General features: G+C 35.3%; 3 long non-coding RNA genes across 3 annotated transcripts; 2 read left to right on the top strand and 1 right to left on the bottom strand.

Annotated features, from left to right (window-relative positions):
• Positions 1-25,251: 25,251 nt before the first annotated feature.
• LOC119067699 lies at positions 25,252-34,392 on the bottom strand. Its single transcript, XR_005085987.1, has 3 exons — positions 34,382-34,392; positions 25,739-25,925; positions 25,252-25,327 (listed from the first exon to the last, which is right to left on the bottom strand). It is a non-coding gene; the product is annotated as an uncharacterized LOC119067699 (long non-coding RNA).
• A 15,322-nt stretch (positions 34,393-49,714) lies between these two features.
• Positions 49,715-53,154, top strand: LOC119067708. The gene is made up of 3 exons (XR_005085997.1): positions 49,715-49,996; positions 50,418-50,424; positions 53,143-53,154. It is a non-coding gene; the product is annotated as an uncharacterized LOC119067708 (long non-coding RNA).
• LOC119067700 lies at positions 52,418-53,007 on the top strand. Its single transcript, XR_005085988.1, has 2 exons — positions 52,418-52,594; positions 52,661-53,007. It is a non-coding gene; the product is annotated as an uncharacterized LOC119067700 (long non-coding RNA).
• Positions 53,155-72,089: the final 18,935 nt, after the last annotated feature.

Raw genomic sequence — 72,089 nt, 5'->3', positions numbered from 1 at the left:
ATTCTGAATATCAACTAGAATTGTTGATAATTCATCACCATCATCTTAATACCAACCATTAAACCTAGACAAAAGAGAATGAGTCATCTTCATAATTCCTATACAAAAACCTGGCGGACCTAATGGATCTCCTTGTTGAAATCCTCTCTGCGACAAAAAAGGGTCGTCAAGAAAATAAAGATTCGAATGAAGCCTATACGCTTGCTGCAACAAAGGCAGCAACTCAGGACAAATGTCCTCCACTTCACCTAACATAAACTTCCTGAAAAGCATGTCAAAAGCATTCTCAAAATCAAACTTGACTAAAGCCATCGGCTTACCATGCCTAGCCTTACAAAACCTACGTACCGAATGAACCAAAGCCTCAGCACCTCCTCTTACACCGAAACCAAACTGAACGGGTTTCAACTTTTCTACTAACACATCTCTAACCTTAAAATTCGAAATCTTTCCTGCCATGCGCCTCCAAACAAGGCCAACTGCTATCGGCCGCACATCGCTCTCTTCCTTATTAAGAGCAGTTAAAGAAGCACCAAAAAAAACTTTTGACACATCATTCTGCACTTTACCTGACCGAACAACATCCATCAATGAACAAATCGCCTTCAATAAACGATTTGCTGAATCGCCACAAGTAAAAGATATAAGATCTTTCAAATGTCTAGGCCGCATTCCCCCAATTCCTCCGGACGAGCTCAAAGGAAAACTCCTAATTGCACGAACAACTTCATTCACCGTAGTGAGATCTATATCGACATCTACCTCCACCTTCTCAAAAACGTCACCACTGCTTAGCCTGCAACTTAACTGCTGTCTCAACTGTTTGAGGGGCTACCGACTCACTAGAACACAAAACTCTAACCGAACCCTTAATATCGCCCTCGCTCACCTTCCTGGTCGCAGTCTTAACTACAATACTATCTCTATCAACAGCCTCTTTCAAACTAAACGGAACCCCTCTAGTTTCCAAAACAACCATCAAGGCTTCATTCAAGTCTACACAATCCTTAAACAACCTAACGTTTGACCTAATCTGATTCACCCCATCTTTCCCTTTGGATTTACTACTAAGAACGATATACGGGAAAGCAATTAATCTCATCCACGATCGAACATCGTTCTTCATTACCAAAGTTTCAATAGCTTCAGTAAGCTCCTGACAAACAACAGTTCTAACCGACTTCTGTATGATACGAGTCAGCGGAACCGACAACCTACACTGATTAAGAAGCCGCCCAAAGTCACCCAAGACACCAGAAATATCTCGTTCTACAACAGAGTTGCTCCCCTGCGAACAAGCGTCAGCCTTTACAACACGCTTATGCACCTTCATATCAATCTTTAGTCCTCGGCTATTCTTCGCCAAAAAACCACAGACCTCACATGAAACTCTGTCACCAGAACTTTCCCTTAAAAAAACCTCCGAGGGACTGTCCTTCACCTTATCTTTACACTTCCTACCAAGACGCTGCCTACCCGACCTTTCACTACTACATTCAGCAACACCTAAACCACACAACCCACGGCACCGTTCGGCTAAGCAATACAGAGATCGGTTATTTCATTGCGTTTGTCGCTATTACCCAATGAGATATGATTGTAATGTATTAAAAGATTGAGAATTCTTATCTTTTTTCTTTGGTGTTTTGAGCTTTCAATTCGAATCGAAAAAATAAGTGATCAAATGTTTTTCGAAGTATTTGCGTCAACTCAGCTTGCAGAAAATCCGTTGACGGTATGCTCGCTCATTTAAAGTTCCCGGTTTTTCGAAGGGAAACAGCCAGATACGTCGACTGTTTTGAGACCCAATATTTAAAAAAATATGAATTTTACGTTGTTTACCTCTGTTTTGCGTGCCCACCTAACTTTCTAGCTACTCAATGGAAGGTGCTGCAAAACAGCGAAGGCATTTTGGAGTCAAGTTCCCGAAAAAGTGATTTTGTTTTGTTTTGTTTTGCTTATTTTTCACTAGTTATTCAAGCATATATCTGAATGTTTCTGCTCAAAAATCGTGTGTGATACATGAAATGAAAGGTATTTACGAGATAATTCCGATACAAATTTTTTGTGAAAATCGGGTTTGTCGATTAGTAGCTATTCGCGAGAATGCAAGCAAAATAACGTGTTTTGCGGTAGTTTTTCAAACACATTTCATGATGTTTAGATTCAAAAATGGTATGCGATATGTCAAACATGACAAAATATTTAATTTTTAAGAAAATCGGCTTTGTACTTACGACAAACGTAGCTATTGGTGAGAAATCAAGAAAAACTGCATATTTTCCTACTTTTCCCGTTTTCCCGCATCTCCCTAGTTTTTCTTTAGATTCTGCGATTTGTATCATTCGGCAGCACAAGCACAGATGCGGATTTACTGACCTTAATATTCATTCAGCATAAATGGCACTATTGGTCAACCTGACATTACCATACAAAACTTCATTCTTGAACACGATTAATCGTTTCAGAACTAAAATTTTCCCAATCGATTTTATTGCATTGAAAAATCCAAACTTCCTGAACAAGAAGGATCGTTGTGTACCAAATATTCATCATATTGTAGTTTTACGTCGTTCGAAAAATGCTTGAGAGCACTTATATCTGTCAATTATAGGAGCACACTGAATGGCATAATTCATGTTCTGTTTATATTTGAATTACCTATTAAACTTACTTCAATTCTTATCTTATATATGCGAAGTGTATTGCGTTGCTCATGAGAACTATCTCGTGTCTGGAATTATCATAAAGTTCGCTGAAAACATTTTTGATACGTGCTTGTACCTATTAAATGGCTGTCGACTGTAATTTGCTTTCGTGACTCAAGTTTTGAAATAATTATGCCAGCACTTTTTTCATACTTATTTTAAATTCAATATCAAGTGTATGCGTTCGGAATACAAATTTTCTATTCTCTGATGCGAAAGCTCCGGTGTGTACGTTTCTAACACTTTTCAAAAGGTTTTGTACATTTTGCAAATGATTTAAAATGGAAAATGCTATATGCTGTACTAGTGGTGACTAGAGTGACTGTTATATATTGTAAACTAACATTTTTGTTTTTAAAATTCCACTTTTCCCTCAAATTTCATTTACATATCAAAGAATGTAAAGTAGATGGATGGAAGGAGCAAAAAAAAAAACACAAAGAAAATTACCTAGTCCTAGGTATGGAAAATTACCACAGAGTTAAAAAAAAAACTCCTGACGCAATGTTTAAAGCCATTCTTCCTGTGAATTTTCCAAAGTTATGGGATTCGTAGATATACGTTAGTGTGAACATGGACAAAAGATCCAGTTTTCACATAGTTTAGTAACATAAGAAAATGCTCTCACGGTGCGTTTTTGCATGAAAAATTATTGTCGCAGCTTAGGAAACTGCGTGATTACTCAATACTCATCCCTGTATGTAAATCTATACTTCGTGAAAAATCGCTAGTTCATCTGGTCGTATGTGGTTTTGTTTTGTTAAAAGAGTTATTTGCTCCCGTACATGTATTCATTACAACATTATAACATCAGCTGAAGCAACTCCTTAAGTTTTGTCCAAAATGTTGGTTAAATAACTTTCAAAACGACTGAATCGCCTGAATCGCTATATGATTGTACGTGAGTTTCGAAAATCAAATCCTTAGCCGATTCCCTAATAAGGTAACTGTGGAATTAAATTTTACTTAATAACTAGATAAAAACTGACTGCCATAGTACCGTTCCAGATGCTGTTCCAGCTGTAGAGCCCCCGGAAAGAAGGAAAAAATCTGCATTTTGGCACCAACTTTTTTTCCAACACTTCTGTGGGCTTGCAGCACAAAAGTACTGGGTTCATTTATATGTGGAACGATAGTGGGTGAGGCTACAACACCCTATACTCAGTTCCGTGGAACATCGAAGCTGCAGAGAAGGCGGACTCTCCGAACATTCACTACATTTTGAGTCATAACTCTCGTGGATCTACTCGCACCAAGCGGTGTGTATACTCAACCTGTGGGTCTTTCCAAGGCCGACATTCGTATAACATTACAAAAATTTAAAATAATTTTTTCTTGAGTTATTGTCGAAAAACTGTTTTCGGTACCCTCTGACATGTTTTCACTTTTGAACGCTTTTCACAGAAAACAATTTTTTTTAGAAAAAGTGAAAGATACGTGTTTCCTAGAATTGAAAGGCGAATCCAACGAGCTATCACTCATTAAAATCGGAGACCGCTTGTTCCCCAATCACCTGAAGATTTGGCGATATCACTCTTAAGTTCCGAAAATCGTAAGTTTACGACAAAAGAAACTCCCACTATTTGCATGCCTTCAGCCTTCATATGAGCTTTATGTAAATATTGAAATATTATAGGCTGTACAATATGGGCATGGTCAGGTTCGGACGTTCGAATAAATAAATAAATAAATAAAGTTGTAGACAAAACATAGCTAACGCCGACCCGTACGAAACACCTATTCGTATCAAAAGCCTTTACTGTGAAACTCTTCATTTCTTTTACTTCATTCTCTACTGAAAAGCTATTCGCCCTTTAAAATCACTTACATTATCTTTCTTTGCCTTGTTAGCATATACAAATAAATTGCCGGAGGCAATATAGACAGCCCCGTACGAAGTCAACTTTCATAAATTCCTATTTAAACAGCTATATACCGCTATATTTACCTATATTTTCCTATAAATAAACATTTCACAGATGAATATGCTATTATATAGCTCTATATGCCTGTATATAGCTCAATATAGGTGAATATAGATATATATAGATGTCCGTATATGGAATCCCTGAAACCCCACACACTTAACACATTATTTCCATGTTAACAGAAACACTCTAAGTATCATTTTTCCCAAGATATTTCTATTTTACTAAAATCCAATATGGCCACCGGCAGCCATTTTGTTAGAAGACCGGAAATTTTACCGACGCTTTACATTCGTTAATACCTTTTAAACAAAAAAAAATTCATGAAATTCGGTCAAAATTTACTCGAGATATTGACAAAATACTCCACGTTCACTGTACGGCCGAGTAGCCAGATAAGAGCTCACTCCAAGAGACCTAGCTCACGCTCCGGAGAACATAATTTCAAAAACTTTTTTTTCCCTGATTGGTACGGTCAATACCTATCTAATAATGCTAAAACAGACGAAATATGTTGAAATGTGGCCGACCTACAAGCAAAAACTGCTTGCCGCCCTGTGCCTGTTTCACACCAAGGGGTCTAACTCACGAGTCGGTCATCCGATTTCCATAAACTTTTTTTTTGTCGATCGGTATTGTAAATACCTTTTATTTGACGTATCAGTTACAAGTGTAACGTTTGAATGTCCGGAGATATCTTCGAAAAACCGTAAAGCACTTATTGGGCCACAGCTCGGGAGGGGTCGATCCAAAATCACTCATCTTCGAACTTAGCCTGTCTTTTGACATTACCAAACAGGAAAAAAAAGAATTTTCGAAATCGGAAGCGTTTTACTCAAGTTATCGTGCAGACGGACAGACGGACAGACGGACATTTTTTTTTCACTGATTTGGCATCTCTAGACAACCACAATAGGTTTCCCCTTACTCAGGAAGTCCAATTCGACGTGTTACGGATGTATGCGTAAACGCATAAGACCCCAGTACTTCGTACGGGTCTAAAAAAAGGTTGCATCATCTGCAGTAAAAACAAAAATTAATTTCGATGATTCGACTAAATAATCGAAAACACTGCAGAACAAAAACCGTACAAAAATCCATACCGGATCATTATATTTAAAACTTACTTTTATTATCGACGAAATTGATGTTCTGTAGAGGTAATAATTTTCATTTATTTTAATATTTTAATCAGCATTGTTCGTTCGTATTACCTCTAATCGTGTATGACATTGATATGGTCCAGATTATAACTTAAATATTTTACGGAACATTTTTTATTTAAATCGGTAAGTGGATGTGGAAATGGTCGGAAAATATATAGTTTCTACAGAAAAAAGGCCGAACGATAATTTTTCCAGGCAGTTATAACTGAAGGACTTATCGGACGAATAGGCTGAATGTCGTAATTTCAGAGACAATTAATTCTTTGGCATTTTCTTATAATGGCATAATAATCACCCACCCACATGCTCCTGGTAGTAATAAAACCGCATGTAGAACCAGCTGGTTTGCTCAGCTGAAACTTTAACTTACATTAGTGACTTAGTGACAAAGACTTTTATATGGCTTATTCTAGCGTTACCTTCAATACATTCTCAGAATTCTACGAAATTCAACAAAATTTCGTTTCTTTTTTCTCTTACAATTCTGTGGAATTTCGTAAATTCCGTCCCCTATCCACATCGATACCACATTTAACAACTTACTTTCTTCTAGATCTTAATATTCGAGCGGCTAGATTTCAGTTGTTGAAAGCGTGAATTGTTGTGTACATAAAACTTGATAGACAAATGAATGGGAGACTTTGCGATACTTCATGAGCGACATTACAAGAAAAGTGAAATTTGACATGTTTTCTGATTTGGGAGTTGACGTGGTTTGTAGTTGATCACACAAGAATTTCGTTGAAAAAATGAAAATGTAGATTTTGATTCATTTCTAAAATAATGTGAATTCGGGGTATATTTTTACTTTTTCCTAGCCTTCGCACACAAACTGTGAGATTCATCAGGGATGACAAATAACTAATGAGACCAACTATCCGTTTTCCTAATTGGTGTAAAAGGGAAGGGTTACTATGAATTTGGCTTTCTCGCATGAAATCTGTTATGTTCGGAATTATTGCTCAAAATTAATCCTTCATCGGTGTTCATTAACGTTTTGTAACTTTGTTGGTTTGCCAGTCCTTCTTTAATTTTTCTCAGACTCTTTTATGATTATTTTTCCGTTGTTCCAGTCAATTTCATGATTTCTGTTTCTGGAGACATGTCTGTCAACTGCCGCACTGACTTCTTGTATTCTCTTCTTCTTACGTTTCTTTCATGGTCTTCTTTTCTTTTCTCGAAACGAAAGGTTTCACCAATGTAAATGTTTTGGCATGTATCACAGGGAATGGAATAGGCTCCAGCTTGATTCATTGCTTCCTTATCTTTAAGACTTCGGGTCATGTTTACAATTTTTATCCCTGGTGTGAAAGCAACTTTCCATTTCATTTTCCGACGTAAATAGCCTCAACCTTTGTTCGAGATATGTTTCTTTTGTAAGCGAGTGTCACCCAATACTCTTCTAATTCATCCTCATTCTCGTCTTCATTAATTAAGATTGATACCATAAACCTGTTCCAAAATTGAAAAACCATCTTTTTTCCTACGTTTAAGTTATTTGTGGCAGTTTTAACAAATAATCTGCTTAAAAAAGTAAAAAAAAGTTTTTTTGACCAAAAAAATTTCATTTAAAATGGCTCAAATTTAACACGAAAATGGCAGCAGGCCGCTATGTTTGGGAAAATCTAAGAGTGGTTTCTTTGGGAAAGTGGTGGCGAATTAAATACTAAATAATACTCCAAAAAGAAATTTTCATTTTCAGAACAAAATTTTGAAGATATTTAAATTTAACCTTTAAATTAAAACTACCCCTGAAGAAAAATTGGAAAATCTGTGGAAAATCGGAAAATTTTGGAAAATTTTAGGATCTTGAAAAAAAGCTTGGATTTTCCTCTTTCATTTGAGCTATATATCACTACGATAGGTGAAGAAATCAGTTCACAATAATTCATTAAAGTTGCCTATGCACAGAAAACTTTGAAAGGGGTGGAGGGGTTAAGGGTGGGTTTTTTAAGAGCTAGTAATTGTTTTTAAAATCTACGTTTCAACATTAATCACTGGTCCAAAGCACACAATTCTACTATAATTTGCACTATTTAGACCCGTACGAAGTACTGGGGTCTTATAGGTTTACGCATACGTTTGTAACACGTCGAATTGGACTCCCTGAGTAAGGGGAAACCTATTGTGGTTGTCCAGAGATGCCAAATCAGCAAGAAAAAAAATGTCCGTCTGTCCGTCCGTCCGTCCGTCTGTCTGTCTGCACGATAACTTGAGTAAAACGCATCCGATTTTGAAAATTCTTTTTTTCCCCGTTTGGTAATGTCAAAAGACAGGCTAAATTCGAATATGAGTGATTTTGGATCGACCCCTCCTGAGCTGGGGCCCAATAAGTGCTTTACGGTTTTTCGAAGATATCTCCGGACATTTAAACGCTATACTCGTAAATGATACATCGAATGAAAGATATTTACAATACCGATCGACAAAAAAAAAGTTTATGGAAATCGGATGACCGACTCGTGAGTTAGACCCCTTGGTGTGGAACAGGCACAGGGCGGCAAGCAGTTTTTGCTTGTAGGTCGGCCAAATTTGAACATATTTCGTTCGTTTTAGCTTCATTAGATAGGTATTGACCGTACCAATCAGGGAAAAAAAAGTTTATGAAATTATGTTCTCCGGAGCGTGAGCTAGGTCTCTTGGAGTGAGCTCTTATCTGGCTACTCGGCCGTACAGTGAACGTGGAGTATTTTGTCAATATCTCGAGTAAATTTTGACCGAATTTCATGAAATTTTTTTGTTTGAAAGGTATTAACGAATGTAAAGCGTCGGTACTATTTCCGGTCTCCTAACAAAATGTCTGCCGGCGGCCATATTGGATTTTATTAAAAGTGATATAAAGTGGGAAAAATGATGCTTAGAGAGTTTCTGTTAACATGGAAATAATGTGTTAAGTGTAAGGGGTTTCAGGGATTCCATATATGGACATCTATATATACCTATATACAGCTATATTGAGCTATATACAGGCATATAGAGCTATATAATAGCATATTCCTCTGTGAAATGTTTATTTATAGGAAAATATAGGTAAATATAGCGGTATATAGCTGTTTAAATAGGAATTTATGAAATTTGTCTTCGTACGGGGCTGTCTATATTGCCTCCGGCAATTTAATTGTATATGATAACAAGGCAAAGAGTGGATAATGTAAGTGATTTTAAAGGGAGAATAGTTTTTCAGCAGAGAAGAAAATGAAGTAAGAGAAATGAAGAGTTTCACATTAAAGGCTTTTGATACGAATAGGTGTTTCGTACGGGTCGGCGTTAGCTATGTTTTTATGCTATGGACCCGCACTATATTAGAATCTGGTTGTTGAAGTGTTTGCAGTTTGATTTGGTTTTCAGTTTTTGATTTTATGAATTTTTGTTTGGCACGAATGAAATTCAGAAAATAGAAATCTAGATTTTCATTTTGTTCATCGAAATTCTTATGGAATCAACTACAAACCTCAATAACGCCCAAATCAGAAAAACCTGTCGAATTTCAATTTCCCCTCCTTGTAATAAGGAATAAAATTGACAAAAATTTTCAAACTTTTCCACATTTATTTTTCCCAATTTTTAGAATATTTTGGGAAAAAATTTTTAATCAAAAATAAGCCCTGTCAGGAAGCATGACAAAATTACACCATCATAAGCAGTAAAATTCCATGTAATCGCCATAGTTGCTATATACCAAATGTATTGTCCCTTTATCACTGTCTTAAATGAATTGACTGCATGTTTATCATAATGTGTGATATGGCAAGGTTAGACAAGTTAACATAGGTAAAGCACGCGGCCAATTCGTTTGTCGTTTGCCAGACTACTAACCCATAAGCGTAAACATCTCTTCGTGCACAATTTAACCTATGTGTAGTTCAAAATCGTACGTTTGTTGTTTTTTTTTGCCCCATTTTCATCACAAACTTGAAGGGAGAAAATTCTATTTTTTTCTATCTCTCCCAAAAATTATTTCGAATTCAATTTCAATAAAACATTCGGATACATCCCATGTTCTCCTACACACATTATACGGCGTTATACGTTCACATAAAATATTATTCACAATTTTACATAGATAGAAGTATTCAAATGTAACATTTCTTGTTTTTTTTTTTGGTCGACTATGGCATGGCAATTTCATTATTACCTTACCGAACGTATTAAACCCGGTTTTATGACCCGATAATAAATATTGAAATTTCTTTTCCACATTTTAAACTAAATGGAAAACATTTATTTCAATATTCACTTAGGTACATTTCCAATATATCGATTAAGTAAATTAATGGACTTTCAATATTTATGCACTAAGTTATGCAACATGCATTTACAACGCCAATACGTTTTCCATTTTGTAAATGTGCAAAATCGCTTGGCTGGAAATGATTAATGGGCTTGTGTGTTAGGTATAAATGCTCAAGCCTTCAATGTTATGTGTTTTGTGTTGTACATCTGAACATACCAACAACCGGCAACACTATTTTCTCTCCGCCACCATTCACTTCCATTTTACAGAGAAAACATGAAATATAACAACTAGGTACACCATATATACACATATATTCCGTCGATCTGCTACACTAAACACCCAATAGTACAATGTCTGAAATTTCGGAAAATCTGCACTGCATACCTAGCTTAAGTAATTGTTTGAGCTTTATTTGATACGTTGAAAAATTTTCATGTACCCGAATACCGATACCGATGAGGGAAATGAATTTTCATTATATTCACCATCATTGAACGGGAACAGGAATGAACGTGTAGAATACAATATAAAAAAAAATCTCCATGCCCCGCTCTACAAAAGAATGAAAAATGTTTGCGATAATTAAATGTTACGAATTTGCGACAGCTCGATTAATTATTTATTGAAACGATTTCGATCAAATTTTCTGCGGTTGATGTAATGGACTTGTTGAGAGAGAGAGAGAGAGAGTGGGTGGATTGTACGGATATCTAAGTATATATAAATGCCGAATGCAACAATCCTCTTAACTCAAATATATTTCAAATTTCCATTAATTATTTAGATTAAGTGACAAAGCAATCAACTCAGGCATAAATGTGTTTATGCAGAGAAAATCTATCTACCACGTGTGTGTGTGTGTTTGTGTGTGGATGGGTGCACGGATGTAATGTATGTATAATATGTAAACCAAACGGTCCAAACTTAAAATAAAGTATAGATAATATTTCATTGGAGACCTGACATATCCAAAGGATTGTCACCTCACTCAGATGGTAATTTGATTTCACATAATATCTCGCATTATATAACATCAATTTGATGGACTACACTACAAATGCATTATGCAAGTCTTGTGTCAAACATACAGGCAATTAACACTTAGAGAGAACATTTTGATTAGTGTACGTCAAATGGATTAAGTGTGTAAAGTAAATGTTATATAGGGCTTATTAGACGCAATCGACAGCCAGACTAACCGTATATAGAACAATATGTGAGTTCATTCGGTTGGATATTTGCAACTATTTTGGGAGATCATAAAATGTAATTTTGGCGAAAATGATGGGTATAATTAGGTGACACCCTTTTCCGTGAATATTTACATCAAAATGCAAAGCAGTGACATTCTTCGATATGTGAAAATATTTCGTTGCAACTGATATTTAATCATGTCCGGAGCGATAGCGGAGGACTTGACGCAGTCTAACTTCCAAAAAAAAGAACGAAGAAAATTTGTTGAGACGCGGCAACTATATATAGGCGAGAATTTAAGTTTCTTTACTTTGGCCTGTATCACCACAAATCCTATTCTATCTTATTCGCGCTTCAAATACGAGCAAAACGAGCTATCACTCGACTATGTAGCTTTAAAATTACCGGAGATACATCGTTTTGAAATTGGCCACTTTTCATACTAAATACACCAAATTGACTTTTCCCAAACAATCAAAATCTTTCAACTTACTCTGTATGTATCTATCTATCTATCTATCGATGGACGATCTCGGAAACTAGTCAGCCAATTTCCATGAAATTTTGCAGGAACCTCAGGGTGGGCATAAAAATGAAAATGTGATACGCCATTACCCCAGAAAAAACCAGAATTTTGTTTTATTGGCCTCGAAGTGGTTTCTGAGTGCGGTTTTCGAGGGTCGGGAACGCGTTTTCGGCTGTAGCTTAGCTGTATTGAAACCTACAGAGGCGTGCGACCCATCAAATGAAAGGTATTCGTAACACGATTCAAACAAAAAAATAATTAAAAAAATCGGGGCAGATTCGTTTGAGCTAGAGTGATTAGAGTGACCAAATTTTGAGCTACTCGAGCGTAGGATGAAAGGACTAATATTTTTTGGGTTATGAGAGATAGAGAATTACTTTCTTCGGCAAAGTCTCAGAGTTTTACGAGTAGAACAGAGGGGCATATGTGAAAAATGTCGAAAGTTGGAAATGGGTGGGTCAATTATGTTTTTAGAGGTATTTCTTGAATGGTGGCAGATAGAGGGTTACTTTCTTCGGCAAAGTCTCAGAGTTTTACGAGTAGAAAAGAAGGGCATTTGTGAAAAATGTCGAAAGTTGGAAATGGGTGGGTCAATTGGGGTTTTAGAGATATTTCTTGAATGGTGGCAGATAGAGAATTACTTTCTTCGTCAAATTTTCAAATTTCGTCAAATTTTCGAATTTCGTCAAATTTTCGAATTTCGTCAAATTTTCGAATTTCGTCAAATTTTCGAATTTCGTCAAATTTTCGAATTTCGTCAAATTTTCGAATTTCGTTAAATTTCGTCAAATTTTCAAATTTCGTCAAATTTTCGATTTTTGTCAATTTTCGAATTTCGTTAAATTTTCAAATTTCGTCAAATTTTCGATTTTTGTCAAATTTTCGAATTTCGTTAAATTTTCAAATTTCGCCAAATTTTCGAATTTCGCCAAATTTTCGATTTTCGTCAAATTTTCGAATTTCGTCAAATTTTCAAATTTCGCCAAATTTCCGAATTTCTGTTATAAACTGTTATAAAAAGCAGTGTTCTAAAACTTCTAAAACGACTGATATCCCAACAAAAATCTCTTCGAGAAAAGTGTGACGCAGTCTTTGAAGTACAATTTCTAAAATGAATGATATCGCTAGAGTTGACGCTTTCAGCTTCGTTAAGCAAAAATTAAATTTTACACCCAATTTTAGTTCAAACAAGCTGGCTTAGTTTTTCTCATCATCTGCCAAATAATTTTTACCAAAAAAAATTTGACTGGAAACAACCAAAATTTTACCAAAAAAATCTGCGTCGCATGTGGCAGATAAATTTTCTTGCTGGTCTGTTCCTGAACATTTGCCACTTTGCGACGCAGATTTTTTTGGTAAAATTTTGGTTGATTCCAGTCAAATTTTTTTTGGTAAAAATTATTTGGCAGATGATGATAAAACCTAAGCCAGCTTGTTTGAACTAAAATTGGGTGTAAAATTTAATTTTTGCTTAACGAAGCTGAAAGCGTCAACTCTAGCGATATCATTCATTTTAGAAATTGTACTTCAAAGACTGCGTCACACTTTTCTCGAAGAGATTTTTGTTGGGATTAGAATTTAGTAACTAAAATTCCATTGTATGCAAAGTCTTAGGGTGTAGCGCCAGGGATGACAAGAGAAATGAGGACTAAAATTATTTAAAAATTTCAAGTTAGTCAAGCCACGATTTATAGCCAGAGCTCATCATCGTACTCGCTAACAGAATACAAGGGTCATGCTTTTTTTTCATCGAATACACAACAGTCTGCTATACAGCACTTGTATAGACTGTTATGAAGAGAGAGTGTTCACGGCCAGCGATTTTTTAACAGTTAAGTTTAACTTATCGATGGTAAATCGATAGAAATTACACCCAGAAAAAGAAGATTGAGACAATACTCCCGGGTATGTGTAAACTTTCTCGGAGAAGTGTAATATACTTCGCTGACGTATATGATACATGGGCACTGTTTTCTATACGTGAGACGTATTGAAAACGTAGTTACGTATAGATCATTGTCAATGTCGTTTGAGATGTCAAATGAGCTGTCATTTTCACAAAGCTAACCAAAATGTTACAAAAATTTATATGGAGCTGTCATTGTTTGAGGTTAGCTTTGTGAAATTGACAACTCATTTGACACTATTTTGAGAGAAGAACAGTTATTTGACACTGATCTATTTCGGTTGTCACATTTAAATATTCATTGCATGGCTAGCTTAAATATAAAAATCATTTTTATTAAGGTGGTGAAAGTGCCTTTGGAATTTACATGTAAATTACAGCTTGGTCAGTCAAAATGTAGAATAGTGTTTGTAGAATACAAGAAAATAAGGTGTGAGAGAGTATTGATAGCACACATCAAAGAAGAAATACGAACCATTTTTGTACGTGCTGGACTTTCCGTAAATCTGGACAACTATTTTGATCAACATATTTTACTGGTATAATAACACTTCAGCATGAAAAATGTCTTAATGTCGCAAATGAAGCAGGCGATTGCCTAGTGTAGAAATACTTTATAAATCCTTGTTTTTTGTTTTTTTTTTATTAAAAAATGAGTCGTTTAAACATTTGAACAGGGCTTGGTAACAAAATCAAAAATGTAACAATAAACTCTGTTCTAAGTTAGTGTGACCTGACATATTCTCATTTAATTAGCCTAACCATTTGAATTTATATTTTATTATTTACATTCGAATATGATTCTCCGCGCTCTACACCGTGTATCCATTCCACACTATTCATTTATATATACAAATTCCACAGAAAATCATTTACTTTTCGGTTCATTAAATTTCACAATTTGCCGCTTTAAATTTGTTGATGCAATACGGAAAAGTTGTTATACCAGTCTAAAATAAATGAAAAGGACATGACTGCAGTTGCATTTAAACAATATTATGTATGTGCGAGTATGTTTAGCTTCAATTTTATTTAAAGTGTTCAATGAAGAATTTTCGAAATGCTAATCAGTCAAAAAACCCTAAAGGGTGAAGGTGACGCAAGTCCTTGTGTCCACTTACAAAAATAACTGATATCGCTGAGGGTGACGCATTGTGTACGCTAAAGTTTTATCAACAAAAAATTGTCAAAAAAATTTGTGAAAGAAAATTTTACAACAAGAAATTTGCGTCACATGTGGTAGATGATTCGGTTTTCTTCCGTTTAAATTCTTTCAGTACATTTTTTAACCATTTAACCACCAAACAATAGGTTCCTTAACATCTGCCACTTATAAAATATTCTTTAACACATTTTTTGGGTCAATTTTTCGTTGAAAAAACTTTTGCGTTGGACGCACAAAGCGTCACCCACAGCAATATCAGGTATTTTGTAAGTAAGATAAAGGACTTGCGTCAAATTCACCGATTAATGGTTCTTTGACTATCAATACTTTTGTAAGTATGTCATTTCGAAAACATCAAAAAACTTTATGGAAATTAATAAATTCTAGAGAAATCAATCTGAATCCCAAAATCTAGGAACCAATCTTGGAACATCTCACGGTGGCGGGACATTTCCACACCGTCAATATCGTCAGGAACGATATTATCGTTTTTTTGGACGATGCTATCGTCTAAAAAACGATACTATCGTCCAAAAAAACGATATTATCGCCCAAAAAATTTTCATCCAGGACGATAATATCGTCTAAATTGAAAAATTCTAAAATATTGTCTGGACGATAGTATCGTTTTATTGTCGATATTATCGTTCAAAAAACGATATTATCGTTTTCTGGACGATATTACCGTTCTAGAAAATCTAATGGATATTTTCGTTTTCTGTACGATAATATCGTCCTGGGCGATATTATCGTTTTCTTAAACGATAATATCGTCCAGGACGATACTATCGTTTAAAAAAACGATAATATCGCACAGGACGATATTATCGTTTAGTTTTGGGTGGTAATATTGTCCAGGACTCAATTTTACTCAGAGGTGCAGCAAGAACCGAATTCTCTTCCAAAATATCAAAAAACAATTGTCAGAGGAAATCACCTACACATCAGTGTTTAAACAAGGCGTTTAGTTCGTCCCTAAATAATTCATCTTTTTACGTAATGAATACCAACTTAGATTGTACATAAAAAGCGTTTTAACACGCCGAGTGATCCGGCCCATTACCCCGGAGCGAAGCGGAGGGCCGCAATGCGAGCCGGGCGCCGGAACGGTGTCGGAACTTAAAAGTTAATTTTTTTTTCTCGCATCGTCTCATAATTAGTCTGTGTAATTTTTCTATTATAAAATTTAAATTTACGGAACCAAATGAACCAATTTTTAATATATATTTGCCGTCCATAAAAAGGTGTTTATCTACAAGATTTTGTGTTTCGTCTTCAACAACCATCCAGAACGATAATATCGCCCAGGACGATATTATCGTCTAGAATTTTTATTTTAAATAAATTAAAAGCGATATTATCGTCCTGGACGATATTATCGTCTCAAATTTAAAAAAATAAATTAATTAAAAACGATATTATCGTCCCAAAAATTATCGACCAGGACGATAATATCGTCCAAATAACGATAAATTTGTTCAGAAAAAGAAAATGACGATAATATCGTCCAGCGGATATTTTCATCCAGGACGATATTATCGTCAAAAAAACGATATTATGGTTTTTTGAACGATAATATCGTTTTTTAGACGATAGTATCATCAAAAAAACGATAGTATCGTCCAAAAAAAAACGATATTATCGTTTAAAAACCTACACATATCGTTCCTGACGATATTGACCGTGTAGTTATGTCGCCTCATCGTCATCCCAAAATTTAGAAATCAACTTTGGAGCACCGCACTCATGTCGAAAATAACACAAATCCATCGAAAAATCCGATGGAAGTTAGGAAGTGCCAGAGGAATCATCTGGAATCATCTGTCATCCCATATTTAAGGAACCGACCTAGTGGAAGTTTATACTTAATGATCCCAGGAATTTCCAACAAGAAACACATCCCAAAACAACAAACACCATTCACCACATTACCATCCATATCATACACCGAAATATACAACACACACGCACTCACACACACACACTCACACCAATTAGCCTTTTTACAGCATTTGTATGGAGCCTTTGGGGAGCTACACCTCCCAAGATGTGGTTTTTTTCCAACTTTTGAAAATTATATTCTTATTTTTGGGCCAATCAAAATTTCACGAAAGTCTATAGAAACGTTTAGGAGTTGCTGGATTCCTAAACTGACTAACTAATGTAGGCGATTTCAGTTACCCGAAAAAACGTGCTTATTTTCATAGAAAAACCAAAACTTTGAAGTTTAATATCTCAACCAAATCGTAACCTACTTTAACGTGTGATAGCTCGTTGAACTCGTATGGATGCCTAGATATCTAAATATGTCATTGGAGTTAAGGCCCGTCATTGGGAAATGACAGGACAGTTTCCCGAAAATGTATGGAAAATTTTATCACAAAAATTCACCGAAAAAATTCGAAGAAACTCACCTCTTATGCTTTCCATTGTATTCGGGCATAGTCTCTTATGGTCGCCGAGGCATATTTGAACACTAAAACACTTTCTACTCGATGCAAAAACAATTTTTTTTTTGTTTTGTCGCGACAAAAACACAGAAAATATTTCGACACAATTGTGACACTCCCCTACTATAAGTACTAGAATCAATGTTTGCTGTGTTCACTTCGGCGGTAAAATATTTTCATTCAAAAAAGTGTCGGACGTTTAAAAACAATCATCAAACGGTTGACAAAGGGTAGCGTATACAGTTAATAATGCTCATCGACCGTTTTTTAAAGCTTTACGAGAGCTCAGCGGACATTCTTTCAACGATGGGAGAGCATTTATTAAAAATGTGGCCTCTCGTAAGACTGCGCTGAACGTAAATAAATGTTCGTTCCTCTTTAGTAAGCTAAGAAGACTTCGCGAAGTCTAATTATGCCACCTCTTTGAATAAAAATATCGGCTGAGTTCTAATAATTCTCCGCTGAGCTCTAATAACTCTTCGCTGAGCTTTAACAAACCTCCGTTGAGCTTTAACAAACCTCCGCTGAGCTCTAATAATTCTCCGCTAGGCTTCAGGAAGTGTCCGTTAGGCCTAAGGAAGTTGCAGGAAGGCTTAATGTAGCGAATCGGACACTCGGCGGAGATCTGCCAAAGCTAAGTGGAGTCTTATTAAATCATAGAAACAATTATTAGGCATCCGCTGTTGCTTATTGAGTGTTCGCTTAGCTTCATTGCCTTACTACAACGTGCTAAGGTCTGACGGACTCTTACTGAAGCCTAGCGGAGAATTATTCGACCTCAGCCGATATTTTTGTTCAAAGAGGGCGCATAATTAGACTCAGCGAAGTCTTGTTAGCTTACTAAAGAAGTGGGAGAGGTTACAATTTTAATAAATGTCTACCATCGTTGAAGTGTCGGACACTTTTTTGAATGAAAATATTTTACCGCCGAAGTGAACACAGCAAACATTCATTCTAGTCCTTAAAATAGCGGAGTGTCACAGTTGTGTCGAAATATTTTCTGTGTTTTTGTCGCGACAAAACAAAAAACAAAATTTTGTTTTTGCATCGAGTAATAAGTGTTTTAGTGTTCAAATATGCCTTGGGGACCTAAAGAGACGGTGCACGAATACAATGGAAAGCATCATGGGTGAGTTTCTTTGAATCTTTTCGGTGAATTTTTGTGATAAAATTTTTCATAGATTTTCGGGAAACTGTCCTGTCATTTCCCAATGACGGGCCTTAAGAGATGGAAGTTAAAAGGTTGCTGTAAATATGCTCCGCCGACGAATTTTTTTTTAAACATATTTGATAGTAGACTTGCGTCACGCCCACTTACTAATGATTCGAAACAGAATTATGTTTCTAAATGTAGTGTTGCATACATTCAACCGGAACTAGAATGCATTTCAAAATCGCAATATTAAAACAAATATTTCGAGGGCTTTCAGCCTTTTCCGGGCTTTTGTTTATCATCATCATCATCATCATCCTCACGTAAATTTCGCGTGGAAACATAGTGTGTCCAAGTATAGTTATTAACGAAATCCGTCTCACTGTTCGCGTTTTCACTTCACTCCGATATATTCGTGCTTTTTTTCGGTTTCACTGAGTGTTAAATTCTATTTTCTACGACTTCAGGAGGTTTTTCTTGACAGTTTTTAGCCCCGTACGAAGTACAAAGGGGCTTATAGGATTACGATGCCGTGTGTAATTGATGGAATTCGAAGCAGACGGTAAGGGCAAAGTGTTTGCCTATGTTCATAGATGACGAATCTGCAATAAAAATTTTGTCTGTCTGTCTGTCCGTCTGTCCGTCTGTCACGTCGATATCTTGAGTAAATCAAATCCGATTTCAAAAATTTTTTTTCCCTGAAAGATAGTCGAAATAGTGAGGCTAAGTTCGAAGATGGGCATATTCGGGTCGGCCCTTCGTGAGTTAGGGCCACCTAAGTGATTTAAGGTCTTTTGGTGATATTTATGGCAAAATAAACGATGGAAATGTAAATGACACGGCAAATGATAGGTATTGTCAATACCAATCCAGGAAAAAAAAGTTTTTTAAAATCGGGTGAGTGGACCGTGAGTTAGGGCCTTAGAAGTGAAATGCTACTAGGGCCCTATGTGTATTTTACATAGAACTCGAGTAAATTTCATTCGTTTTTCGTAATTTTTGTTTGATTTGGAAGGTAATCGAATGCCGAATAGAATGTTGTTGAAAAAAAATTAAATTTGGGTCCTTGGCCTAAGGCCGCTACTAGGGCCCTATGTGTATTTCACATATAACTCGAGTATATTTCATCCGTTTTTCGTAATTTTTGTTTCATTTGGAAGGTAATCAAAGGCTGAATAGAATGTAGTTGAAAAAAATAATAAATTTGGGTCCTTGGACTTAGGCCACTACTAGGGCCCTATGTGTATTTTACATATAACTCGAGCAAATTTCATCCGTTTTTCGTAATTTTTGTTCCATTTGGGAGGTAATCAAAGGCCGAATAGAATGTAGTTGAAAAAAAATTAAATTTGGGTCCTCGGACTGAGGCCGATACTAGGCCCTTCAAAAAAATAAAATTTTAGGGCGATTTGAAATTTTTGTTTCATTTGAAAGGAACGTCGTACGGGGCTTCGTAATTGCGCTATGCGCAATTTCTGAGATGTACATATTACATAATAATTTTACTTTAACTACATTAACCGGCGCAATAGGCTTACGGTCAAAGTAGGGTGACAGACGCACTAGGGTCACGTACGCAATAGATATACGGGTTTGTACGGGGCTCAGTCGCAGCAAACGCTCCGACTGTTCTGATGGCTCGTTTTACCGGAATTTCAAGGATTTTTATCAATTCTACTTTTTGGGTTTAATTTTCTTTGGCACGCAATTGGTAAAATTTTCTTTCTGAAATTTTTTGGGTCACTTTTCTGTTGATAAAACTTTTCGTCACCCTCAGCGATATCAGTTATTTTGTTAGTAAGATAAAGGACTTGCGTCACATTTCCCTTTTAGGGTTTTTTGACTGATCGTCTAATCTGGCATTTATTACATCAAACAATTGTCGATCGAATGGATTTTGCAATCGGTCTATTTTAACCGAACACTTCCATTGAGGTCTGCCGACCAACCGATTTCTTATTCAATCGTCAACTCATCAACCTCAACAAATAATGGACTTCTAATGTCCTGTGCTGACGTCTGAACATTCCTATCAAAGGAATCTCCCACTTTAGAAAATCATAAATTTGTCGAGCGTCCCAACCGATTTTTGGTTTTTGCTGATAAGGAACGACGAGTTTTTGTGTAATTTTCTACCAAGATTGTTTGTGCTTTTAATTTCTTCAAACCATTGGAATAAATAAAATAACTGCCGTTGTTAGTCTAAACAAAGCAACGTGTTTTAAATCACTTCAAGTATAAATGATTCTGATCGTTTCCTTCCAAAGGCCCCTATTTAGAATGGTCGAATGACGAGAAAAACTGAATGGAGTTTCTCTTACATGCACGAAACGTTATTTCACATCCAAATGTTCAATATATTTGAATGCTTTAAACCATTAAAAAAACCCACACCACCATCCTACAGCTCCTAGTGCCGAACCGAATATGCATATCTAACAATTTCGTTGTTCTTCTCCACACCTACCTACAGCATAGTGGCAAAACATATAATAACATAATAACCGTAGCATAAAGAGGTACTCATCTCCTCTTGCCGCTTCTTGCCGAATGTTATTGTAACGCCAATAAAGGTAAGAAATTTATTAAATTTCTAGGTATGGACCTCCATTAGATGGGATTAATAACAATAAAGGAAAATTAAGGGATTCCTTTAACAATCTCACGTTTTCATTTAACTGCCTATGATAGCCATTAAGTTTTCGAAATATTGTTGAGCATAAACGTAAATTGTTACTTTTAGCTATATTTTTATGTTTGTTATGTTGGATTATTATGTATTCCGAATGTATGTGTGTGAACCCTTGCTAAGAAAAACGATACAAAAAGCGGGGCCAAAAATTTTTTGCAATTTTATGTGTGATGCAAAGGATGAGAATTGTTGGCTGTTGAACGTGTCTGTGAAATCGAGTTGCTGGTTCGGTTCTTTTTTTCCTTTCTTCTTCTTTCATTTCTGCCAATGTAATAAAGCTTTTGGGAGTGTCGGGCCAGACATCATAGCTGTACCCGAAACGAAATAATTGAATTCACTTATGGGTGAAATCGTTATTTATAACAGTGTGTATGAACCCTCTTATATCAGTAAATATTAAATGTTATGGGGGTCTCTTGCAATACGTTTTGTGCAATTTGGTATTGTTATATTCTTGAAATGATTGTTACATTAGAAATTTTACGATCAATTTTACTGAGTAGAGTTCAGCTAAGTCATGAGTTATTTATCTGCCGATATAATTTTCGAAAGGGTTAATTGTAGCAATTTTCTTGACCAAACCCTTTCGAAAATTGATTCTAGTTTCGGGCCATAAAACCGGCGTTTCTGTTTACTGAAACCAAGGACGATATAGCTAAGTGAAGGGAATTTCATTAAGTTCATAAAACGAAACCATATTTCAGTGAAATAAAAAGAAAACTTTCTTTGGCACCCAAAATAATAATTCTGAAGAGACAGGGAAATGCTTACTATAGGAGATGGTTTAACCATAAAATACTAAGCAGAAAACATCCACTTAGTAACTAAACGGCTTATTTGAGAGTTTATCCATATCTAGGTTCTTATGTCCCTCACACACAATACACACCATATTAAAATTGCCATACGATTTGACAGATAAACTGTCAAATAAATATTGCGAATGTATGCGATATTGTAATCCCAACAAAAATCTCTTCGAGAAAAGTGTGACGCAGTCTTTGAAGTACAATTTCTAAAATGAATGATATCGCTAGAGTTGACGCTTTCAGCTTCGTTACGCAAAAATTAAATTTTACACCCAATTAGTTCAAACAAGCTGGCTTAGGTTTTCTCATCATCTGCCAAATAATTTTTACAAAAAAAAATTTAGACTGGTAACAACTAAAATTTTACCAAAAAAATCTGCGTCGCATGTGGCAGATAAATTTTCTTGCTGGTCTGTTCCTGAACATTTGCCACTTTGCGACGCAGATTTTTTTGGTTTGACGAAATTTAACGAAAATCGAAAATTTGACGAAATTCGAAAATTTGACGAAATTCGAAAATTTGACGAAGAAAGTAATTCTCTATCTGCCACCATTCAAGAAATATCTCCAAAACCCCAATTGACCCACCCATTTCCAACTTTCGACATTTTTCGCAAATGCCCTTCTTTTCTACTCGTAAAACTCTGAGACTTTGCCGAAGAAAGTAACTCTCTATCTGCCACCATTCAAGAAATACCTCTAAAAACATAATTGACCCACCCATTTCCAACTTTCGACATTTTTCACATATGCCCCTCTGTTCTACTCGTAAAACTCTGAGACTTTGCCGAAGAAAGCAATTCTCTATCTCTCATAACCCAAAAAAATATTAGTCCTTTCATCCTACGCTCGAGTAGCTCAAAATTTGGTCACTCTAATCACTCTAGCTCAAACGAATCTGACCCGATTTTTTTATTTATTTTTTGTTCGAATCGTGTTACGAATACCTTTCATTTGATGGGTCGCACGCCTCTGTAGGTTTCACAACCGAAAACGCATTCCCGACCCTCGAAAACCACACTTCGAGGCCAATAAAACAAAATTCTGGTTTTTCCTGGGGTAATGGCGTATCACAATTTCATTTTTATGCCCACCCTGAGGTTCCTGCAAAATTTCATGGAGATTGGCTGACTAGTTTCCGAGATCGTCCGTCGATAGATAGATAGATAGAAACATACAGAGTAAGTTGAAAGATTTTGATTGTTTGGGAAAAGTCAATTTGGTGTATTTAGTATGAAAAGTGACCAATTTCAAAACAATGTATCTCCGGCAATTTTAAAGCTACATAGTCGAGTGATAGCTCGTTTTGCTTGTATTTGAAGCGCGAATAAGATAGAATAGGATTTGTGTTGATACAGGCCAAAGGAAAGAAACTTAAATTCTCGCCTATATATAGTTGCCGCGTCTCAAAAAAATTTCTTCGTTCTTTTTTTGGAAGTTAGACTGCGTCAAGTCCTCCGCTAACGCTCCGGACATGATGTATTGACTATATTGTGTGTACGATTGTACCACGGGCATTACCTAATTTACCAACGGCATAAACGGCACCGAAGTGAAAGTTGGCCAGATGTGGCACTTTCAGTTCTAGTTTAAAAAGTGAACGTAAGAGAAAAGGTTCAAAATGGCGTCAATTTTCTGTGAAGCAAAGATCACGAGTTGTCATCTCATTTTTCCATACATTTTTGCCAGCTTACACTTATAGGCCAATTATTAACCCATATTCATATTCGTCCTCGCATTAAAAGTTACGCAATTTTCAAGGTAAACTGCCATTTTGTGTGTTGAAAAAAGTGTGCTCAGTTTTAATTCGCCGTAATCAACGCGCCACAAAATTTGAAATTTACGTGAACATTTTCCATAGGAGCCTTGTACTTTTCGAATAAAACTAATTCAATTTATGTCAGCGTTCAATTGAGTTCATTTTCATTAGGTCCCTTATTTGACGTTTCGAAAATGAACCTCTCTTGCTTGTTTTTTTGTATGCTCTGTGGTTAAACTTCGACTTAGCCACAATAGAAACGAGGATGTGACGGATAATAGTGACGAAGTCAAAATATTGCTAAATTTTTTCAGGTTTTGTCGTTGATCCGAATGAAAAGTGATCTATGGTAGGCAGCAGTATTTCACAAATTGAATTGACATCAACTTTGAACTGTTACCCGTTGCCTGTTGTTTGTATTGTGGTTATTCACAGCAAAGGCTAAATCTGTTGAAAATATCCGGTAAAGAGCTGTCGCTCCAAAAGTTGATGTTGGCTCTATGCCATCCGACATTGCACTTGATCCAAATCAAAGAAAAATTCACCGATAAGCTTTTTCAGAGCTTAAAGCTCAAATTTGTCATCAATTTTAGTTCAATTTCGCAAGAGTTTTTCAGCTTGTGAAACGAATACTATTTTTCAAGCATTTTTCAGACATATTTTCACGAGCTATGCATCTTAACAGCCTTATAAAAAGGTGGTGTCTCGTCTAGACAAACAATTTTTGATTTCCTGCCCACACATACACAACGTCTCCGAAATTCTAGCTGTGCATATGATCATCAGATAAACATATTTTTACGAGCTATGGCATTCAGTTAGAATTAGAATGTTTAAATACCTCCACATAACAAATCTGTTTATAACTTACTTGATTTCCTTTAACAAAATATTACCGGATGTGAATAAATCATAATAAAACATTCATATAAATTTATATGATATATTTCCGGTTGAATTTTCTGTTGCTCAAAAAAAAAAATGGGGAAAAATATGAAAAATAGATAAAATCGAATAATTTATTTCATGTTGGCTTTCATTGTGTTTTTCATATCTGCACTTTCGCAATAAATAGTTGTCGTTGGATATTCGTATGTATTCGAAGCCTGTTCACTTTATTGCTTGATATATTATTTGCATTATGCAACGTTGATTTTATTACATAACATAAAAACAGCTGCACTAAAATCCCAAAATAATATTAAAATCGAACATTTACTTGATTACTTAAATGTTTTTGTTTGACTTTTTTGCTTTTTTTTAAACAACAGCCATAAAACTCACATTTTCCGCTCAAATCCATTTGACTCGAACTGAGTCTCAATAATATATCCATATCAGCATGCTTAGGAGTTTTAGAAGATTTTACGAGCATTTCTGAAATTTTAAGAGGAGCCTGCTTTCATTTTTGTACAAGCTAAACACTTAGTCTGTTTTCGATATTTTTCTTTGAATTTATGTCAATCTGTTCAAACAATCGATCGATGTTTTGTTTATTTCGCAAAACTTTCTTTTCACTCAAATTTCATTTATTTTTAAGAGGCTCCGAGCGTTCAGTTTAGACACACTACCAAAAACCGAAGAAAAATGGGTTATATTTAGGTACATAAATCTGCCAGATCAAGGCATGAACACTAGGCATGGGAGACGTTCAAAATTATCGATAATATCAATCGAAATAAATTATCGATAATTGATTAATCATATCGTTATCGATAATTTAATAATTATCGATAATTATCAAAATATCGATAATTATCAAAATATCGAAATTCTATAATTATCAAAATATCGATATTTTGATATTTATCTGAAAATTCATGATAATATACCGATATATCGGAATATATCGATAAATATCGGATTTTCGGACCGAAATATCCATATATCGAATTATCGATATCTTGATAATTATCAAAATATCAATAATTATCGATTATCGATATTTTTTTGATAATTTTCGATAAAAAAAGTCGATAATTATCGATTATCGATAATCGATAATTATCGATAATCATTATCATTATCGCCCATGCCTAATGAACACATAAACTCACGTCACGAATACTTATTTTGGACCTTAATTATCACGAATTTGGTTTCACATTTAGTAAATTACTTGATTTCGACAATGATTTTTCACATTTAATGTACTTCTGCAAGGCAAAACAAAATTTCACGATATGTACACTTTCTGTTAATTCAACAACAGTGACGCACAAGCAATTTGGTCTCACTTCTTCGAAATTATTTTGATTTATTTTGTTGAAATTAATTAAAAACACAATTTTTCTAACACGACGGACATTTTGTTTTCACAATATTTGTATGGTGGCCGACTGTGATATTCGAATTTCTATTGTCATTAAGGATAACCACAATGATATTAAGAATAATCACAAGTGTTTCATTCGAATGAAACGAGATGGCAACATAGTATTTGGTTTGAATCGAAACTGATGACTCAGTACCTCGTAATCGTTCTCGTTCAAATGGGACCTAACTATTTTCAAATCAGACCATCCTTGAGCTAAGCTACGCAATTTAAAAAAGAAAAGAAAGACATTTAATTTCGAATAATCGGCTACTGATACTCATTTAGAAAAAAAATGGTATCCGGCCCTCATTTTCTCATGTTGACATTTCAGACTCTCGAAAACTAGCTGTAATTTATAATAGTTATTTGTACCATTCAGTGATGATATTTGTAACTTACGCAGCCTGTGTGCAATGTCGTATTAACGTATTTTATTGCACTAGTGCGATAAAGGATTTGCAAGGGATTTTATCGCACTAGTGCGATGTAATTCACGTGTTTCTCAAGTCACACTAAGTTTATCTTCGGTATTTATTCGATTTTCTTGATTGCATAAAACGTTGTATGCAACACGAATGGTATGCTGGTATATTATCGCACACTATGTCTTGCCAACATCTGCTTCGCCTCGGATTGGCAATTTGACATCTAATGCGATAATATTCCTTCATACGATTCTTGTTACTTAAATAACTGTTATGTAACAGGATCGTTTGATGGTATTTTATCGCACTAAATGTCAATTATTATCAACCCGAGGCGAAGTCGATTGTATCAATCCACGAGTGGTTGATGTATTTTGGATGCGAAAATTTTTTATTCATCCAGGCGGCATGACGTGCGTAATCTAGATTTTAGTAAGACATTTCGACAACTGTTTCGATCTGTGAGAAAATTTAATATGTCCTTCGACACGTTGCATTAATATGCAGTTGAAAAATGTTATTCTCATCAGGCCATGGCGACAGCGGTTCTCGATACAGTGCTTTATCGAACACTATACCAATTTGCACACGAATAAGTCTAGCGAATCATAATTGAAATAAAATTTCAATTAGTTCCTGAACTCAACCACAAAGCTGGACATACCAAGTATCGTACACGTGCCAAAACTTATGAAAGTTTTTTTCAAATCTAGATTTTCATTTGTTCATTTCGGTTCATTTTTGATATAAAATTATATTATAAGAAAATTTTCAGTGCATTTTGGTTCATTTGCAGTTAAAAAAGATTATTCAGAGTGTTAAAACGAATAAAGTAAAAAATTTGGTATCAAACATCTGGCACTACTTTCAACAAATGATCGATAAGTTTAACAGTTTAGTTATTATATCGTGATACGTTGCAACGTTGCGTCGGTCAAGGTGAGTTACTTGTATCATTTAAAAAAAAAAACGTGCGCAAATGTACCCCTGCGTTTTATTTAATCATCGTCACACATGCGAAACATTAGAGACATGACAATCCATTAGATTATCAGAAAAATGTTTTTTGATTATTACATTCCTTGTATTTTCGATATTGTCGATAGATTTTATTGTAAATGTAATGTAATGAAACTACTGCTGTGCACTGATGGGATTTATTTTCTCTAGGGGTTGCACACAAAAGACGTTCTTAATTGTATGCTCTTGTACGTATTATGATTGCTATGCTTGTGCGCGATGTGATAATTTTATTAGAAAGTAAATATTAATCAATCTTACGTCGAAGAAGTGGTTTGTGTAACACGTTACAAAATGTTGATGCACTAGTGCTAAATTTGTGTATATATATTTGTTGAAGGCGAATTTGTCCAAATGTCGTACTTTTTCCATCAGAAAGGACGTGGATACAAAGTTATCATCGAAAATGTATCATTTTTGCGCACAAATTTAGGCTACAATTTCGCGTTGTGTTGATTCGTCTTAACGCATTTGGTTGGTTTTGTTTAAATCGCATTGTTCCAATCATCTGTCGATTAATTTCATATGATTTTTCAGTGAGATTCAACTATAAGGTTACACTTTTATGCTTTTGCTTCAGCTGGTCGTTTTTTTTTTAATTTATTTATTTAAAATTTCTGTAAAAAATTTCTAGAAAATTCTAAAATTTCTACAAAAAATCTAAGAAATAGGCTCTGGATTGAATAAAAACACGCGCCTTCATACTGAGGTATGAAAACAGAGCAAACCACTGAATGGAGTCGTAAAAGTGTAACCCTAATATTGAATCTAACTGCATCGTTTTAGGTGAGGCATTCTGTACAAAAGTGACGTAGTTTTCCAGGGAGAATCATCTCCCATGATTGAAAATGGGGACCTTGAACGTAAAATGTTATCAAATGGCGTCGTCACTAATGGTAGATTAATTCGCTTTCGTCTTAAAACGAGCCATCAGAACAGTCGGAGCGTTTGCTGCGACTGAGCCCCGTACAAACCCGTATATCTATTGCGTACGTGACCCTAGTGCGTCTGTCACCCTAGTTGAAGGCAAATTATTATGAAATGTGTACATCTTAGAAATTGCGCATAGCGCAATTACGAAGCCCCGTACGACGTTCCTTTCAAATAAAACAAAAATTTCAAATAGCCCTAAAATTTTAATTTATTGAGTATAAATACACATAGGGCCTAGTATCGGCCTCAGTCCGAGGATCCAAATTATTTTTTTTTTCAACTACATTCTATTCGGCCTTTGATTACCTTCCAAATGAAACAAAAATTACGAAAAACGGATGAAATTTGCTCGAGTTATATGTAAAATACACATAGGGCCCTAGTAACGGCCTTAGTCCAAGGACCCAAATTTATTTTTTTTTTTCAACAACATTCTATTCGGTGTTCGATTATCTTTCAAATGAAACAAAAATTACGAAAAACGGATGAAATTTACTCGAGTTGTATGTAAAATACGCATAGGGCCCTAGTAGCGGCCTTAGTCCGAGGACCCAAATTTAATTTTTTTTTCAACAACATTCTATTCGGCCTTTGATTACCTTTCAAATGAAACAAAAATTACGAAAAACGGATGAAATTTGCTCGAGTTCAATGTAAAATACACATAGGGCCCTAGTAGCTTTTCACTTCTAAGGCCCTAACTCACGGTCCACTCACCCGATTTTAAAAAACATTTTTTTTCCTGGATTGGTATTGACAATACCTATCATTTGCCGGGTCATTTACATTTCCATCGTTTATTTTGCCATAAATATCACCAAAAGACCTTAAATCACTTAGGCGGCCGACCCGAATTTGCCCATCTTCGAACTTAGCCTCACTATTTTGACTATCTTCCAGGGAAAAAAAAAATTTGAAATCGGATTTGATTTACTCAAGATATTGACGTGACAGACAGACGGACAGACGGACAGACGGACAGACGGACAGACGGCCCAAATTTTTATTGCGGATTCGTCATCTATGAACATAGGCAAACACTTTGCCCTTACCGTCTGCTTCGAATTCCATCAATTACACACGGCATCGTAATCCTATAAGCCCCTTCGTACTTCGTACGGGGCTAAAAATGCTTTTCAAGTTAATTTTATCTATCTTCAAACGGAAATGAAGTGATGTGATCAATTTATCTGATGGGTGTTGATGGGTTCCACAAAACGTTGGTCCAACAAATGAAGGTCTAGATTCTATATTTTTGTTGGTATAACAGTCATTTTAAAAGTACGTATGTTGGTTTTGTAGTCATAAAACTTAGTGATATATTTCTGGCCAAGACATGCTTCAAATCGATTTTTTTACCATGAAGCCATGATAGGTCATTTTTGGTCAAATGAAGAAAAATGTAGAACACAACCAGATCTCCATTTGGCCAAAACTGAGCCATCATGGTAAAAAATCAATTTGAAGCATGTCTTGGTCAGAAATATGTCACTAAGTTTTATGACTCTTTCTGATTATCGATGGAAAACTCACGACTAGTAGTAGTGCTGAAAAGACGACTTTGTGCAACATCGTGCTGTCGTGCATAAAATCCTATTTACATTTGCTAAAAAATATTTTTGATGATACGATTAATTGCAAACGGCCAACTAATCGAATTGAAGCATTCCACGATACATATAATCGTGTTGCATGAAAACAATAATAAATTGATTTAAACTTTGATTATTAGCTTAATAGAAACGGTGTTTTCCCGACAAAAATAAAACCTATTGTGTCATGTATACCTAGCACTCTGACATTATATATTATTCAAAAAAAAACATAAAAATAAGTTACAGAAGCATTAAGTCTTGCATAAAATTGACATAAACCGAAAATAAAACACCAGAATAACAAATCAAATACATTTCGAATTCAAAATAATATTTCCATTTTTGTTTTTCATTTTAAAAATGAATTACACATAACCCAAACATCGATACTATTGAATTTAATGTGACAGTGATATGGGATGAAATTTTCACATTTTTCAACAAAAGCATAATAAAATTCCAAGCAAAATTCAATATTTGGGGAGCAAAAAAAAAAGAAAGAAGAAGAGAGATGAGGTAGAATGTTGTAAATAATGTTCAATGTTCTCTGTCAGTCCATATATTGATGTGTGTGTGTGGGATTCTTAAGTTTTATTTTACATCATATTTCTGTATATAAACCTCAATATCCCGATATAGAGTCCCATTTTTTTGATCTATGTGTTTTCGGACGATACAAATGCTTGACATATTTTATTTTCTAGTGAATCGGTCAATAAAGAGCATGTGACAGATTTTATTTGGCGAAAGTGGTTTCGTTCACCCCAAGGGATTGTTGATTATCTATTTTCTTTCTAATAATATCAATTTATCATCGACATAGATTATGTTGCAATTTGGGTTTAATGTGACGGTTAATTCGAATTTGAGCCGTGTTTTGTGGAGATTTAATTTTTTTTCATTGCAAGTATCGGGGCTTTCGGGACACCGTTGCTTTTCGTTAGAGTGAGCGCGCTTACTTGAACAGGATGATTTACCTTCATTAAGAATACATTCTTTTCGCTTCTTCAGAACCATCATGGTTGAACAACCTCATCATGACGAAAGTCTACGGACCTCTATTCTCTGCAGGGAGGATTACCTGAATCTGATTAAAACTGAAACGAATTTTTACGGAATCCTGAATTTACCTGAAGTCCAGTCGTTAACGTTCGAAATTTGTTTGATTTCAGTATATTTAGCTGATCCTTATTTTTATCTCTTGACAGATTTTAACGTTTTAGTACGTTTTCTCTCCCAGCAGCAAAAACCCTATCCCAAAAAAAGAAACTATAATTTAAAAAAATACGAAATACATCATTGAAACTACGAAAAGAAAAATAACTTTTTATTTTAATCCAAATATTAATTGTCCAGAATGCTCACAAAACCATTTTGGTGTTTATAGTTGTGCGATCAACTTTCATGTAAGCCAAATATTACGTTGCATGTTCCTGTCTTTTTTTGCTATGCATAACAGATGCATATAAATCGACGACATATGTTCGTGATCGGCAAATTTGTCAATTTTTATTTTGTTTACGAGATCTCAAACTGTTTCTTCTCCCCCAAAGTAATCCATGAATCGTCTGTATTCAATTCTATTTGCAACACTTTCAAAATGGATCTTATGGATATAATTTTAACATTTTTGACAAAACTAGCTAAAAAACAGTTTTTCTCGACTCCTTATACAAACGAGCTAAAATAACCGTTTTTTTCGACTCCTTACACAAACGAGCTAAAATAAACGATTTTTTCGACTCGCTATACCAACGAGCTAAAATAAACGTTTTTTTTCGACTCGTTATACCAACGAGCTAAAATAAACGTTTTTTTCGACTCGCTATACCAACGAGCTAAAATAAACGTTTTTTTTTCGACTCGTTATACCAACGAGCTAAAATAAACGTTTTTTTCGACTCGTTATACCAACGAGCTAAAATAAACGTTTTTTTCGACTCGCTATACCAACGAGCTAAAATAAACGTTTTTTTTCGACTCGTTATACCAACGAGCTAAAATAAACGTTTTTTTCGACTCGTTATACCAACGAGCTAAAATAAACGATTTTTTCGACTCGTTATACCAACGAGCTAAAATAAACGTTTTTTTCGCCTCGTTATACCAACGAGCTAAAATAAACGTTTTTTTCGACTCGCTATACCAACGAGCTAAAATAAACGTTCTTTTCGACTCGTTATACCAACGAGCTAAAATAAACGTTCTTTTCGACTCGTTATACCAACGAGCTAAAATAAACGTTTTTTTCGACTCGCTATACCAACGAGCTAAAATAAACGTTTTTTTCGTCTCGTTATACCAACGAGCTAAAATAAACGTTTTTTTCGACTCGTTATACCAACGAGCTAAAATAAACGTTCTTTTCGACTCGTTATACCAACGAGCTAAAATAAACGTTCTTTTCGACTCCTTACACAAACGAGCTAAAATAAACGATTTTTTCGACTCGCTATACCAACGAGCTAAAATAAACGTTTTTTTTCGACTCGTTATACCAACGAGCTAAAATAAACGTTTTTTTCGACTCGCTATACCAACGAGCTAAAATAAACGTTCTTTTCGACTCGTTATACCAACGAGCTAAAATAAACATTTTTTTCGACTCGCTATACCAACGAGCTAAAATAAACGTTTTTTTCGTCTCGTTATACCAACGAGCTAAAATAAACGTTCTTTTCGACTCGTTATACCAACGAGCTAAAATAAACGTTCTTTTCGACTCGTTATACCAACGAGCTAAAATAAACGTTTTTTTCGACTCGCTATACCAACGAGCTAAAATAAACGTTTTTTTCGTCTCGTTATACCAACGAGCTAAAATAAACGTTTTTTTCGACTCGTTATACCAACGAGCTAAAATAAACGTTCTTTTCGACTCGTTATACCAACGAGCTAAAATAAACGTTTTTTTCGACTCGCTATACCAACGAGCTAAAATAAACGTTTTTTTCGACTCGCTATACCAACGAGCTAAAATAAACGTTTTTTTCGACTCGTTATACCAACGAGCTAAAATAAACGTTTTTTTCGACTCGCTATACCAACGAGCTAAAATAAACGTTTTTTTCGCCTCGCTATACCAACGAGCTAAAATAAACGTTTTTTTCGTCTCGTTATACCAACGAGCTAAAATAAACGTTTTTTTCGACTCGTTATACCAACGAGCTAAAATAAACGTTCTTTTCGACTCGTTATACCAACGAGCTAAAATAAACGTTTTTTTCGACTCGCTATACCAACGAGCTAAAATAAACGTTTTTTTCGACTCGCTATACCAACGAGCTAAAATAAACGTTTTTTTTCGACTCGCTATACCAACGAGCTAAAATAAACGTTTTTTTCGACTCGTTATACCAACGAGCTAAAATAAACGTTTTTTTCGCCTCGCTATACCAACGAGCTAAAATAAACGTTTTTTTTCGACTCGTTATACCAACGAGCTAAAATAAACGTTTTTTTCGACTCGTTATACCAACGAGCTAAAATAAACGTTTTTTTCGACTCGTTATACCAACGAGCTAAAATAAACGTTTTTTTCGACTCGTTATACCAACGAGCTAAAATAAACGTTTTTTTCGACTCGTTATACCAACAAGCTGAAATAAACGTTTTTTTCGACTCGCTATACCAACGAGCTAAAATAAACGTTCTTTTCGACTCGTTATACCAACGAGCTAAAATAAACGTTTTTTTCGACTCGTTATACCAACGAGCTAAAATAAACGTTTTTTTCGACTCGCTATACCAACGAGCTAAAATAAACGTTTTTTTTCGACTCGTTATACCAACGAGCTAAAATAAACGATTTTTTCGACTCGCTATACCAACGAGCTAAAATAAACGATTTTTTCGACTCGTTTTACCAACGAGCTAAAATAAACGGTTTTTTCGACTCGTTATACCAACTAGCTAAAATAAACGTTTTTTTCGACTCGTTATACCAACGAGCTAAAATAAACGTTTTTTTCGACTCGTTATACCAACGAGCTAAAATAAACGTTTTTTTCGACTCGTTATACCAACGAGCTAAAATAAACGTTTTTTTCGACTCGTTATACCAACGAGCTAAAATAAACGTTTTTTTCGACTCGTTATACCAACGAGCTAAAATAAACGTTTTTTTCGACTCGTTATACCAACGAGCTGAAATAAACGATTTTTTCGACTCGTTATACAAACGAGCTGAAATAACCGTTTTTTCGACTCCTTATACAAACCAGCTGAAATAACCGTTTTTTTCGACTTATACCAACGAGCTAAAATAAACGTTTTTTTCGACTCGTTATACCAACGAGCTGAAATAAACGATTTTTTCGACTCGTTATACAAACGAGCTGAAATAACCGTTTTTTCGACTCCTTATACAAACCAGCTGAAATAACCGTTTTTTTCGACTTATACCAACGAGCTAAAATAAACGTTTTTTTCGACTCGTTATACCAACGAGCTGAAATAAACGATTTTTTTCGACTCGTTATACAAACGAGCTGAAATAACCGTTTTTTCGACTCCTTATACAAACCAGCTGAAATAACCGTTTTTTTCGACTTTAGATTTCAGGTAAATCCAGGTCAGTTAAGTTCAGACTCTGATATTTTTAGGAAGCTTTCCGTTGACCTGTTCAGATCTTATAATGAGAATTTTGTTTACTGAGATTACTAAAAAAATTCCGAAATTTACTATAGCTTCTTCCTATTTTTAACTGTCTTCAACAATTACCCTGGATTTTTCTGAGGTGTTGTTATTTATCACTTCTAAGAAATGTATGCCCACACCTGGGCATTTTTGATATTGAAAACTACTTCCCACTTATGTGGCCAGAATCTTTCGCTTGAGAAGTTTGCGAAATGAGTTCTGCAAAATCTCAAAGTTCTTGAATTCATTGCCTCTTTTGGTGGAATTACTTTTGACATTAGTGAGGTCAGCAATTATCAAATCCATGCAATTGGCCGCAAATTACAAAGCATTTAATCGTAGTAGACGTTGTGCGTTAATTCTTCTTTGAACCACCGTCTGCACATTGTGATAAAACGGTAGGTGTAAAGACCGTGGCACGTTTTCAACTTCAAAGATTATTTAGCTTATAGAAATGAATCCGAGTATGTTTCCCTACTCATGAAACGCCTTAGTAAAAATATGTTTTATCGTTCATAATACACACAAATTAAACATGTTGCTCGTTAGAACAACAATATATCATGGTGTATATACCTATCTTGTTTTAGTCTCATCCTCAGTTTTATATTCCAACATAAATCCAACCACTGATCCGAAGCGAAAGCATTTCTGATTTTCTTGCGACCTTGAACGGTTACATGAATATAGATATTATTCGACTAACCCTTATTTATCCCAAAAGGTGATCACAGAATGTGGTGATAGTGGTTCGCTTAGGAAAATTTGTTAAATAGGTTTTATCCAAAGGTAAAAAGTCCTCCATAATTTATAATAAATTACACGCTTGAACATAGATTATTATAGTTTAATACGAAGCACACAGTATGTATGTTACGTCGACGTACATATACACACAATGTTTTAACATTTAGGCAAAAGCTTAATCTTTCTGAAACAAAATAACGAATATAATCCTAAAACATCAAGTAACTTTACACTCTCTACACATCGTTAGATGTTATAAGTATGAAAAACAATATATATTAACTTCGTAACTAAACTTCAGCCAACCATTATGGGTTATACGAAAAATAAAACCGAACGTTTTTAAGTTTGTACGAAAAACGGATTGAATTGCTCTGCATTGCATGTAATACCATACGACATTTTTCAGGCATTTCCCACTACTTTCAATAGTAAATCAATTTGATTTAAAACCAGAACTTTTAAAGTCAAAACGCAATCAAAGTTTTGGCGTTAGGAGGTTAGTTGAACAGCTGAACGAGATATATGTGGGGTTGGATACATATAGGGACAAAATGTAATGTATTTTTGTGTATCTTTTGTATGTATTATGCAGCTATTTTGTTACTTGCAGATAAGAGAAGGAATTCAAAAACTTTCTCGGGATGATGTTACTTTATAGTACAGGGCGCCGATTCTCGTGAATTTAAGAATTCGAAACTTGGCAGTCGTCACCTGTTAATGGAACACGATGAGTCACTGGCTGTACCCTCCCATCAATCGCAGGTCGAAACTGTCTTGCCTAGACTTGACTTTCGTAATAACAAGCTTGCCCCTGTGGGCTATCCCATGAGATTATTGGACGTGAGGACTTTGACTTGAATGATCACGAATGAAAATTAAGTCCTGATCCTCCCTTTTCTCTCTCGTAGACTTGGTTCATTATATACCAGAGCACAATTGTGCACTCTTTTCGGCACATTGTGTACGATGAACCTTGTCAGTGATGGGGCCACTACTTGCATTACTTTGACTTACATACCACGGATGAACCAAGGTAACTAACTCAACCACCGTCGCTCGATTTATGTGGTCGGACTAACTACACGGCAGTGGGGAGATGAACCAACCACCTGAGCTCGTTCTCGGAAACACTTTTGTACCGAATTGGTATCGTGAAGAAAATTATCTGTAGCAGGAGACCTACCAAACCACACGTCATACAAACCATTCATTCAGACACATCGATATTTCATTGTAGGCCCATTTTCAAGCTTTGGTGGGAATCATTCTTCTGACGTATCTGCTTCAACGGGAGGCAGAGTTTTCTCCAAACCATGCTGCACTTTGTCTCGAGCGTATCAGTTCAGTGTCATTTACACGGTACAGACCGTATTTGCAACACATTGCCACCAGGACCAGAGCCTTCGTTCATCATCGAGTTTCACTGCTTGACCTGGATATGGCTCCGTTTGATATCCCTCCTGTTAGTTTCCACATTGGCATTCGGCCTCTTATTCTCAGCATTTGCCTCAAATTGACGAGTTCCATGAATTCCATTGAACAACTTTACGAGCAAAATTGTTGGTAACCGTCCCGTTTCACTGCTCATGCTACGTCGTTCGTCGAAATTTCATTCGGGAAAAACAAAAATCGCTTGCGAAAACAATCGGACACTACTCTAAACAATTTTAAAATCAAACAAAGCCCAAAAAGCAAGAAATAACGTGAAAAACTATCGCAGATCGAAACCTTCTACCAAAAACAAGATCTTACTCTTCAGATCAATTTTTAGGCCAAGTATGTCATACGCAGCACTTGTCTGGATAGATTTTGCTTTGAGCCATAAGGGAAGGTTGCAAGGCCTGCAAAATAAAATTTTGAAGATGATTCTTGATAAACCCCGTCATAATCCGACGACTGAGGTTCATCGTACTGCCGCTGTAGAGATTTTCAAAGAACATTTGGAAAAGTTAAGATTAAGCTTTGTTGAAAATTTGCCAACGACGGACGTGAATTCTTTGCTGGATCCTTCCCCGGATTAACTTTTCTTTTTTGAGTTTTTGTTTAAAAAGTTTCCTTTTTTGTGTTGACTCTGATTTAGATCTTTTCTTTCTTTCTTCTTTCCCCTTAGCTGTAAGCTTTTTGTCGTGAATATTAGGTTCTGTGGCTTTTCTCCTCTGTTAAATAGTTGAAAATTCTTTGTTCGTGTGATTCGGGAACTCTCCTGGAACTATTTAACCTGTCACAGTCGGCAAGAATATTAACAGTTTTACTGTTCAAACTATTACTTCATTTGATCGAAGATTTTCATAGATTGAAATCTTTTACTTCATTTGTTTTGAACATGCTTCTTTCTACATAAAGCCTCATTAGTCAGAGCTTGTCGTTTATTATTGCTGTCGTAGTCGATAACAGATGACAGCCGTCTGTAACCGGTTAATAATCGGAAAATTTTATTACAGTTTGTTCAAAAATGAAATGCGCAGTTTTTAGTATTTCGAGACATTTCAAAATTGCAATCTGTCAGATAGTAAAGGATGCGTTTAATTACCCGGCGCATTAAAAGATTTGAAATTTGAATGATTTTTTCCACAGCTACATATTTTTGCATGTTAAGTTTCTTACATTTTTTGCAGATAGCATTTTAATAGTAGGAAACTTAGATTTCGTAGGAAGAATTCGCGGACGGAAAAATGTAAATTTATTTTGAGTCTGAGTATTGTTCTACATCTATGATTTCTCTTAGATCGTGTTTCTATTCAAACAAATCGATGGTCTTTGAATACTCAAGTCTGTAGAAAGACCATCTGCATACATTTAGTACATTTTTTACAAGAAGTTTTATCAGCACTTGAAGTGACGATATTGGAAACACGAATAAGCATCAGGGAAAAAAAATTTGTCAACAATTATTTTCTACAAATATATAAATATTTGGCACAAATTTGTAAATATTTGGCACAAATATGTAAATATTTGTAACAAATAAATTGGCAATTTATTTGTGACAAATATATAAAATAATTTTAAATTATTTGTTACACTGAACGACATCTCAAATGTCTCACTGTCAAATTTTTCTGAGAATTTTATTGTGTCATTGCAAATTCACAATGACATTCTCTGAAAAAAATGACAGTGAGACATTTGAGATGTCGTTCACTGTATAAATATTTTAAATATTTGTGACAAATAAATTCCAAATTTATTGTGACAAATATTTAAATTATTTGTGACACATAATTTATAAATTTACAACAAATATTTAAATTATTTATTAGAAATAAATTCAAAATTATTTGTCATAAATATTTAAAAAAAATTGTGACAAATAATTTAAAATATTTGTCATAAATAAAATGAAAGCAAAATAAAATGATCGAGTCTGGTTTTTGCCATTTGAATTTCAATTGTCAAAAACCAGACTCGATCATTTTATTTTGCTTTTACCTTAATTTTGAATTTATTTCCCATAAATATTTGAAATATTTGTGACAAATATTTAAATATTCGACCCAAATTTTCAACATTAAATTTGCTTCGAATAATTGAATTTTTTTCCGTGATCATTTTTTGCTGCTAATTGAAGTTGAACAGTTAGCCGCTGTACAACACCATCGATTTCTTTGAATAAAGACACTATCTAAGAGAAATTATAGATGTAGAACAACACTCAGACTAAAAATAAATTTACATTTTTCCGTTCGCTTCTTCTGACGAAATGTAAGTTTCCTACTATTAAAATGCTATTTGCAAAAAATGTAAGAAACTTAACATGCAAAAATCTGTAGCTGTGGAAAAAACCATTCAAATTTCAAATCTGTTAATGCGCCGGTTAATTAAACGCATCCTTTACTATCTGACAGATTGAAATTTTGAAATGTCTCGAAATACTAAAAACTGTGCATTTCATTTTTGAACAAACTGTATTAAAATGAATGAAAATAAGGTCAAGCTACGGCACGGAAGACTATTCCACTAATCAGAGTGAAACAAAAACAACAAAAAATAATCGATTTTGTCAGTCCAATAACTGAACCGATGTAATAATGACTGCCAAACATTGTAAAATTAGAAGCCATGACACAAAAGTTTCCATTCGCTTCCAAACAATGTGCTAAATAATACTCTCAGTTTTCGATGCTTCCCAATATTCATTTCATCTTATGCCAAAGTCAAAGTGCCAATTCAAGTTTTGTTACCAAAAGGAAGTGCATGTATGTATTATAAGCACTACGTTTGGATGGGAAGTTGTTATAACATAAAAGATAAAAGGAACTTCCGATGTAGTTTATATTGAGATAACCACGAAACTTTCTTAAAATAAACGCTATGGTTTAGCGTACATAAGAGCAGCTAGCAGCTTTCTCTCGCCTTTTACCATTCCTTATACATATCGGTAATTCTATTGTGAACCGTGTTACAGATGTTCAGCAAATTCTTTAAATTTGTTACATGAAATGGAGAAACCTCGTTTTGCGTTCAGCAAATTCTTTAAATTTGTTACATAAATAAACAATCGGTTCGGATCGAATCACTTTATTCATTTTGAATTTGAATTTCGGCTGGACCTATCGACCAATTATTAGATTATTAATTAATTCAAGTTAAATTAAGAAAGCCTTACTGAAATTGCGAATATTGGCGAAGTAACACCATCGCATCGAGATGGTATGGTATGGTATAGCATAATTAATTTAATTTAAACGCTTCACCATACGGTGCTGATATGTTAAATCAACTTGATAAAAACAAAATTCTCTCAAAATGGTACATCGGCATACACCATTTCGATTTTAGAGAGTGTTATTGCCGTTACCACGTTACATTTTGTCGATTGGTACATAGAATTCGCCATATATCTGTAAATTTATATGGAAAACCAGAGGGAAATACCAAGTTGAATATATTGTTTTCCAAGTTCCGTTCTTTAATTTGTTTTTGTTTTTCGATGTATATTTTCTAACATGTTTTGTTCGAGATGCATATGTACGTACGGGCTATGTTTTGAGGTTTTACTCTCTTTCGGTTTTTTTTTTTGTGAACCCTTGTGAACAGCGGCTATGTATTAACGATTCAACATGGTCCGGTAATTTTTAGTAAATAAGTAATATCGATTTAGCCACATAATAAATCGTTTTTGTTCGTTTAGGACAATTGATAAGTCCTTCTGGTTTTAGTTTGTAGTTGTGGCATTGGATTTAAATCCCGAATTGTTTGTTTGTGTTTTTTTTATTTTCCTCCACATTCGAAGCGAGATAGAGAGTGCATGGATTGTAATCGTGTTATTTGGATGGTCATAGCATTTGCAGAATATAGGTTTAATGTCGTCCTTGCAGCTAAATTCAATAAAACCTAAAAATAAAGGAAGAAAACAAGTACCATCGCTGTATAAAGTGCCAGCCTTACTCTCCAGCAAAAACTTTAATTATATATCTAAAAAAGAGCAGGCCACATAAATAAATCTTGAAAGAAGGCGTCATTAATAACTTACCTTTTTCGTTGGAGTCGTGTGAGTGTGTGTGTGTGTGTCTGTCTGTGCACGTGTGTATATCTATGCCATGATAAAATTTTGTTAAAGGGCCATTAGAAAACTTTAATTAAAACTTTAATTACAACATTCGTCTACTAAACGATGACTGCTCTTCCGATTATTCAATGGGAAGTGTGTGCTTTTAATTTACATAAAAACTCATTTATGTCGAGGAAGAAAATGATTTAAAGATTAGAGAATGTGTTTTGACTCGGATGTCAAGACCAAAAGAAGGTTTTTTATGGTTTAATAGTGTGCGTATTCAGGGTCGAATAAGAGTTCGGTGATGACCTAGATTGAAATGAACACAAAATGTGATTCTTAGATATTGATTGGGACATCGGAAATTGGACAAAACGGTTATCTTGAATGAGAAAGGTTTAGTAGGGAAGAAAACACCTTTAAAATAAAGCTTATCACTCTGTCATATACGGCTGTTCATCTGTTATCGATAACGACGACAAAAATAATAACAAACTCTGGGTAATACGGTCCCTTATATAGTAGAATTTATGTTTAAAAAAAATGAAGTACAAGATTGGAAATAAACAGATCAAAAATACTTTGACCGATGGAAGTAATAGACCCGATAATAATACTGATTTGTTTGTTTGTTTATTCCGATTAATATACAGGCCACTACCCTAATTACATACCGTTAATTTACGTAAAAGTTGTCGTTATTAAATCATTACATTCATAGTCTCAAAAGGAGCGAAAATCAAAGAAAAGAAAAAATTAAAGAGAAAAAGATCTTACATCCATTGATCAAACTGTAACTCTTAAATCTCATAGAGAAACTTAACTCGGTCCCTAAACACAGAAAAATTCAGTTTCAGTGTGTCAATCGAAGAATAGTATTAATTGTGGTTGCTCCGAAGTCTATACATAGGGGAATTGCGCTGAATGTTTGATAATAGTTTTTACTTAACAAATCTAAGCATTGGCTAACCACATCAAAATTATCAGGTGATTTTTTTTCTCCGAACATTGACTATATTTTTAGTCGTAACTCTCGTGGATCTACTCGCACCAAGCGGTGCGTAAACTCTACCTGTAGGTCTTTCCAAGGCTGACATTCGTACAACATTACAACAATCATGTCCGGACTTGACGCAGTCTAACTTCCAAAAAAAGAACGAAGAAATTTTTTTGAGACGCGGCAACTATATATAGGCGAGAATTTAAGTTTCTTTCCTTTGGCCTGTATCACCACAAATCCTATTCTATCTTATTCGCGCTTCAAATACGAGCAAAACGAGCTATCACTCGACTATGTAACTTTAAAATTGCCGGAGATACATCGTTTTGAAGTTGGTCATTTTGATAGAAAATTCACCAAATTAACGTTTTGCAAACAATCAAAATCTTTCAACTTACTCTGTATGTTTCTATCTATCTGTCTATCTGTCTATCTGTCTATCTATCGACGGTCGATCTCGGAAACTAGTCAGCCAATCTCCATGAAATTTTGCAGGAACCTCAGGGTGGGCATAAAAATGAAAATGTGATACGCCATTACCCCAGGAAAAACCAGAATTTTGTTTTATTGGCCTCGAAGTGGTTTCTGAGTGTGGTTTTCGAGGGTCGGGAACGTGTTTTCGGCTGTAGCTTAGCTGTATTGAAACCTACAGAGGCGTGCGACCCATCAAATGAAAGGTATTCGTAACACGATTCGAACAATAAAATAATTTAAAAAATCGGGTCAGATTCGTTTGAGCTAGAGTGATTAGAGTGACCAAATTTTGAGCTACTCGAGCGTAGGATGAAAGGACTAATATTTTTTTGGGTTATGAGAGATAGTGAATTACTTTCTTCGGCAAAGTCTCAGAGTTTTACGAGTAGAACAGAGGGGCATATGTGAAAAATGTCGAAAGTTGGAAATGGGTGGGTCAATTGGGGTTTTGGAGATATTTTTTGAATGGTGGCAGATAGAGAATTACTTTCGTCAAATTTTCTGAATTTCGTCAGATTTTGGAATTTCGTCAAATTTTCGAATTTCGTCAAATTTTCGAATTTCGTCAAATTTCGTCAAATTTTCGAATTTCGTCAAATTTCGTCAAATTTTCGAATTTCGTCAAATTTTCGAATTTCGTAAAATTTTCGATTTTCGTCAAATTTTTGAATTAAAACTGTAAACTGTTATAAAAAGCAGTGTTGACTACACTTCTAAAACGACTGATATCCCAACAAAAATCTCTTCGAGAAAAGTGTGACGCAGTCTTTGAAATACAATTTTTAAAATGAATGATATCGCTAGAGTTGACGCTTTCAGCTTCGTTACGCAAAAATTAAATTTTACACCCAATTAGTTCAAACAAGCTGGCTTAGGTTTTCTCATCATCTGCCAAATAATTTTTACAAAAAAAAATTTGACTGGAAACAACCAAAATTTTACCAAAAAAATCTGCGTCGCATGTGGCAGATAAATTTTCTTGCTGGTCTGTTCCTGAACATCTGCCACTTTTCGACGCAGATTTTTTTTGGTAAAATTTTGGTTGTTTACAGTCTAAATTTTTTTTTGTAAAAATTATTTGGCAGATGATGAGAAAACCTAAGCCAGCTTGTTTGAACTAATTGGGTGTAAAATTTAATTTTTGCGTAACGAAGCTGAAAGCGTCAACTCTAGCGATATCATTCATTTTACCAATTGTATTTCAAAGACTGCGTCACACTTTTCTCGAAGAGATTTTTGTTGGGATTTAAAATAATTTTTTCTTGAGTTATTGTCGAAAAACTGTTTTCGGTACCCTCTGACATGTCTTCACTTTTGAACGCTTTTCACAGAAAACAATTTTTTTTAGAAAAAGTGAAAGATACGTGTTTCCTAGAATTGAAAGACAGATCCAAGGAGCTATCACTCATTAAAATCGGAGACCGCTTGTTCCTCAATCACCTGAAGATTTGGCGATATGACTCTTAACTTGTTTGAGGATATAAAGTGTCGTAGACGTCTAATGTGTCAAATATAGAAATCACAACTGTCACCTGATAAGTACGTATTAATCGTACAGAATGTACGGATCAAGTGTACTACGATTCATACGGATCCGTATATTGTACATTTAAAACGTACTTTCTCAAAATCTCATGTTTTTGGGTGTAGCAGTACTGCAGTATACAACTTACAACATCCAGAAAATTATTTGTCGCAAATTAATTTACCACTTTCGAATGGTCTCCATCTATCATGCAAATTCCGAAATCGACTCATTTATAATAACACATCGAGTCGTTTTAAATTTTCTAAAGTTTAATTCCGAAATTTCCAACAAAATAAAATTGGAATGTAAATTACTCATCAATCCACTCTCAATGTGTACAATCTTACAACAATCATAATAACGACTGACATTATTCAAATCCAACAGTTTAAATGATTTAGAAGGAATGTATTATAAGCATCATTTCAGCAGTGATATAATATATCTAGACATACATGGGGATCCACGACCCATATATATATATCTACGAAAACAAACCAAAGTATAGCAAATACGATCATTAGTAACCATATGCCACCATATATTTTGAAATTCTATGACCAATTGTTGGCCGGTCGTATACAAATGTACCCATTTATATATAAGATTTCCGAACGATTTATTGGTTTCATCATTGAGAAAATCGTTGGACATATGTGTGCTATGCCATCTTCCAATTCATTTTGTTGATAAATCCTGGAGTTGATATACCACTAGTTTATCACTGTCAATATATCTTTTGCATTTTAACCATACGTATGAAGATAATCGAATTATGGTGAAACGTTCTCATTTAGACGACAATATTTTCAGCCAGCCATGCATGTGCGGTTGAGTGTGTAAAAGAGTTGTGGGGAAGTGTATACAATTAAGTTTAATTAATTCAAATAAAACTTGGCGATATCATAATGTATCCGATAATAATTTATCGGAATAATTTTGTGATATGGTACTGCGATATAAGATATACTGTGGCAATTCGGTATCGAGAATAAATTACTGCTTGTTCGAGCAATCGACGGAGATGTGTAATTTCGACCATCCATCCCAACCAATTAATTATATCCAAGGGAAATGATGGAAATCGAGAAGAAGAAATTCTTCTGAAGAATCGAGGTTTTTAATTTTAGTGTGAACGAACAACTTCTTATTAAAAACTGAAAAATTTCCCAGGCCAATGAAAGTACGGACCAAAGGTTCTTTGATCTGAGTTTCAACTTCAGAAAAAAAAAGAATCCAAAAAGTTCTAATCTGGCTCAGCCAGTGTATATGAAATAATTTTCATCGAAGAAACCTGTAAGTTTTACTACATTTTTCTAAATTTTCCCAAAAACGCTTGCATACCCCCAACAAGCGTTTTTGGGAGCTAGGACTCCCGGAAGTTTCCATACAATGCCATATAACAGCGTGTTTTGCGTGTGTGTGTGTGTTTTCAGCTAGTAAGTATGAATTATGATTGTAAATGATTGGTAAATGTTGGAAAAAGTGTTTTGTTATTTTCGTCATGAGTGATGTGTTCCAAGGTTGGTTCCTAAATTTTGGGATGAGAGATGATTCCTCTGGCACTTCATAACTTTTATTGGATTTTTCGATGGATTTGAGTTATTTTCGATATAAGTGAGGTGTTCCGAAGTTGGTTCCAAAATTTTGGGATGACAGATGATTTCTCTGGCACTTCCTAACTTCCATGGAATTTTTTGATGGTTTTGAGTCATTTTCGTCATGAGTGATGTGCTCCAAGGTTGGTTCCTAAATTTAAGGGTGAGAGATGATTCTTCTGGCACTTCCTAACTTCCATCGGATTTTTCGATGAATTTGAGTTATTTTCGACATAAAAGAGGTGCTCCGAGGTTGGTTCCTAAATTTTGGGATGACAGATGATTTCTCTGGCACTTCCTAAGTTCCATCGGATTTTTCGATGGATTTTGGCTATTTTCGATATAAGTAAGGTGTTCCAAGGTTGGTTCCAAAATTTTGGGATGAACGATGACTCCTCTGGCACTTCCAAACTTCCATGGAATTTTTTGATGGTTTTGAGTTATTTTCGTCATGGGTGATGTGCTCCAAGGTTGGTTCCTAAATTTAGGGGTGAGAGATGATTCTTCTGGCACTTCCTAACTTCCATCGGATTTTTCGATGAATTTGAGTTATTTTCGACATAAGTGAGGTGCTCCGAGGTTGGTTCCTAAATTTTGGGATGACAGATGATTTCTCTGGCACTTCCTAAGTTCCATCGGATTTTTCGATGGATTTTGGCTATTTTCGATATAAGTAAGGTGTTCCAAGGTTGGTTCCAAAATTTTGGGATGACAGATGACTCCTCTGGCACTTCCAAACTTCCATGGAATTTTTTGATGGTTTTGAGTTATTTTCGTCATGAGTGATGTGCTCCAAGGTTGGTTCCTAAATTTAGGGGTGAGAGATGATTCTTCTGGCACTTCCTAACTTCCATCGGATTTTTCGATGAATTTGAGTTATTTTCGACATAAGTGAGGTGTTCCGAAGTTGGTTCCAAAATTTTGGGATGACAGATGATTTCTCTGGCACTTCCTAACTTCCATGGAATTTTTTGATGGTTTTGAGTTATTTTCGTCATGAGTGATGTGCTCCAGGGTTGGTTCCTAAATTTAGGGGTGAGAGATGATTCTTCTGGCACTTCCTAACTTCCATCGGATTTTTCGATGAATTTGAGTTATTTTCGACATAAGTGAGGTGCTCCGAGGTTGGTTCCTAAATTTTGGGATGACAGATGATTTCTCTGGCACTTCCTAAGTTCCATCGGATTTTTCGATGGATTTTGGCTATTTTCGATATAAGTAAGGTGTTCCAAGGTTGGTTCCAAAATTTTGGGATGAACGATGACTCCTCTGGCACTTCCAAACTTCCATCGGTATTTTGTGGGATTTGAGCTGTTGTCGACATTAGTTGTTTACAAAACTAGTTACCCTTACACCTCAACTTCCAAAAGAACTGATATCCTCCCAAAAACCCTAAAGGGTGAAAGTGTGAAAATTTTAGAAAAAAATTGCGTCACAAGTGGCAGATGTTGAGGTAACTACTGTTAGGAAAATAGTTCAAATAGAGAAAAATATGTCCTGAATCATCTGCCACTTGTGACGCAATTTTTTTCTAAAATTTTCTATCTTCAATTTTTTTGTTCATAACACTTTTGCGTTGAGGCGCGAAGTGCGTCACCCTTAGCGATATCAGTTATTTTGTAAGTAGAAACAAGGACTTGCGTCACACTTTCACCCCTTAGGGTTTTTGGGCGGATTTACATTAAACCAAACGAAAATGTTTTCTGCAAAGCTACTTCTCGAACTTTTGTTTTTCTTGAGGTTTTTTTTCTTATTGCGGATAATTATTTAATTGCATACAAAACTTCATTTTACAGATTATTGGTGTAATACTCTCTCTAGCAAAAAAAAAGTTCGTTTTGACTCTGTCGAAATACCACCTTATTCCTTTGTTCGTAGAATCATACACTGTTGACTAATTTCTAATTTTACGTATAAAATGCATTTTTAACACTTTAATAAGTGTGGTTAGGTTGCTAGAGAGGGTATTTATTGGTGATATTTTTACCTAAACCCCGCCAATCTAAGAAATTCTAGTCATACACTACATAATATTGTCAATATTTGTTTGACATTCTATCTGTCAAATCGCATGAAAAATCGTATACAAGTCTGAATTCACAGTCATTCCGTTTTGCCTCTGTGTACATGACAGTTGGCATTTCATACAATAGAGCACAATGACAACTGTCACGTACACTGAGGCAAAACGGAATGAAGGCGGACGACTGGATCTTTTGAAAATATTCTGTGTGTGTGTCATCAATTGAAATTTCCCGTCAAACTCCGATTTGAGAAACGGTTGCGTTTTGTCATTTGTTTCCGAGCTAATACCGCTCCTTCAATCTTTTATTGTGTAAACCCAGACGCAAATATTTTTTCAAATTTTCAAGAAACGAGCGACAAAGATCCTGAATAGAAATTGTTACCTCTTTGTCTCTTACCTTTGGTGTACATTTGCATGAATCTTTTTTGACGCAAAAAACGTCATTTTCGTACCTTTAGTGTACATTCGCATTTATCTTTTTTCGTTTTGTTGACGCAAAAAGCGTCGTTTTCATACTTTTTTCGTTGTTTTGACCAATTCAATTTCCTTTGTTAATAAAACGTTTGATTTAATTTAAAACAGTTGTCTCACTGGATCTGCAGAACGAACCAAAAGAACGCAAAACCTCAACTATTCGGTTGCATTTATTTTTAAAATTAGTATTTTCTTCGAAAGAGACCACTCGACCGGTCTCAAAGAATTGAAAAAATATTTTCTTCGAAAGAGACCACTCGACCGGTCTCAAAGAATTGAAAAAATATTTTCTTCAAAAGAGACCACTCGACCGGTCTCAAAGAATTGCCAAAAATATTTTCTTCAACAGAGACCACTCGACCGGTCTCAAAGAATTGCCAAAAATATTTTCTTCAAAAGAGACCACTCGACCGGTCTCAAAGAATTGAAAAAATATTTTCTTCACATGAGAACACTCAACCGGTCTCAGAAATCGGAAAAATTATTTCTTCCAAAAAGACCACTCACTCGGTCTCAGATATCAAAGAAAATATTTTCTTCAAATGAGACCACTCAACCGGTCTCAGATATCAAAGAAAATATTTTCTTCAAATGAGACCACTCAACCGGTCTCAGATATCAAAGAAAATATTTTCTTCAAATGAGACCACTCAACCGGTCTCAGATATCAAAGAAAATATTTTCTTCAAATGAGACCACTCAACCGGTCTCAGATATCAAAGAAAATATTTTCTTCAAATGAGACCACTCAACCGGTCTCAGATATCAAAGAAAATATTTTCTTCAAATGAGACCACTCAACCGGTCTCAGATATCAAAGAAAATATTTTCTTCAAATGAGACCACTCAACCGGTCTCAGATATCAAAGAAAATATTTTCTTCAAATGAGACCACTCAACCGGTCTCAGATATCAAAGAAAATATTTTCTTCAAATGAGACCACTCAACCGGTCTCAGATATCAAAGAAAATATTTTCTTCAAATGAGACCACTCAACCGGTCTCAGATATCAAAGAAAATATTTTCTTCAAATGAGACCACTCAACCGGTCTCAGTAATTGAAGAAAATATTTTCTTCCAAAAAGACCACTCACTCGGTCTCAGATATCAAAGAAAATATTTTCTTCAAATGAGACCACTCAACCGGTCTCAGATATCAAAGAAAATATTTTCTTCAAATGAGACCACTCAACCGGTCTCAGATATCAAAGAAAATATTTTCTTCAAATGAGACCACTCAACCGGTCTCAGATATCAAAGAAAATATTTTCTTCAAATGAGACCACTCAACCGGTCTCAGATATCAAAGAAAATATTTTCTTCAAATGAGACCACTCAACCGGTCTCAGATATCAAAGAAAATATTTTCTTCAAATGAGACCACTTAACCGGTCTCAGATATCAAAGAAAATATTTTCTTCAAATGAGACCACTCAACCGGTCTCAGTAATTGAAGAAAATATTTTCTTCCAAAAAGACCACTCACTCGGTCTCAGATATCAAAGAAAATATTTTCTTCAAATGAGACCACTCAACCGGTCTCAGATATCAAAGAAAATATTTTCTTCAAATGAGACCACTCAACCGGTCTCAGTAATTGAAGAAAATATTTTCTTCCAAAAAGACCACTCACTCGGTCTCAGATATCAAAGAAAATATTTTCTTCAAACAAGACCACTCAACCGGTCTCAGATATCGAAGAAAATATTTTCTTCAAACGAGACCACTCATCCAGTTTCGCACAGTTCACCAATAAATGTTAGCAAAGAGACTACTTGTTTCGTCTCAAGCGATCTGAGTATATTACTGCAACGAGACGACTCATCCAGTCTCGCACAGTCTGGCGAAATAATATTCGAAAAGAGACTACTCGTTTGGTCTACGGTATTCTCATTTGTTCATCCGAAATGATTTTAGCAAAAACAAAAATATTTTGAGACCTAATTGAGAATTCCAGCAATTTTGAGACTGGAATTAGACCGTTGAGAATACGTATTTCATGGTCTCGTGAGACCGACATTTTCACTGGGGTTGTATGTCATAACCAAGTGATCCGTTCCCGGTCCCGATTATTTCTTTTTTCGAGAACACTGATTTTAACACGCATTTTATAATCTCATTTCAAATATAACTTCGTCTATTTCCATGGTTTATTTTTCTCCTACCAGTTAACGACTGGTTGTAAATAATTTGTAGTTTTTCTTTTCACTAAAGTTTTGCCATTTAAATGGGAAATGTTAGAGAGTTCTGTGAAACGAAATTGCAAAATAGCTTTTGTTCACCCAAACACAATGATTAAAATGTTTTTTATGTCTTTTGTGTCTATAATTTATGCAACACTGTGACAAACAAACCTCTCTAATTGCCATAGGAAAAAAAAAACAGTTTTTTTTTTGATGTGCTAAAAGCATAAACCCGTTGATTTGGATTTTAGATCTAAGTATACTCTAGGACATAAGTAGTTCACGGAAGAATGTTACTCGTATAGAGTTAGTGTTTCGGTTGGTCAATAAACCATTTTCTAAACCAATTTGCTAATCCTATTATACAATTGCTGGGGATACCAACACAAGTAGTACAGGCGAACGACGACGTCAATAATTATATATAATAACAACACAAGTAATAACCTGCACTTTATGTCGATGTTATCTAAAGCCATAATATTTTATGTAAATTCGTTTATAAGTATAATTGAACATAGAACAACACGAGTACAACATCCATGCCACCTCTCTTACCTAAAATTATTCAAAGCGGGGTAAATTAATTTTCCAAATGTTCCAAACTATAAACAAGTATAATTTAGATAGATTATTAATTGCTGCATGCATGCATCCAATGTTCTACCACCCCGAACATTTTCAATGAACGAGAAAATGTTATATACGTACGCATAGTCAGATTAGCGAAAACTATAACGATATTTCCTATACGCCAGTATTATAAATTAGGTACCCGGGTTCTTGTGTATTTCCATTGAACGAGTAATCCAACCAGATTTTGTGCTAATTTATAATATTTTGCCCTCCCCCCTCCCGAAAAAAAAGAAGAAACTTTTTCAACGTGGAACGTATTTCTTATATTAATTTAAAATTTACTTATACAAAAGCGCCACTTAATATAAATTAACTTTGGAATCCTCCGCTTTTTCTTTATTAGCAGGTATAAGCTTCCCGATCAGTGGGAAAAAGTGTTCGGAAAATGATAATGTAAGAGTACATTCCACCCATACACAGACACACACACACACCTTTAACCAAATTGAAAGCATATTTAAAGTTTAGTGTTTATTCCGTGTAACCAGAATGTATAATATGGAGTGGTTGGGCGTGTGTCTGTATTCATCAATTGATATCATTTTATTAATTATTAGCCACGCGCGTAAAGTCTATTGTAAAATACGGTATAGGTGTTGTTGGATACCAATGTTTTACTATATATAAATGCATGAATGGAGAACATATTGGTATATCGGAATAATCCCCGAACATATGGTGTAATTTGTTGCTTGTGTATTTGCATATAAACAAAATTTTAGAAGTTATTACAATTTATGAAACACGGACGGAGAGAGAGAAATGGGGATACACACAAATATATATATATTTTGTTTGGGCCAAAGTTTATGTTTAAATGTTTTTCCGTACACTGGAGTACTTAGTTAACATCCAAATAATTTAACTTCATCACTATTCCAATACCGAACCGAAGAAGAAGTTTGTTGCTAAGTTGAGAATTATGTACCAGAAAGTTATTGGGTGCTTTTTTCTGGTGTAAAAAGAAATGGAAATTAACACGAACAATTTGGTTTTGTCCTAATGGAAATAATTTTCATTTATGGGCGAAATTGCAGATGGAAAACTATATTTTATACGTATACGGTATTGGATTGTAATAAGGTAAGCGAGGGTATAGCTGACCGTGCAGGTGTACCTGACCAGCTACATTATTTATCAGTTTTGGAAAATAATTACAAATGAAAATACGCAAATTAACGTTATAATTAATCTTTAGAGCCTAAAGATTAATTTTTTCATGAAAATAATGCGATTAACCCCAGGCAGTATGAAATGATACACTAAAAAATCAAACGGAAAAATTTCTTTAAACTTGATAGTGTACAGATTGCAGTGTCTAAATACGTTTAATATTTTAACAGTGCAAACGTCATTCGTATAACGTATACACAAAAAAGGAATCGAAAAATCAATTCTTTGTTGACTTTAGCAATTGTAAGCGAATAACTGCTTTGTGTGTCAAAACGTGTTCATGGACGTGTCGTTTCTCGCCAAACACTTTTGTCTGGGTGCACCACCATGTAGGGCTTCATAATATAAACAGCGACATTTGTTATAAATTTATTCAGTACATCTTCTTGAATCAATTGTGTTGTGAGTTTGATTTTTTGTTTTAATTTAAACACTTTTGACAAATAATTGTTTTTGTACAGTGCGAGTTGCAAACGTTAACCTCACAGCGACCACATTGTTGGTTTTGTCTTCGTCCAATGGAATATGGGCAGAATCTGCATCGTCGCTTTTGCCCACTCCCCTCCGGTTTGGATTTTTCATTTGTTTTTGGTTCTTCTGATCCGAGTTTGGGTCTGTCGTTGTTGATAGCAGATGGTAAGAACAGATCCATTACAGCCTTTGTCTCCAAGCAAACGCCAACCAAATTCTTCATTCTTCTAGCAATTAGTGGAGTGACCAAATTCTCGCACAAAGTTTTGAGAAATTGGCATCGTCTGTCGGCGACTTGGGTCTTCCAGGAGTGGTTGGTTGTAATCCAAATGTTATAGGCAGCGAGTGCTGAAGCGTCCATTAGGTTGAAGAAGTAAGAAAGCGGCCAACGATTTGTCTTTCGTTTAGACGAATACTTGTGAATCATTTGGTCGAACGTATCAACACCGCCTTTGGTGTTGTTGTAGTCCAAAATCATTTTTGGTTTCTTGTGTTCAATATCAACGATATCCACTGAACTGTGCATAGTCGACAATAAAATCACAGCTTTGCTGCGCTTCGGCACATACGAGACTAAAGTTGCCTTTTTCTTGAAACCAAAAATCGACGAATGAATTGTGCGGAGTTTGTTAGGTTGAAATGATGCCGGCACGAATCTTTTATTTTTTTCACGGTGGTGAGCGATGTCAGTTTGTTGTTTAGTAGAGTTTTAGCCAGGTCCAACGATCCAAAAAAGTTGTCGTACGTAACGTGTCTGTTAGATTGAAAATATGGCTCGCACAATTTCAAAACAATTCGTTCACCGAGTCCAGCTTTTGCTCTTTCATTTCCTTCTTTACCAAGGTACGGTATCGCGCTCAACGGATACGCTGTTTTAGCATCGCATATCCAAAACATTTTCATGCCATATTTATCAGGTTTCTGTGGCATGAATTGCATAAATGGACACCTTCCTCGCCAACCAATCATCTGCTCATCAACTGTCAAAAAATGTCCTGGAATATAGAACTTAGCGAACATCTTGTTACATTCCTCAAATATATCCCGTATCGGCGCCAGTTTTTCTGTAGCTCTGCGAATTGACCGGGTCGCCTTGTCATCGAAACGGATAAATCTTAGAAGTAATTTGAATCTGACGAGGCTCATTGTCGCACGAAATATGGGTGACCCGTACTTAACGCTCCACAAAGTTATGTAGTTCGTGTTGTTCTGTTTGAGGTGTCCAGCAGTTAGTAGCAATCCGAAAAACGCTCGCATTTCGATAACATCCACAGGTTTCCAATTTTCGGTATGGTTTTCAGCTTCGATGTTTGTATATTTTACGATTTCAGTTATAATGAAATCATTAAAATACAAGAAAAACGCATCTTCCGGGTTCTTAATCACAGTATCGGGCGGTAAGTTAACCTGGTGAACAGATATATTCGAAAACGTATTCTTATAGTTCAGGTTTGTTGACTTGTACGGAACTTTGGCCCATTTTGTTCCATCTTTACTCGTTTCTTTAGTGTCATCATCACTGGTTTCTGAATCATTCAGATCTGACCAATCACTCATCGCATCCTCCGTATCACTATCCTCTTCGTCACTCGAATCTAAACAGATACTTTCGTGGTGTTCTTCGTCTGATGAACATTCATCAAATATATCATTTCTTTGGTCACTAAAACCGTAGAAATCGTCCTCGGTGGTCATATTTGTTTACAGGATTAAACGTAACATAAACAAAACTGCGATACGTAATGCGAAAATCATTGACATGTAAAAATTACGATTGGCTATGGTATACCGATCAAAAATCAAATTTTATCTATGAGTTAAAAATGAAGAGAGTCTCTGAGACACAATGATACTGTCTAGGGTTAATATGTTTACTTATTTGATAAAACCATAAAATGATACCAGTGCACCATCTCAGTGCAAAGATGTACATTTCTTAAGAAAATCGTAAGATCGGTGTGGTCTAATTTAAGGTTTTTATTGACAAAAGAATTATTAACGGACAAAGTTTTGGTGTTTTTAGGTAGTAAATAGTTCGACAATTAATATTATTAACATAAATAGCGTCTAAAAGTTAATATTTGATTAATTACATGATGGTCAAAACATTGCATCAAAAATATGCCATGTTTGTGTAGTTGACCGCACCAAATTCCGTACATTTTTCTTCATGTGACAAATTCACCTTCCATGTGCATTGTTGTGTACAAAATGATGTGATTAAAATTCGTTGATATTTTGTGTTTTTATGAGTTTTTATCATTGAAATTGGTTAATATCAGTGAATTAAGAGTGAAAATGTGTCGAATAATGCGAAATTATTGCGAAAAATGTGAAAAATGTCTTAATTTTGTAGCGGTCAACTACTGCAACAAGACTGGTCAGGTATAAAAACATCCGTTTTTAGCCCCGTACGAAGTACAAAGGGGCTTATAGGATTACGATGCCGTGTGTAATTGATGGAATTCGAAGCAGACGGTAAGGGCAAAGTGTTTGCCTATGTTCATAGATGACGAATCTGCAATAAAAATTTTGTCTGTCCGTCTGTCCGTCTGTCCGTCTGTCCGTCTGTCCGTCTGTCCGTCTGTCCGTCTGTCCGTCTGTCACGTCGATATCTTGAGTAAATCAAATCCGATTTCAAAAATTTTTTTTTTCCCTGAAAGATAGTCGAAATAGTGAGGCTAAGTTCGAAGATGGGCATATTCGGGTCGGCCCTTCGTGAGTTAGGGCCACCTAAGTGATTTAAGGTCTTTTGGTGATATTTATGGCAAAATAAACGATGGAAATGTAAATGACACGGCAAATGATAGGTATTGTCAATACCAATCCAGGAAAAAAAAGTTTTTTAAAATCGGGTGAGTGGACCGTGAGTTAGGGCCTTAGAAGTGAAATGCTACTAGGGCCCTATGTGTATTTTACATAGAACTCGAGTAAATTTCATTCGTTTTTCGTAATTTTTGTTTGATTTGGAAGGTAATCGAATGCCGAATAGAATGTTGTTGAAAAAAAATTAAATTTGGGTCCTTGGCCTAAGGCCGCTACTAGGGCCCTATGTGTATTTCACATATAACTCGAGTACATTTCATCCGTTTTTCGTAATTTTTGTTTCATTTGGAAGGTAATCAAAGGCCGAATAGAATGTTGTTGAAAAAAAAATTAAATTTGGGTCCTTGGACTAAGGCCACTACTAGGGCCTTATGTGTATTTTACATATAACTCGAGCAAATTTTATCCGTTTTTCGTAATTTTTGTTTCATTTGGGAGGTAATCAAAGGCCGAATAGAATGTAGTTGAAAAAAAAAAAAAAATTTGGGTCCTCGGACTGAGGCCGATACTAGGGCCCTATGTGTATTTTACATATAACACGAGCAAATTTCATTCGTTTTTCGTAATTTTTGTTTCATTTGGAAGATAATCAAAGGCCGAATAGAATGTTGTTGAAAAAAAATTAAATTTGGGTCCTTGGACTAAGGCCACTACTAGGGCCCTATGTGTATTTTACATATAACTCGAGCAAATTTTATCCGTTTTTCGTAATTTTTGTTTCATTTGGGAGGTAATCAAAGGCCGAATAGAATGTAGTTGAAAAAAATTTTAAATTTGGGTCCTCGGACTGAGGCCGATACTAGGCCCTTCAAAAAAATAAAATTTTAGGGCGATTTGAAATTTTTGTTTCTTTTGAAAGGAACGTCGTACGGGGCTTCGTAATTGCGCTATGCGCAATTTCTAAGATGTACATATTACATAATAATTTTACTTTAACTACATTAACCGGCGCAATAGGCTTACGGTCAAAGTAGGGTGACAGACGCACTAGGGTCACGTACGCAATTGATATACGGGTTTGTACGGGGCTCAGTCGCAGCAAACGCTCCGACTGTTCTGATGGCTCGTTTCGTGGTCAGCTACTGCATGAAAAACAGTGCTTCAGTCGAGGGGTGGATAAACGTAAATTCCGTTCGAACCTTGTTTTTTTTAACAAATGTTTTCTTGTTTTTTTCTGTTTTTTCTTGTTTATAAACAAAGAAAAAAACAAAAAAACATGGTACTTCTTTCGGGTTTTGTATTTTTAATTTTGTTTTTCTGTTTTCTTTTTAATTATTCCTGTTTTTGATTTGGTTTTTCAGTTTCTTACAGTTGTTCTTTCGGTTTTCTTCTTGTTTTTTTTCGGTTTTTTCTTGTTTTCTTCGGTTTTTTCCGTTTTTTTCTGTTTTTTCTTGTTTTTGTGTTTTTTCTCTTGTTTTTCTGTTTTTTATTTGTTTTGCAACAAATTTATGTTTGTTTTCTATCCCTTCGAACCTTGTTTTTATGTTTATCCACCCCTCGGCTTCAGTAAAATCAGTTTTTTACAATAAAAATTAATTAATTGTCAATATTTCTGATATTCTACGGAATGGGAACAGATCAAATTAAATTCTGACGAAGTAAAAACTTAGCTTCATCGAAATCATCCTGAGATACTGATGACCAAAGTTGAAAAATTGCTTAGCCGGTACTACCTCGCTTACCTTATAAACCAACGTTACCGGGTTGAATTCATCTCGATTTTATTACTAAATTTATTTTATATTCACTAGGTCCCACTAGGTCAGACCCCTTGACTGTCTGAACTTCTTAATAGTATTTTTATTGTTAACACGTTGCCGGTTATTGCGACTTGTCAACTTTAGGCACACCGGAAAGTGCTAAGGGAGTCGAGGAATACCTGCAAATAAATTTCTAAAAATCAAAAATTTAACTTTTGATTTTTATAAATTGCTTTGGAGATATTCCTCGACTCCCTCAGCACTTTCAGGTGTGCCTAAAGTGCCTGCTCGAGCAATTTCCTCTACGTGTAATGATTTATTGATTTATTTCAATTAAATGTAATTTTGATATCCACAAGAACATATTTAGACAAAGAACCACAAGAAGTTCTTGTCAAGAACGGTCTAAATCTCTCATTAAAAATTTAATTATTATATTCGAAATTTGTATTTTTTTTAAATAATAAAGTTCGTTAAATTACAGTCGAAGGCAGTCTTTTTTCAGCATAAATTAGCTTCAGCTGTTTTTCAGCTGATCCATACAAACAATCACAACCGTTTATACGTCTTTATACGGTTTTACCACTATCATGCGCGAGCGTGTAGCAGCTTCAACCGTATGAACAAGGAAAACCAGTTTTGATTGTATGTGTGGATCAGCTGAAAAACAGCTGAAGCAAATTTATGCTGAAAATTGACTGCCTTTGACTGTAAGTTAAGTCATTTAAAAAGTTATTTGTAAACTAAATTTTGGTAAAATAAAATTTCAAGAAAAAAAAATCATTTTCAATTATACATAAAATATGTCCTCAATTGCCCTTTCCTTCCAGACCAACTCTCACCTATCCCCAACCTATCGTCGCACCTATCCCCAACCTAATGTGGCAATTTCAAGGAGATTTTGCTTATAATGGATACACAATGATCGTATAGACGGTTTCTCATTGCCTTACAAGGAGTTAGGTTAATTGATCACCTGTCAAATGATCGCTAACCCGAAAGAAATTCAAAACTAATGCGAACTATATACTACAACGTATACCGGCGGCAATGAGTGGTAAAACAAGACACATTCGCTACACATGTTTGTGCTATGCAAATGGATCAAGTAAGGACAAGATAGGTGTCCAGTGGAGAGTTTACTTTTTGACAGCCAATAATAATCATCGACTGATGTATACCATTGATTTGACAGAGATGTTTACTCTTTGACAGCCAGTCATCGACTGAAATATACCATTGATTTGGCAGAGATGTTCTCTCTTTGACAGCTCATCACCGACTAAAGCATGTACATGTTTTGGCAGAGATGTTTACTCTTTGACGTCCAATCATCGACTGAAATTTACCATTCTTTGACAGCCAATCATAGACTGAAAAATACACTTTTTTGACAGAGATTTTTACTCTTTGACAGCAAAACGCCGGCTAAAGTATGTCTCTAGTTTGACAGAGATGTTTACTCTTTGACAGCTCATCATCGACTGAATGTCCTTGATTTGACAAGGATGTTTACTCTTTGACAGCTTATCACCAACCGAAGTATGTCCTTTCTTTAGAATAGATGCTTATGTGTACTCTTCGACAGCTGAAGCTGATCGTCGATTGAAGTTAGCTTAGCATAAATGAGATGTAAATTTTTATATCGGTGATAGTTATTTAAGATGCTTTGGAAGAATGTAATGAAAAATAAGCTGATCAATTACATTGCAAAATTTTGTCAGGCAAGGGACCCGAAAGGTGGGACCTAGTGTAATAGAATCTGTGTTAAAACCAATGAAGTAGTAGAATTTGTACAAGACACTAAGCGAATACTTTAAGCAAAATTAGTAGTAGATTCAGTAATTCCACCGGCATATGCTTGCCGATTCTATTAAATTAGCTTCGCATAAAAAAATCCGCTTGGTTGGTATAAAATAGAAGCACGAATGGAAATAGTGCATAGACGGCAAAAAAAATTGTTTCGGATATCGTCATCAGCAGCATATATATATTGTAGTGTATGCGTAACCGTTGATTCCAAAATAAATGTTTTAATTTATTTTTTTTTCCGCCCATCCAATATTTTAACGAATGCAAATCCCTTCAAATATTTTAAAGATTTAAGCCTAAATATGTTTGGTCGAATCGTACCACATTCTATCATAGCAAACACCCTGCCAGGGCTGACCATACCACACGGAGTATGTATATACATAAATGCACACATATAATTCGCTTTTACTTTATTTTCCCAGCTCGGAACCAAAATATACAGGAGTTCTAACATTTGCTTTGTTATGGACATTTTTGTTGTGCAATTGAATATGTTATGGGAGTATATATGAAGTTTATTTCGTTGTCGAGTTGAATAGAATTAAATTGTACATCTATGTAATTTATATCACACATACCCACCCGAAATTGTACATATGTTTAACATTTATAATTGAAAACTGAGGATAGAAGTCTACATTGCTAGAGAGAGGTTTTCTGTTTGGATAATAAATATGTGTAGGGGTATATCCATAAATTACATTCATGCGATGGCGAAATTGAAGGGGGGGTCAGAGGATAAGTAATTCCCACTTGCTTTGCTTTGCCATATTGGGTGTACTGTTCGTTTTATCGAAGCAATAATTTCAATTAATTTTTAATATGTCTGCTCGATTCAAAGTTAGCTTTTGCCTTCTGTCAAGTGTGACGTTTAAACGTCAATATATTATAAGTAGTCAAAAAATCATTTGACTTTCATTGGTTATGTTAAAATTACAAAGTTATTAAGAAATACAGATAGATTGGTCTAATTCCTCATACGTTTGATTTTGACGTTTAAAACGTCATTTTGACAGATGACTTTTGATCCCAAAACTTAAACATTATCACTTCATAAAAACAACATCACGACCCCGACGTATCCACAGCAAATACAGCGATATCGCATATGGAACGAAATATGCATTGGATCCTTTTTCGGTTCTACCAATCTGAATTGGACCGGAATATTATTTAAAACAGTCACTCTGTTTTCACTTCTGACTTTATTTTGGGATCACTGTGCAAATTATAATTAAGTTTTTTTGTTGTTGCCAAATTGCCTATTCACATGGAGGAAGAATGGGTTCGTTGTTAAAAGTTGTGGAAGTGAACGTCCCGCATGGACATCCCCTTAGCCATATAATAGTCGAATGTTTTCTATAGATACATTAACGTAGTACAGCTATATAGTTTTGCATAACTATATGCGTCATAATCGTAATAATGCTTGTACATGTACATATATACATGCATAATCATATCAAATATTTTCGGATTGCATACCACGCTTGGCTTTATATTAGTATTATATATGTATATCTAAAGGTTCTACGTTTATAGCATACATGTAGTTGCATCATATTAACACAATAATTATTCAATGCAACACTTGTAATTAAATTTGTAGATGGAAGTGAATTAAGCTCATTTGCATTAATTTTCGTGAAATGGCGTTTGCTTTAATGGGCCTTATCCAATCGAATAAGTATTTCGAGGTTTACACTTAGGTTTGCATAATCTGAACGGTTTTTGTCTGGCAATTTTAAGTAGTTTGACGTTATTGAAGAAGTTGGTTGTTTTATGCAAAGACGTTGGTGTTGGTAGAATTATTAATAAAATTCTGATTGAAATCAACAGCATACCCCGTGGTATTACGATATTTTTTAGTCTTCTCTTTCCTTTGTCTTGGATTTAGTCTTGTGCAGCATACGGTCTCAATGCAACCATGTCATGAACCGTATCCTGCCAGTACTCCGATAGCTTTCAGATCTACGGTTACATCGTCACTCGATCTAAGATTTAGTAATTCCGACTATCCGACCTGATGTTACTGGCATAAAGTTGGCCTTATACACGGCACCTTCCTAAAATTTGGATATCATTTACTCGTTCGTCGTCTTTGCTTAGGCATTTGCCTTTACATTTTACATGTAAAATTAGAAATCAGGGGATCAGGGGAGAGGGTATTGGTTAATGTCAAAGTTTCTTTCAGCTGTTTTAGCGGCTGGTCCATTAATGCAAACACACTGCTTCGAAAAATAAGGAATTATCACATGTTTGTTTTATGTAGGATGTGACCCGCAGGTTCTAACAGCTGTTATGTTGTGTTAAATTTTTAACGTATAACAACAAGTTCACTGGGACAAAAACCATTCAACATCGAGACTGTCAAATTTGTGGGTCTAGAAATGTGATAAATCCTTGTCTTCTTTAAGCGTATCAGCGCGCAGTGTGATTGTATGAGTGCATCAGCTTGTAAAGCAACTGAGGCAGATTCGGTTCACATCAATATTTACCAGCACAGACCATATTAAAACCCTCAGAATACCAATTCTGTCCTATAACGCAAAAACTTAGTACAAAATAGATTCAAGATTTCGAATAGTAAACGTATAAAATTCTCTCACAAAATCTTGCATCTCTTTTGCACTAACTCTAATTTAATCAATCATCAAAATTGCGTTACGTAGCCTTAACAAGTTTGACATTTCAAAACAATTTCAAAACAAAAGAATTTTATGTCAAACCCGCGCTGCTATGTGTAGTTAGTAGGTACTAGCTACAGTAAGTTTTTTATGTCAGGCAGACTTGTTGTCCGTTACTGTTTCAAAAATTTGCTTTTTTGAATTGAAAGAATGAGACTAAAATTCAGAAACCCAAATGAAGCCTTGGACAGAACTTCAAATGTCATAACTGAAATCCACTCAACAATAATTTATTACAAAATCCCCCAAATCAGAACAACACAATAACGTTATCCCAAGATCAACAAGAAGACAAAGAAAATGAGAAATACTGGGCTTCATTACCATATATCGGTAACATATCAAACAATGTCGGAAGTTATTTACGCCGTAAACTGAAGTGGAAGATAACTTTTACCCCAGGCATAAAAGTCTTAAATATGCTCCGAAGTCTGAAAGATAAAGAAAATGAAAATCAAACAGGAATTTACTCGATTCCATGTGGTACCTGCGACCAAGTATATTTAGGTGAAAGAATGAGATTCGAAGAGAGAAAGGACGATCACGAAGGCAACGTAAGAAGACGAGAATATAAAAAATCAGCCATTGCAAGACATGTTATAAGAAATAAGCAACACAAGATCAATTGGAACGAAGGAAAAATATTAAGCAAAGAAAAAGATTTTAACTTAAGAAAAGTCAAAGAAGGTCTCTTCTTCTTCTTCTTTTTCAGCCTGTTTCTATCCACTGCTGGATGTAGGCCTCTCCAACTTCTTTCCATTTCGTACGATCCATTGCCATTTGCTGTCAGTTTGTACCTGCAATATTCTTAATTCCGTTTGTCCATCTCTCTGGTGGTCTACCTATAGCTCGTCTTTTATATGGTCGCCAGTTCATGATCTTTTTGGTCCAACGTTCATCTGTCCTTCTTGCAATATGTCCCGCCCAGCTCCATTTCAGAGATGCTATTCTTTCCATGACATCAATGACCCTAGTTTGTTGTCGAATCCATTGATTCGTCATTCTGTCTCTGAGTGTTATTCCAAGCATATACTCCGTTCCATGGCTCTTTGTGTCACTCTCAATTTATCTTCGGATGCTTTCGTTAAAGTTAACGTTTCCGCTCCATAAGTGAGCACTGGAAGGACACAAGTGTCGAAAACTTTTCGTTTCAGACTATTATTCATTTTGCTTTTGAAAATTAGTCTGAGTTTTCCGAACGCTGCCCATGCAAAACCAATCCTACGTCTTATTTCTGCAGTTTGGTTGTCCAGACCTAACTTCAGTTTATGTCCTAGATATACATAGCTGTCGACTCGTTCAATGACAGTGTCACCAATTTTGATTTCTCTATCGTCCCCGATGTTGGTCATGACTTTTGTTTTCGATAAGTTCATCTTGAGGCCAACTTTGCTTGCCTCTTCACTTAACTGTTGTAGCATAAGCTGAGCCTGACCTAGATTCGCTGCTATCGGTACAATGTCATCAGCGAAACGGAGATTGCTCAGATACTCTCCATTTATCTTTATTCCCATTTTACTCCAGTTTAACTTCCTAAAAACACTCTGCAGAATCGCCGTGAATAATTTCGGTGAAATGGTGTCACCCTGCCTTACACCTCGGCCGATTCTGAATTTCTCCGTGCTCTTATGAAGTTTTATACATGAAGTAGCATTTTTGTACACATATCGAATTGTGTTGGAGTACCTTGAGTCTACTCTACATTCGTCTAATGCGTCCAATATCGACCATGTTTCCACTGAATCGAAAGCTTTTTCGAAGTCTATGAATAGCAAGACTATGTCGATGTTGTATTCACGACACTTCTCAATAAGCGTTCTCATCACCTGCAAATGGTCGTTTGTGCTGAAACCAGATCTGAAAGCAGCTTGTTCAACAGGTTGGTAGAAGTCGAACTTTTTAGTATTCCTCTTCGTAATGATTTTCATAAACAACTTGTAGAGTGTTGATAAGAGACTTATGGGTCGATAGTTTTCCAACTTTGTCATGTCTCCTTTTTTATGCAGCAATGTTATCACTGCATTTTCCTATGCTTCTGGTAGTTCTTCCCATTGAAGACATTGATTAAACAAAGCCGTGATTGCCTTTAATAACGAGTCTCCACCCAGTTTAATGGCTTCCACTGGAACACCATCTTCTCCGGGAGACTTTTTGTTTTTCATCTCGGCTACTGCGGCCTTGACTTCATCAACAGTTATGTCGGGCATATCCTCCGATCCCACGTTTCTTATTATTGGTATATCTTCGGTTTCTTCCGTTGGACTCTGTCTTGCTGAAGAAAACAAATTCTCATAAAATTCTGTTGCAATGTTTAATATCGCATTTCGATCCGTTTGGATCGTTCCTGTTTTGTCTCGTAATTTGAAGATTTCTTTTTTGGCGTTTGTCATTTTTCTCCGTAGGACTTTCATATTGCAGTTAGCTTCAATTATGTTTTGAGCCAATTGGACATTATATTTTCTTTCATCTGATCTCCTTGCTTTGTTGATACTTTTAGACAAGTTCCGGTATTCCACCGAATCTCGCCCTCCGTTTTTTACGTAGGAAGTTGATTAGAGTATTTCCACGCTCATTTCTTTGGTCGTTGCTAAAACTACCAATAGAAACTTCGGAGTCTTCTTCTCGTTTTCCCAGCTTCGCATTGAAATCACCGATTAGATATTGGTAATGTGATGGGTTTTCGTCCAGAGCTTTCTCGACATCTTCATAGAATCTTTCTACTTCTTCGTCATCATGGACGTGGGTGCGTAAACCTGAATTAATTTGACACTGTATCTGTTATTTATCTTCAGGCTTACGTATATCACTCGATCGGATATGCTTTTCGTGTGAGTTATGCGATCCGACCATTGTTTATGTATGAACAATCCGACACCGTGCATCAGCATCTGACTGTCACTTCCTAGATAGAAGAAAGAAGGTCTCGCTATACAACAAAGCCAAAAACCATCAATGAACACTGACAAAGGTTTGGTTTTGAGCAATGCATGGACTCCAATAATCCCAAACGTTTATGATTTCGCTAAGTAAACATATCAAAATTCATTGTAACCATTTCATAAGTCTCATTTAGTTTTCATCCCTGATGAAGCTCACTGATTGTGAGCGAAAGCTCGGAAAATAAAAACTTTACAAAAATCTAAACCACATATTCCAATTAATAAAAAATCATTTGCATTTTATTGGATTTTTTTTAAGGGTGCCTATGACTGCAGCACGGGTAAATGAATCTGTTTGCGAATCCCAAAAAATCCTCCGAAATAATCGCAATTATTTCCAATAAAACTTTTCCTAACGCATGACAAAAGGCTGTTTTAGCGAATGAGAGAATCCAACACGAGCCGGAGGCGAGTTCTTGAATCGAATAGGCTAAAAAAAAAACCTTTGGCATAAGTTTGGAACAAAACGTATAGTGAAACCGCAGTCAACGACGAAAAAAAAAATTTGATAGTTTTTCTAACGCGCCATGATAACCGACGAAGTTGCAATAATTTAACGACAGTGTCAATTCCAAAAGCAATTTCCTCCTTGTGCTAGGCGATTTCTGAAAATGCCTCTTCAGTCTTGAGCCCTTTTTTGTCATATCTGACACAATTGACGTTAAGTGTGATCTTCAATTCAAAAGTTCTCATCCACTCAATCGTCGTCGTTACTTGCTTGCTCATACCGTTTTAATTATTTTGATTTGAGTTTGCGTATTGTGAGTGTATGCATAACTGTGTACGGTACACCCCGTACCCTGTTTATTTAGCATACAAGAGAATACTATATTTATTTACGTATCTAACAAAATAACAACACATCAAGAGAGTTATTTAATATAAAAGGTACTCAAATAATACACCAAATTTACTAAATGTATTTGTGTGTACTGTACATCATCCCTTATATCCATACATATATATATATATATATATATATATATATATATATATATATATATATATGTGACTGAGTTATGCGATAATGCTTTTCATCACCCATCCAAAACAAGCAGGGAATGCACAGGCTAGGCAACTTGAAGAAACAATACCACAAAAGACCTAACTCAAATAATGAACAATCAAGATTTACAGTTGATTGTTTCTCCGCTTTACAAATACCGCTGAGGTTTAAGGTTTAATATATGGAAAAGCTTTAAGTTCATTTCTCTAACTTTTCTAACATGTATGCTGAACAGCAAACATCAGTTTTGTAGTATAACATAAAATGGTTGTTAAGTTCCATGGGTGTCATGCGAGTTTATAATTACGATCCAGGGTGTGTGTTTATGTTATGTGTAGTATCTGTGGGATATTGTATTATGAAAACACAAGGATACAAGGATATGGGATCAAAGTATATTTATATGAATTTAACCAAAAACTGAAAACGGAATGTAGATGCGGTTAGAACCGTTATTATTAACGTATTTATGAAATGCCGGCAAATTTTTGTTGATGTGTAATGGAATGTATATGTATGGCGTGTATGGTATGTTATATGCGAGAAATGCGGGAAAAATATTGTACAATTAACCTCTTTTTACAATTTAATGATTCAATATTCAAATTTTGCGGAGGGATCGTCGGCGAAATGTTCTGGGCCGGAGTGGCTACCGAAAAGGCCACAGGCGATGTACGGAAAAACAAGGCATCAGAACAGTCGGAGCGTTTGCTGCGACTTAGCCCCGTACGACCCGTAAGCCTATTTCGTCCGTAACCATAATACGTCCGTAGCCGTAATACGCCCGGAACCCTAATACGTCTACAACCCTCTAATGCGTCTGTTACCAAAATGCAAGTCAAGTTGGGCATTGTCAAATTTACTGAAAGTGTTCATTTTTAAAATTGCGCATAGCGCAATTACGAAAGCCCGTACGAAGTACCTCTCAAATACAACCAACAATTTACGACATTATTTTAGAAACCCAAAATTTTTTGCCAACTTTCCATTGGGTACTCAATTACCTCTCAAATGAAACAAAAACTAGCAAAATCGGATGAGATTTACTCGATTTATGTGCAAAAAACACTTTGGGCCGAGTAGCGGCCTTAGTCCAAGGGCCCAAATTTGAAACTTTTTTTGCCATCATTCTATTCGGCATTCAATTACCTCTCAAATGAAACAAAAACTAGCAAAATCGGATGAGATTTACTCGATTTATGAGCAAAAAACACTTAGGGCCGAGTAGCGGCCTTAGTCCAAGGGCCCAAATTTGAAACTTTTTTCGTCACGTTATTTTCGGTATTCAATTACCTTCCATAAAAAACTAAATCTAGCAAAATCGGATGAGATTTACTCGATTTATGTGCAAAAAACACTTAGGGCCGAGTAGCGGCCTTAGTCCAAGGGCCCAAATTTGAAACTTTTTTCGCCACGTTATTTTCGGTATTCAATTACCTTCCATAAAAAACTAAATCTAGCAAAATCGGATGAGATTTACTCGAATTATGTGCAAAAAACACTTAGGGCCGAGTAGCGGCCTTAGTCCAAGGGCCCAAATTTGAAACATTTTTTGCCATCATTCTATTCGGCATTCAATTATTTCTCAAATGAAACAAAAACTAACAAAATCGGATGAGATTTACTCGATTTATGTGCAAAAAACACTTAGGGCCGAGTAGCGGCCTTAGTCCAAGGGACCAAATTTGAAACTTTTTTCGCCACGTTCTTTTCGGTATTCAATTACCTTCCATAAAAAACTAAATCTAGCAAAATCGGATGAGATTTACTCGATTTATGTGCAAAAAACACTTAGGGCCGAGTAACGACCTTTGAGCCCTCCCAACAAGCCCACGTTGCATCTTACCCAAAAACAATGTTCAGCAACTTTGTTCTACTCGTCAATACCTTTCATTTAATATATCACAAGCAGCTATTGCGTGCGTATTTCGGTAGATATAGTCGAAAGACTGAAAAACACCTATAGGGCCCTAGCTCTGGAAGGGCCGACCCTAGCATGCCCATTTTCGAACTTGACCTTACTTTTGTCGATACCAATCGGGGGAAAAAAGAATTTTGAAAAAAGGTTGTGATTTGCTCAAGCTAGAGGGGTCACAGACGGACGGACGGACTTTTTTTTTATTGCGGATTCGTCATCTATGAACATAACCAAATGCTTTGCCCTTACTGTCTGCTTCCAATTCGACGTGTTACAAACGGCATATTAATCTTATAAGCCCCCAGTACTTCGTACGGGGCTAAAAATTGAAACTTTCATCCACAAATTGGAAAAGCCCACGAAACGATGTATAGTTCAAATAATATGTCCATAACACTTACTCATGTGATCCTCTGATGGTCCGTTGCTAAAGCGTTTTTATTTGCCCAACGCTTCATCAAGTGTGGTCAATTTTTGGATGGATTTCGCTTCCTCAGTAACTAAGTAGTAAAGACATAGTTGAATTCACGACATGGCTACACGGAACAATACGGTGTTTAAGTAGAGCGAGATGGAAAACCAACTCGGGGTATGCTGTCATCTATAATACATAAGAATCTGACAGAAGACCCGAGATGGAACAATAGGTTGTTATTTCGCCATCTCTCTCACTTAAACACTCTATAGCTATCCCGACCGCCATCTTTGGATTATCGGCGCAGAAAATGTCAACTGGTTAAAACAATGATGGATGACGGCGATCGTAAGTACTCGTCTAATCAAATCGCTTACGGCCGAGAAAATCTTGTGGCTCTTGCATTTAACGTTTTTTTAGAGTCCCCCTAAGTCCCTTCACTGCCAGCAATACTCTTTTTTGAGTACCCTTTTGAACAAATTTTTCTCGCTTGAGGGTCACCTAGGCCTGAAAATTTCAATTCTTTCTTTTATTAGCCCACAAAACTGCAATATTCAACGTGTAGAGTTTCGTCACGACACGAGATATTTATCATAGCAATAAATTCATATTCCATTTAAATAGTCAAACAAATGCCTCCAGCCCTCACAGATAAGACCGAATATCTAAGTTAAAAAAAATTATCCCCTTTACATGCACACAGTTATAAATGCACACTTCAATTCAGCAATGGTCAGTTGTATACATTATATAACACATTCATCCTATAGCTGGCTCACAAACGTAGAGAAAGTTTGGCTTAATGGAGATTTAAAGTTTATTAATTCAGCTACGATTCAATTAAACTGAGAATATATTATGGAGTATATATACCGGTAGCTGGAATAACTTTCATTTTAAAATTCTTTTTGGTCTTAAATTGTTGAAAATACTTTTCTGGCGATTAAGTGAAATATCTCTATAGGTTCAACCGTTGGAAGATTCCTTAAATTTCGAAGCTGAAAAAAAAATGGTTTCAAAACGAAAGTGTTGAACAACACTTTGAACATTTGAAAACGAGTCTGAAGGGTTGAGTTCAAATTAATATTTTTACATCAGCGAAATTATTTAACGATTTGAATTTACATCGCTAAATGGTGTGAATTCCGCTTGTAAATTGACCATTTTCTTTTCTCTTCTTTCTTAATGCTTTGCATGCGGCGTACGTGTCTCTAGTAGTAATACCCAATTTGCGTATTGACGATTTTTTCATGATTAACATTTAGGTCACTACTTCCTTATAGAAGATTCGGATCGGTTTAAACCAAACCAAAAATCTTGGTTCGGTTATGTCCGAACCGAAAACTTGTATTTTTTTGTGATCCTCTGAAGATTTGCATCACTTTCAATATTTACCTGCCTTGCTCTTGATTAATATTAAGAGTGATATCGCGAAATCTTCGAACAACTTTGGGACAAGGGGTCACGGATATTATTGACTTATAGCTCATTCGATTCGTTGAACTTTTGCGAGTAAAACGTGGTACTACGTTTGGTGTCATATATTTTTTTTTGTTGACGCTCGAGGTCATGAAGTAAGGGTCTCCCAAAAGGTGTCCACAAATCATTTTCTCGCGATTAGTCGAGTAAAACCATTTTAAGAAAAAAAACTTTTTTAGCTAGACTTGTAGGCCTTGAAGAGACGCACAATTTGAGTATACACACCACCAGGTCCATGTTGACCTGTTGGTGATATCAATCATTTTAGGTGGAAAAATAGGTGATTTTCCCAAGTCCCTGACCAGCTACAGTGACATAAGTCCGAGACATGGTATGTATGGTGAGAGAGCCTAGCCTCTGTAGTACCCTAACATGTAGAAACATCTTTGGATAAGTTTCACTGCAAAGGGTTGGAGCGACTTTAGTGGAAGTCCACCCCAAGTCGACGAAATTTTATCCCTTTATTTCGTTTGTTTTTCGCTTTTTTGAGGTTTTTTGTGCGGCTTATTATTTATTGCTGATAAGAGTGAGATCAACTAAAATAAAGAATTTCTCGATGTATTCACGTGGCTCCAAGAGTATAAGGAACCCAAATTTCGATTTGGATTTTTTTTTGTGGCTATTCAATATTTATATTCAAAAACTATTTTGGGCCCCTTTTGGCTGACCTTTACTTCATGACCTCGACCGTCGACAACAAAATATATGACACCAAACGAAGTACCACATTTTACTCGCAACAGTTCAACGAATCGAATGAGCTATAAGTCAATAATATCCGTGACCCATTGTCCCAAAATGTCTGATTTTGGTGATATCACTCTTAATGTTTCATTTCTCCGGTTTGTTTTATTTGGAAAAGGATAGTAATAAACGACCATTTATTTTGTTGGGTTGAACGTTATAACAAATTTTTTGTACCAATATTAGTTAGCTGTCGACCGTTATTACTGTTTACTGTTTACCAATATAAGAATTTCAAAACACCACTTCTTATGATAACTACCGTTATTATAAAAGTAAATACCGATAAAATGTGAGGATTTACCATTAACTTGCATATGTGTGTGTAATTGGTAATGTGGGAAAATTGGGATTTTTGTTGGCTTTACCATTTACTTTTTATTGGCTGTATCGTTATATTTTTTGAATATACCAAATGTGTGTTGAATTGGTCAGGTGGGCAAAGGAAGTGTTAGATTCGAATTTTCAATTGGTAAGTCGAGAAAAGCAATCGGTATATTTTTGAATCTGTGTGTATTGGTCATGTGTGCAAAGAAAGTGCAAATTCAAATCGAAGCAAATTACAAAAAAATAAAAACTGAAATTTAGGAATTACAAGAGTCTGATCAATGTTAGTTTGCGTTAAAATCCGAATACAGAATCAAATTATGACGGCAAAAATTTAAATTTTATATAGATAAATTACACAGACTAATTATTAGACGATGCGAGAGAGAGAAAAATTAACTCCTAAGTTACCGACACCGTTCCGGCGCCCGGCTCGCATTGCGGCCCTCCGCTTCGCTCCGGGGCAATGGGCCGGATCGCTCGGCGTGGTACAACGCTCTTTATGTCCAATGAAAGTTGGTATCATTTCGTAAAAAGATGAGTTCTGAACCAAACTCCTTTACATTATATTTCGTAAAAGGATGAATTCCCTAAGAACGAACTAAACGCCTTGACGGCGAAAAGAAAATTAGGAATTGAGTTGACGATGATACTCAAAAATTAGGAAAATTCCAGATTCTGTTTCGCTGGTTTTTGTTCTTTGTACAGTGTCGCAAGGGTAGTTAAGACGCTATTTATTACTAATTTAATTAGTAATTGTCCAGATTTTAACGGATGTTGTTCAAACAATTGAGAAGATTTTTTACGAACTTTTGAATCAAAATCAATCAATTAATCTCGTTATTTATTCTTTGTAAGGAATCATAAGCTATGCTAGCCCTTCAGAGTTATAATAAACGATTAGATAGAAAAGAAAATGTCCATGACTAGGCTTCGTCGACAGTCTTTAGATTTCTTATAGATTTTCTTTCGATGATTTTAATTAAAGATTTAAGCATTTGTCCATGTAGTTTCCCCTCGCTTGATTTTTACCAAAATTTTAAGTTTTGATTTTTGACTTAAATGGCTTTATTAGCTATAGTACAGCACTGACACACCGGATGAGACCGGCATAAAAATTGATAATAGATTGACAATAGATTATTTATTTGTAACACTATCCAACACGATTTCACCTTAATTTGATAATGTCGATAGTTTTGATGTCCGATTCACCACAAAATTATACTTAAATACCTCTAATATTTTCATATTACCGCTACGTTTAATAACGTGAAACAATATTAAGATACCAATTTCGTTTTAATGCGTTTACCAATATTTTTGATGTCCTGTTTACCATTGAATTATATTCAAATACCACTAATCGCAATAAATTAAACCAATACTAAGATAACAGTATTTTTTCCTAATCTACCATTGTTTTCTACGTAGTCTGCATGTGATTTTTTGGAGTTATCGTTAAGTAAAGATTAATAAAATACCAATTGGCGAAAAAGGAAATTTGTCATACTTTACCCATATTTTACACTATAATTCGAGTTGTTCGTTATATTTTATCCGTTTACCGATAATTTTAACGAAATACCCCTATTTTTTACGGACAAATCGTTAACACCGTTATTTTTTCCTAAAATATCGCTTGATTTAAACACGACTACCAATACTGAAAATACCACTATATTAAAATGGAATTTACCAATCTTCAATTTACCGATAAATTATATTGAAATACCAATTATATTTGTGGATTACCAATGGCCATGGAAGGCATGACCACTTTAACATGTATTATTTACCAATA

Source organism: Bradysia coprophila (genome assembly GCF_014529535.1).
Source record: "Bradysia coprophila strain Holo2 chromosome X unlocalized genomic scaffold, BU_Bcop_v1 contig_128, whole genome shotgun sequence".
In the NCBI taxonomy this organism is placed as follows: domain Eukaryota; kingdom Metazoa; phylum Arthropoda; class Insecta; order Diptera; family Sciaridae; genus Bradysia; species Bradysia coprophila.
Note: the sequence above shows the minus strand (reverse complement) of the source record. Positions and strands in the feature narration are given on the sequence as shown.